Consider the following 72,089-nt stretch of genomic DNA (forward strand, 5'->3'; position numbering starts at 1 on the left):
TGTTTCCTCTCAAGACGGTCTGTGCCTTTTTTAATAACTAACTTCTGTTATTTTATCACTAAGGAAGTAAATATTCATCAGGATTACGTTGGTGCTAACATACAATTCGTATCTAACAATTTAGGCACCTACTCATGGGTTTTTGTTTTGTTCTGTTTTAATTTTAAATGAAAATAAAATGAAAACAGTTATTAAAATGTCCTATCAATGGCTTTTTAAAGCCATTTTTAAAAGAACACACATATTTATTACTCAGCACTAGGGAGATGATAAAATCTGTTTTCTCTCAGATTGGAGAGCAGAAGTTTGTACTGCCAGTTCAAGCTTGAGCTAAGATATTTTTAAGACAGTGGTAGTTGAAGTTAATTTAACTGCAGCTGAGAGCTATGAGGAGACCCAACTATTTGAGCAAATGCTATTTGTGTCTGCTGGTGTGTAAAGTGAGGTATAGAGGAATGCCTTTCTATTTTCATATTTGTGTTCCTATTCCTTTAGATTTCATTAGAAGTCTTGTATTTGGCTTTTTTCTTAGACCCCCCAAATTTGAACTATAACACAACAAAAGTGTTAGATTCTCTTTTTGAAAGAAGTCTGTCATACCATAATTTCAGTGGAAATTGAAGATATGGGTCCTTAAGATTCAAAAGCCAGGTGACAACTAGAAAGACGTTGTCTGTGTTTTTATGTAGGTAGCATCATTGTATTTTGTAGAGAGTTGGTATGGCCTGAGGCTTAGCCAGCCCATGAATCCCATATGAGAGAGTACAAGAACACAAATGAATTATTTTCAACACATGTTGGCCACTATATATTGTAGAACACAACAGGTAGAAGTTCCTAAGTTGCTGGTGTATTACTAAATTCAAAATACCATATTTGGTGTGTCAAGACCTCAACTATGCCTGCCTGTGAATGTTTTACTGGGATGATGCCCCTTCTCTTTGCAAGCCTCTTATGAGTACTTAACACAAGAAAGACTTGAGTTTGATGGGGACTTTAGCTCTTACTTGATTAAAAGTAATACATTACTTTAATACCATCTTAAGTATTTCAGAAAGTTGTTTTTTTTCAGTGGGTGTCTTTCAGACTTTATTTTTTATTTTTTTAAACTTATGAGCTGGCAATTCATCTCATTGTGATTAATACATTTCTCCCTGCTCAGTATGTGAACTGTAGAGTACATTAGAGCTATTTTGAGGACAATAGAAGAATTGTAAAGCAGCATTTGTGAAATTACTATGGTGAAATCCTAGCAAGTTTTTCTCTGACTGCTTCTCCTCCTCCTTCTCTTTTCTCTGAACTCAGTCAATTTCCTGTTGTGATGACTTGAGACTACTTCAAGGATGAGTAAAGAACAATTTAAAAGACAATAATCTCTCTTGACCTTATTTCTAAGTAAAAAAAAAAAAAATAAAAAAAAATGTGTTCAGGATAATGCCAAAGTCTTATCCAGCACTTCAGCTACCAGCAGCTGAATACATCTTCATTACCTTTGGAACAATGACTGGAAAGCTCAACTTCCCTTCCCAAATCCCCTTGTAAGTCTATAACTGTACTGAACTACAATGAGGAGCATATAAGGCATTAGAGGCTTGTGTCAAATCCTGAGAAGCCTGGTATTCACCCCTTTGAGAACAAAATTTCAAGTCTCAAAGCTTTATGTCCTTAAACTATTAGCAATGGGTGAGAATGGCTTGCTGGAGGATGAGCTCCCTGCCTATGCCAATCTGTAAATAACCCAATTAATCATCAGTGTTAAAGTAATCCCAGACTTAAAAGATTCAGTGTCAGAAGATGATGGTGGCTGATTTAACTTGGTCTTGAAAACACCTGAAAAGCAACAGAATGTGTCCCCATGGGTCTGGCATGTACTGGGTATGTATCAGGCGGCAGTTTAGACGACAGCAAGGACATTTCTTCCTGATACAAAACTGCTTAAGAAATGAATGAGTACAACACAACTGCAGAATAGAAGTAAAACAAACAAATGAACGAACGAACAAAAAAACAATAACAACAACAAAAAACTTTTTTTTTTTTTTCTAAGTTTGTAGAAGAAGTAATGAGTCTGTATAGCATCACTGCAGTTTTGGTCTAATTGTATTCATTTAGTGCTGCTCCACAACAGAAGAGACCACTGAAGCCCAGGTTTACACCCATGAGGCTGTTTCATGGCAAAGCAAAATTAAGCTCCAACAGATCTGGCAGTGGGAAGGGACATGAGGAGTCAGTCTGCAGTCTCTGCAAATACAGAGCTGGAGCTTTAAGCCCTTGTTCGCAGAGGTGAAAATATGCATGCATTATCAATGGTTTATTCACAACCTAGAAGCAAATAAGTGAACACTAACTCATATCATAGAAACATAGAATCAGAGAAACAAAAGGCTGGAAAAGACCTAGAAGATTATCTAGTCAAAAATTGATTAAAATTATTAAAATAATAATATTAATCAAATAAAATTATATTTTTCAAATTTATTTCATTAATCAAAATTATTAAAATATACAGAAAGGGTTGCTGGATTTTCCTTTCATGCTCTGTATTAATATAAGCATAATTAGTTGTACTTGTACCTTGGAGCCCTGTGTTATTCTCTGTGTTTATGCAGTCCCTGCAGAACTTGGTCTGCCATGCACCAGATTGGGAGAGAGTTTAAAAGAGACCTTCACAAACAGTGCCAGGATTGTAATACAGGGCCTTTGCTCTAACATAGTTGCCTGTGGCAAGCTCAGCATAGAGGTGGTGGAGGAAGTAGTAAGAAAGATATAGTTTCTTATGCATTCACTCCTAGTGTGATAGCTGAATAGTAGCTGAAGTTGTCTTTAGTTCCTTATGACTGGAAAAATGAAAATACTTTTTCATTTTTCTTTCCACCTTTAAGAGTGAGGATGCAGGGATCTATAGACCAGTCTTGGTCCTCAGGAAGGTAATGAAGAAAATCCTTCTGGAACCTGTGTTCAGACAGGGGGAGAAAAAGAAAATCATGATCCAGCTTGCATTCACCAAAGGCAAGTTGGGCCTGACCAAGCTGATGACCTTCTATGAAGAAGTGAATGGCTCTGTTGACTAGAGGACAGCAGTGGATGTTTTCTCACCTTGACTACGCCAACACTTTCTACAGTTTCACACAGTAACCTTTCAACCAAATTGCTGAAATATGGCTTTGAGAGGTAGGTGGAAAACTGGCCAACCTCACAGGCTCCAAGGCCTGCAGCCAGATGTTTGAAGTCCCACAAGCAACCAGTCTCTAGTGGCATCTCTCAGGGGTTAATGCTGCCACCAGTACTTCAAACATCTTTATTAAGGACCTGGACAACAGGACGCAGGGCTGCCTCGGCACGTTCTCCTATACCAAACTACAGGCAGGAGTTGATATGTAGGAGAGCAAGGCTGTCGTATAGAGAAATCTCATGAGAAATCTCAAAAGCTATTGCGAAGTCCTGCATCTTGGATAGACTAATCCTATGCAGCAGAGCAAGCTGGGGGCAGCAGGCTGGAAAACAAATTCACAGAAGAGGTCTTCACTGACAGTGAGTTGAACATCAGCCAAGTGTGCCCTTGCAACATTGAAAGCCAGCTGCATCCTGGACTGTGTCAGCAAGAGTATAGACCTTGCTGCTTGCTATTGTGCTGCTAGCCCTTGCTCTCTCTTCTCCAGAGTGATTCTTGCCCTGGCATTTGTGGCCAACTCTGAAGTTCTGTCTTCAGTTTAAGTTCCCCACACCAAGAACAACATTGATAGACTGGAGTGAGTCCCATAAGTAGGTGTATTTAAATATTTAAGACTCCTATGCAGTTTCATTTTTATCTGAAATAAATGAATTCTGTGGAAGTGCAGCAGAGGTCACTTTGAAACCCTATGGGAATTAACAGTTAACAGCTACCTTTGAGTCTAGTGCTATATTAAGGAAAGAATTCTCAGTTAAAACTATTTTTGACCACTCTGTAACACGTAGAAACTCCATCATCTTCTGTTTAACATCTAGGGCTTTTTCTTTTTATTGAAAATTCAAGTACAGCCAAAAATATATCAGCCTGATCAATATGGAAATACCACAACTAGCAGTTTCTCCTCAAGAGTTTCAGGGGTTGAAGGTGAAGACCTGCATAGTAATATGAGCACATCACTAGGGTAGGGGAGGGCATATTATGAAAATGAGAAGCTCCTAGCAAAAGCACGTTGGAGGGCATCTTACACAGGTGCCTGTTGCATGTAGCCAGAAACTGTGTTGTTGTTTGAAAAGAAATAAAATGGTACAATTGTATCTAAAAGCAAAACATTTGCAATACACTTTTGGGAAGGAATCATAGATGTTTACAATGATGAATTTTATTAACTACTTTAGTACAAATCAATTCAAATTCCTCAAGCTCACCTGCAACAATGCAGTGATGTGTTTTGTAAATGTGGCTGTTCAGTTAAAGGGTTCCACTTGTACTGCTATGGTGCATGAAGCTGAGTGCTAATACCAACTTCTTGAAACTCCCATGGGCAAACCAATCTTCTCAGTTGCTCAAGCAGGTATCTTAGTGCTATTTGCTCAGCTTAAGCAATTTACATTCTGTTTGCACAGCTCTTCCACTGAGGTATAACAGATGCCTAAGAGAACTATGGAGAAATAGAAATAAACCAAACATTTGCCTAATAAAGGAGACATTTTCTCAGATTTGCTGTGAAAGAGCATGTACTTTATTTAAACAAATCTGTTTTTTTCTACTCTAAGGAGTAATAGTTTAGCTTAACACTCAGTACATATTAAAGCAATTACATTTCATATCATGAAAGCAGGAATAAAATATTCATACTATGTATGAACTGTAATTAATTAGTACAATTTAAGCACTACTTTCATTTTGTCAGTGCTGAATGGGACACACTGAATGCTATAGAAGAAAAGTACAATCTCATAGCAATCTGTTGTCCTGTAAAAAACAGGGTAGCAGGTCAGAATGATAACAGAAACAAATGAAGCCCAAGACTTCACAAGGATTTAGTGTTAGACACTGGAACCTCAATTGCCAGTTTTGTACTCCTACATCAATTTTAGTACAATATCTAAGATCTTTTCTAAAAATCTGGTTCTTGATTTCACCTTGAAATCAGCCCATCCCAGAAACGCTCTTATTTATTATTTAATCTAGAAATGAAGAAGCCAAACAAAAGAAAATAATACATTTTCTCATCTTGCCTTGAATGCTTTCTTTGATCTTGCAAAAGTAGCCTTCATAAAACTGTGAACTAAAAAAGTGAGCTAAAAAGAGTTGAATTTACACTTATTTTCTGATTATGAGCACGTGTAGCTTTTTAATATTTCTTATATATATATATATTTATATAAGCATTAAGAATTTCAGTGTTTTGTTTTTCATAAACAATAACCTAAAAATGTAAGTGGATGCTTCATCCTCATACTTGCCCTTACACTCTCACATGAAACACATATTCATAGCAATAAAAGAAAAATTAGAATAATAGGATCACAGAATGATTTGGGTTGGAAGGGACCTTGAAGATCATCAAGTTCCAACCCCCCACCATGGGCAGGGACACCTCCCACCAGACCAGGTTGCCCAAAGCCCCATCCAGCCTCTAGGGAGCCTCATCAACACCTCTAGGGATGAGGCATCAACAGCTTCTCTGGGCAACCTGTTCCAGTGCCTCACCACCCCCTGAGTGAAAAATTTCTTCCTAACATCAAATCTAAATCTGCCTTCTTTTAGTTTAAAATCATTACCCCTTCTCCCATCATTATCTGCCTGAGCAAAAAGTTGTTCTCCATCTTTTTATAAGCCCACTTTAAGTATTGAAAACCTGCAGTGAGGTCTCCCAGAATTTTTCTCTTCTCCAGGCTGATAATCCCCAGCTGTCTCAGCCTTTCATCACAGGAGAAGTGTTCTAGCCCTCTGATTACCTTTGTGGCCCTTCTTTGGACCCACTCTAACAAGTCCACACCCTTCTTGTGCTGGGGGTGCCAGGCCTGGATGTTTCCCTTTTTCCTGTCACCAGGGACTTCACCAACTGCCAGGAATTTTCAAGTTGATGGAGGCAGTCTTGGCAACACCATCTGCCAATTCCTTCAGGACCCATGGCATCAGGTCCCATAGCCCTGTACCTGTTCAGTTTCGTCAGGTGGTCTTGAACCTCCTCTTTTCCTACTTTGTGAAGGGTTTTGCTCCACCAGCCCTCATCTTCAGGTTCATGGAAATGAGACAATGGGGAGCCTGACTGGCAGTCAAGACTGGCAGTCAAGACTGAAGCAAGGAAGTTGTTAGGTACCTCAGACTTCTCTATGTTTCTCGTTACCAGTTCACCCTTCCCACCCGTCATAGGGGGTACACTCTCCTTAGCCTTTCTTTTCTGAGCAATGTACCTATAGAATCCCTTCCTGTTATTCTTTGCATCTATTACCAAACTCAGTTCCATCTGTGCCTTGGCTTTCCTGATCCCATCCCTGCATGTCTGGACCGCATCCCTATATTCTTCCCAGACCACATGTCCTGGTTTCCACTGCCTGTGCTTTTCCTTCCAGTTTGACCAGCAGGTCCTTGCTCAGCCATCCCAGTTATCTGCTCTCCCTGCCCTCTTTTTTATGCAGGGGGCGGAAAGTTGTTGCACTCTCTTCACCAGGCCCATATCAACTGAGATCACAAACTCATCCAGGGTGTGGTCACTGCAGCCCAGTCTGCCTCCAATCTTAAGCTCTTTAATGAGTTTGTTTGCATTGGTGAGCACCATATTAGAAATTAGACTGAATTAGAACAGCCACAAATCTAAAGTGACTGAAGGTTTGTGCTTAACAGCTACTCTAAACCGGCCATTTGCAGACTTGGTGCATGGGTGTTTGCACTGGAAGGAGATTTTTATTAAGGAAAGGACATGGAAGTGGGTCTGAAACTCATTGATGTATGTCTTTCAAAATGATTCCCATTTTCCTTTTCTGAAAGCAATTTCCACAATGCATGCTAAGTTGCTGCAGATAAATATTTCTCTCAAGCCACTTCATTTTTATCTTTGCTTTCACTGTGCTCAAGAAAATAAAGTAAGTCTGACTCATATCATCTATACCCTTCCAAGCAAAGAATTTGTTCTCCACATTTGGCTACCTAATTAAAGCAGCAAATCAGGTTTGGAGGTGAAAAAAAGGGGCAATTATCTTGGGCTTCAGACAAGGCAAGTTATTAAATAACAGCTGGGACACGGGTAAGGATATTTAATAACTTTGATTAAGACCTTCCTCTTTTTTTTTTTTTTTTTCTCTCTTTTTTTTTTTTTTTTGTATCTTTATGCCATCTCTGACTTTACATTTTCTTAGCATTGCATCTGCGTTTAAAAGAAAACACAGTGTGAGACTGGGTCTGGCACAATAAGTCTTGCAAATGTGTGTATGTGTAGGTAGGCAACATAGCAGGATGATGTTTTCATCATGAAATTGCGCATGACTGATTTTTTCCGTTCACGAGGTTGTACTAGTTGTATAATATATGCTCAAAGCAAAAACACATGCATTAATAGTCAACTGATACCTAGACTTTGTCAAACTAATAAATAAAATGTGCTCTAAAGAACAGATCATAAAATGTCATCCAAGTCAATTGCAATAAAGCGCAGCTGTGAAGGCAACACACAGAAGTCAGGGTACAGGACCTCAAACCTGAATTGTCATTTCATTCTAATCTTGACCTGCCTGTATGACTCTTCACAAATCATTTCAACTCCATTTCTCCTGCTTGGTCTACGTTATCTACATAGGTTGTAAATTTTCTTTTTAAGTGAAGGAGCTTATTAGAAAGAAGATGTGCTTTTCCTGTAAATTTTTATGGAAAGACAAGTAGCTGATGGAGGTGTCATCACTGATGGGAATTAACTACTTTATGGTGACAAACAACAGATAGGGTGATGTGAGAACAGATCCAACAGAAGACCTAGAAGGGATGGTAAGCATTTTAGATTTGACATCATGTCTTTGATTTGATGAGGCTGCTTACAAGTTTCTATTTCAACATGTGCTTGTGTGAATTATGGGAACGATGTTTCAGTTTCACATTGGGCCAGTTACTGAGCAGTCTGAACAAAGCTCAAGAAAATGATGGGAGCAAGATACCCTAGGAACTTTGTATCTGTCAAGGCTAACAGCTGTCCTTTTTGCTTATCAACAGCTCTGCTCCTTCTGGCTATCTTCTAGCTTGCAAGTTACACAAGAGGGAATTCTCTACGTGTAACCTGAATCCTCAGCCATGTTCATTTCTATTATCTCCTTTTTATATTTTTTATGCCCCTTGTTTTCTATTAAGCAACGAAGTCTCTCATTTTGCCTGCATTCACATCTGTGGAAAGAAGTCTTTCAGTAATTTCATTGCATGTGGGTCTTTCAACACTGCAATGCTAATATCCTTCCCTGAAGCGATCACAATTAAGTCTTTAGAGAGACTGCTTTTAAAGTATACAATTACAGGAAGATCTTTGTAGATTTAAAAAGATTAAAGATTTAAAATATGCCCAACAAATGAACAGTTTTTTTTTTTTTTTTGGTTAAAATTAAGGTACCAATATGAACATAAGTTCCTCAGTGGGGCTGGGAAAAGCAAGGATCTTCTATTACAGTCTCAAGCAGAAGTAGACCAAGGCATAGCCAGTGTGCAGAAAGTTGTTCAGCATGCTGACTAAACACTGGTGGGATACACATGTTGTTTTCTGTGCAGGTACATACTAAAGTAACCTTAATGCATGACTTGCTTCTTCCTGAGAAGAAGTAAGCACTGCAGAGTACAATGGACACACAAAGGGCAATGAGTTCACCCTCTGAGGGAATGCAAGGGTGTGTAAATAAGAGGATCTCAGATTGCTGTCTCAGGTGTGGTATTCTTCAATAATTTCAGTGACAACTTGGATAACAAAACGAAGGTCACTGTTACACAGTTGGTAAGCAATACCAATCTAGGGGAAAACAAACAAACAAACAAACAACAAAACCTGCAGCATTGAAATGGTCCTGACTAATCACAGCTGAAATGCAATTCACTTCTTCCAACACAAAGAACTACTCATAGATAAGAATAAGCAAATATGAAATGTAAATGTATAAAATGTTGTGTTACTTTTAGAAAACATTATCTGACTTCACAGTCTATACAACCCTCAAGCTGAAAGCCCAAATCAGGAAGAACTACCACAATGACTGTGATGATTCTGTGTTTCTGTGTTGTTATTTTATACATAGCCATGGCAATAATGTGGTAATACTTTATTAAGGATCCTGACATATTAACTTAAATTCCAGCAAGTAGAACTAATTGCTGGCTTCTGAAACATATTTAGGGTGCAGGTTCTGAAGGTATCTGCCTTTGGGGGATAGCTTTTTTGTCTACTTGGTACCAACAGTGCCAGCTATTCTAGGAACAGGGATCACAAGCTCATCCAGTTGTATGACAGATACGTATATTTAGATGTAAGTGTATAGAGCACATTAATTTTATTTAAAATAGCTTTTACTTTTAAGTTAATGGGATTTTTCCTTTGAATAAGTTTAAAAGTTGCAGACATCAAGTGGGTATAAGTGTCATGACAACCAAGCAGCTGTATGTATGGCAGGTACAATTCCAGGAATAATCCCCATCTGTTAAATCTTACTTTTTGTCGTTATGGACACTGAAAGACTGAGAATTTCTAGAGCTGTACCTAACATATCAAATGTTGATCAGTTGGCACTAACTAACCTTAGACACAACCACCACAACTTATTTGTTACAGTTAAAAAAGTGGTACTGAAAAAGTTGCTAAGTGTTGATTCAACAAAAGTATGTTTTTTTTTTTTTTTTTTTAAAGGTTTTATAATAAAAATAAATGCAGAGTTTATCATAAATACCCTATGGCTAGATCACACATCCCATACATATTCATAATATCTTAGGATCAATTACATCCAGCAGCAGTACTAAGCTTCAAGTCAGCAGAAAACCCAATCCACACCTTCACTTCCTTAATGCCTACCCACAACAAGGGACTATCACAAGTCCCAGATTTCAAGTCAGAAAGTCAGAGTGTATCAGTCTACAACAGCTCTGTTATTTCTGTGTGGCTCTGCATTATGGCAAGTAGACTCTTTTCTTTTTCTTTTATCCAGATCTCTTAGGGAATTTGTTTTCTGTGTGCTTCACTATGTGCCATGGCATTTAAAGTCATATTATCCAATTGCAACAGGATAGATAACATCAGAACACCACCACTTTCTGTTGGCTAAACGCTAAACATTCTTTCCTGCCTCCCCAGCTTACTTAACATGGCTGCTCTGTTGATTTTATCTGTGTTCTGTATCTTTAAAAAATTGTAGGCATCAAGGGAGAGTTCATGCAAGAGAAGATAAATTAGATTTATTGTGATTTAGGACATAAATGGAAGTTGAAGTCCTCATTTAAAAGTGACAAGGTAGGATATTAATCAATGGGTTTTGTGTGGGCATGACACTAATCAAACAATATCCTCTGCACAGGTAGTTCTATTGTGGGCAGAGCTTCCTTGACAGAGAAATTTTCTTGACAATTAAGAGGCCAAAGATTGGCAAGAGACATCTCATCAATGTTTTATTCACTGCTTTAAGTTTGAAAGTATATTTTTTTGAAGATTGCTTTTTCTCAAATGTGAGGTTTCAGTCTAGCCTAGACTAATTCATGTATCATTACTTGAATTCAGAGCTCTATCAGCTTTCATTATGTTGAAAAAGCATCTGTGTAATTTTTCTACTTCAAGCATTTTTATGCATGCACTGTTGTCTTGCCTCTTTTTTTTGTTTGATTTTCTAAGTGACAATTACTGGAAGAAATTGGATAATAGCCATATCATCATATCTATAGCCTTAAAGTACATTTAATAACATCTCTCTCAATTGTTCTGCGTTTTATTAAGAATGACATTTCCTCCCAAGAACTTTGGAGACACCAGATATTGAAATACGAACAGTTTTAACTCACTTTTTATAACTTATACTGTTAACAGCATAAATATATGTCCTTTAAAACAGCAAAAACAACAACAGCAACAAAACAAACAAAACCACAACAAAACAACAAAAAATCTGTGACATGATATGTTATATATTAGCAAATTTAAATCTCCTTCATGATAGGTAGTTGCCTCTTTGTGATGCACTTTTGCAAAATGGATATTTATTTGATATTTATTTGATGTTTACATAACAAACAATCCCTATTAAAATATCTCATCTCTTATTGCATCTTAGATGTGAATGTAGCTAGTTTAGAAAATATTTACAAGCCACTGAAGTGGGATAAAATTCTAGCTAACTCACTAATAGAGGAGAACCAAACATATTAGAAAAAATGAACATGAAAATAGTAAATTTATATTATTTCCTAATTGATGATCTCAAGAAACGACAAATTATTTTAAATATCATTTTACACCATTTCAACTTTCTGCTATCTAGGAAGAACATTTCATTTCAATGAGTCATACAAGGAACAGACACGCTCTTAAATGTTCCCCTGTGGTCACGCAGCCAGGCTTGTGTAAAGCAAATGGTGGCCCTGGTCTTTTCTTCAAGAAAGGGGTTCGCTAAAGGTATGCTGGTACTTGTTTCAGAATGCTTAGGAACAGAAACAGTGCAATAGCAGCCACTGTTAGAGCTGCCCTGAAGCCATAAACAGAGCAGAAATCAGAGAAACAGATTTTGGAACAGGCAAGGTATGATTTACTGTTCTGTATGTATTAATGAGATAACATACAAGAGAAGCATTCATTTTTAGTCTTGTGAGAGTGAATGCTTTGCATTTAGATTTAGTTTACAGAGTATTTTTTTATATTGTATATTGAAAATCATTCAAAAGTTATTAGGTTATATGATTTTGTAATTTTTCTAATACTGATCTTAGAAATTTTAATACTTCTGTTTAACTGAGTTAGGAATATTGCCCTTAATGTAACAGACTTCAGGCATTACATTAGGATGAATTTGGTACCAGAAAGTAAGAGATACAACTAACTATATCAGTAAAAACAGATCTTAAAAATGAAGGAAAAAATCCCTTAATGGAAAGATGTATGATGTCATTGCTGCAGTGCATTGGAATAATAGAATATAGTCTACATTACTTCTGTTTTAAATATTCAGTGATTCATTATGGATTTCATGAAACATTTTTCATTTAGTGTTTCATTATAATGTTGGTTGCATTTACTTTAAAGAAAGGTAAAGAATGAAATGAATATTAAAATGAATGTATGCATTCCTTGAGTAGTAAATCAAGTAAATCTGATGTCAGAAATAAAATCTACATATTATGATGGAAATAAAACTGAACATGGGTAAAATCCTGGCTTTCCTGGAGACAATGGCAAAGTTCCCGGTGTGTTCTAAAAGCAACAGACTAAATTCTGCTTTCATTAGCCAGGGCAAGAGGATGTAAAGTGTGATTTCAGTAGAATTGTTATGGATTTATCAGTGTTAATCAGAGAAAAATTTGGCTTAACAGATTCGTGCTATGATGGAGAATGCCTACATTAACCATTTTTAATATCTTCTTGTTACATTGTCCTATTCAGCTCCAGCAGTGTCTTCATAGTAGAATGAAAATTATTAGTGGGTATTTAATGCATCACAAAAGATAAAATAGAAATTTGGAATTTGGAAAGAGAAATGTAACGAAATGTGTGTTTGTATTCCATGTGCCCAGTCATTGTAATGAGACAGGAAAAAGAGAGCAGAAAGAAAGGGGAGGTGCAGTTTCACTCCATTTGTGAAACGCAAGAAAACTGATGTAGAAAATAAAATGGAATGGAGATTCAAAAAGGGCTCATGTAAAATAAAGGTAATGGGGGTCTCCAGAATCCTATTTGTAGCAATTTCTTTTAGTGGCCCAGCTGAACACACCATTTCTGCTTCAAATACTGTGCAATATTTAATTTGAATCAATAGATCTATAGTTATAAATCTAACTTTGTAAAAGCTTTAAGTGACAGGGGTGAGTCACATAGCAGGAGCAATAGCTCCTTTTGTGGGCACATTAACATCAACATGCCTGCCTTTGTCTTCCTCTTTCTAGAATATGAATCTTCCTGGTAAAGTGATCCTAAAGCAACATTATTTTCCTCAATTTATTTATTAATTTATTTATTTTGGATTAGAGAGTTCCATCTTCCATTTCTGAATCCCTATTTATTTTTGCAGTGACCGCAGTGATGGCATTATGAACTGATCTAGAAATTTCTTATTTCTGTGAAGGAGCAGAAAAAATAACCTGTTTCAATCAGTTGTGGTTAGAGTTTGGTTCATATTTTCCAATCTGCTTCCTTCATAAGAAAGCTTTCAAACAAGTACCAGAAGGTATAGCAGCCATAATAGCAGTGCTTGATATTTATCTTGTTGTTTTCTTTATGTTGTCCTTGTCAAACTAAACTCTTCTGATGTTTGTAATCTTGTGATGCAGATGTTATCTGCGTATATCCTATCCAAGAGATGGAAACAATCAAATACTCCAAGTTATCACGTACATTTTACAAGGTCAATGCATTTACCTTTCACCAGGTCTTTAAACTCATCAGGAAATGTGAGTTTGTAATGGTCTTGGCCAAAATTAAGTGCTATGGAAAGGAAGAGAACAAGGGAGGGGGGACTTCTCATTACAAAAATGTTAGAACATCTGATGTAGACTGGACAATAAGCATTGCAAAGGTTTTCTGCTAGATGTGAGCAGGATTTCAACTATAGTTCAATGATTGGCTTCCTCATACCATAGGTGAAGTCAGGGGAGGCCAACATGTAAGAGAAAACTAAGGTTAGTTGAACCTAGAAGCTAGATCCCGATTCTTACAGTGAATTCCAAAAGAAAATCATCAATTTTATTGGGCCTACAAACAAGACAAACATTTGAGCAGTGAGGGTAAATGACCATTGGTGATATAATACATTTTTCCTCACTTCCAGTTCTTACATTAAGTGAGATTTTGGATTAGCTTTCCAAATGTCTCAGCAGCTCTCTCTCAGAAGACCTTACAGCAGAATTTCATGCCCTTGCACATTTACATGATCTGTGCCTACTTCCAATTACTCAGGTAGGAAAGGCTTATAGAGAGTGTTATTTAGTTAATTTTAGTCATACAGGTCAGAAGAAACAGACGAACTTTCAGTGTATGAACCTGTCTCCCAGTCTGAAAGAGATGCCCCCTTCTCCTGTTTTAGACTAGAAAAACAACTTGTGTTCTCCAATGTCTCCGAACCCTCCAGCACATAATCTATTCTTTTTTTTCCAAACTATAATAATTTAACTAAAAATAATCATATAATGCTTTTCCTATATCCTTAGTCCATCCTCGCTGCCATTGACTTGCGGTAAACTCTGAGAGCAGTAGAAAGAAATTCTGAATGAAGCTTAACAGCAGAGGGCAGTGTTAACTCACCATTTAAACCCGGTAGAGCCAGGGAACATCAATGTCCATTGAAAAGGTGAGATTGTATTTTACACGTAAATAGCACAGGCCTTTGATTATCAAGTTTGGCATGCACTGCCAATAGCTAATTTGAGATAATTTTGTGGTAAATTATTTGATGAAAAAGTATATATTTGTATTGTATGACTTTCTTTTTTCTTTTTTTTTTTTTTCCTTTTTTTTTTCTTTTTTTTTTTTTTTTTTCTCAGATTCTGGGTAGATGGAATGTAACACTTGTTAAGTACCCATTTTGTTTATGCTTTATTACGAGGCATTATAATACATTAAGATAAGAGATATCAAAAGCTAATGGATTTTCATGGGATGAACAAAAACACAACAGAAAGACTGGTAGGAAAACAAATTTGACACTGTTCTCGTCTAAATGCATTTCAGTTTAATAAGACTAATTCTACCTAATTCTATTAAAAGTGATTATTTACAGGTATATATATATATATTTCTTTCTCTCTCTCTCTCTTTTTTTTTTTTTTTTCTTTTCCTAGTAATAGTGAAGTTATTGATCTCCTTATCATTTCTGGGACTACAAATCATCTTTTCAGGGAATAAAGCAAGTACAAATCTTTGGTCACAGATAGGTAGTCCTGTAAGGGCACTCTCCAAGAAAGATAGTTTAAGCTATATTAGCTTAATTAAGCTATATTAGATATAGTTTAAGCTATGTATGTAAGTATACAAAACAAGATAGTTTTTTTTTTTAATGCTCATCTGAGAGCTCACTAAAAATATTTATTCATTTGCAAGTATCTAGTTTTATGAGTCTCAAAATTCTGTAGTAGCTCCACAGAAAACATTCAGTGAAGAACAGGAGCAATAATGCAAACCACATTAAAATAAGCACCTTCTGTATTTCTCAGTCTTGCTGTATAGCTCATTATTTTTCCACAATCTACTACTCCTTCCAGAGTCCTGCCATGGTTTGGAGAGTTCATCCATGAACCTTCCCTTCCGGTCTTCTGGTACTGTTTCTTCAGTTCAGTCTAACCTTGACCTCCTTTTCATTATTCTGTGCGTAGACTAGGTATTGTCTAATAGCATTAAACAATGCTATTAGAACAGGTGGTTATGCTGTTTTGCTGTGCTATACCTGCATGAATTATATGTCCCACTACAGTAAAATTAGATGTTTCTGCTTGTATATGTCCAGGTGAATGTGTATATACACAGAATCACAGAATCACAGAATTTCTAGGTTGGAAGAGACCTCAAGATCATCGAGTCCAACCTCTGACCTAACACTAACAGTCCCCACTAAACCATATCCCTAAGCTCTACAACTAAACGTCTTTTAAAGACTTCCAGGGATGGTGACTCCACCACTTCCCTGGGCAGCCTGTTCCAGTGTCTAACAACCCTTTCGGTAAAGAAGTTCTTCCTAAGATCCAACCTAAAACTCCCCTGGCGCAACTTAAGCCCATTCCCCCTCTTCCTGTCACCAGGCATGTAGGAGAACAGACCAACCCCCACCTCACTACAGCCTCCTTTGAGGTACCTGTAGAGAGCAATAAGGTCACCCCTGAGCCTCCTTTTCTCCCAGGCCAGCTGAAAAACCTCTGGTACTCACTCCTCTGCCTGCTCATCTCCGTGGATTCAGAAGATTACAATAGAGTCTGATGGGAAATTACCCTTTCTTCTGAGGACACTTTAAAATGACTGCTTGCAGCCATCTTATCTATGCCATTTTTTAAAAGATTTTCATCAAATAATTTATGGTTTAATTTATGCTATCCATTAAAAACAAACAAACAAAGGGAAAAAAGGAAGACTCAAGGAACTACAGGCCAGTCAGTCTCACCTCTGTGCCTGGCAAGACCATGGAACAGATCCTCCTGGGAACTATGCTAAGGTACATGGAAAATAAGGAGGTGATTGGTGACAGCCAATGTGGCTTCACTAAGGGCAGATCATGCCTGGCAAACCTGATGGCCTTCTACAATAAGGTTACAGCAATAGTGGGTAGTGGAAGATAACTGACTTCATCTGCCTGGACTTGTGCAAAGTGTTTGATGCTGTCCCCAGTGATATCCTTGTCTCTAAATTGGAGAGACATGGATTTGACAGATGGACCACTCTATGAAACAAAAACAGATAGCAGAGACAAGACCTTTCCTCTAAACTGTGGTATAAAAATACAAACTGCAGCAGAAAAGATGGATTTACCTATCACTTCCCTGAAGTGGGTGGGATTCCTTTACCCTGTGGTAAGATTTGCCAAAAACTTATGGCCTTCTCCCTATCTTCTTTTTCCACTTCATAGTTCTTGTTACATATATATATACTTCCTAGAATTTATATTAATAGAAAAGTTCATTGTTTAAAATATGAGGGTTAACATGGATATGTATTTAGAATATTTTTTCTAAAAATTAAAAAGACTCCACAGATGCAAGTGGACGTTAACTGCCTGCTGTTACAGCAATTCATCTTCCATCCTGAATAATATGTTTAATCATGCCATAACAACAACAGCCAGCAGCATGTTGACTAACAGTGCCTGCATGCTGTTTAAAGACTGATTACATTGGTGCATGAAGACAGTCATAGGAATGGATTTACATAGCAGCCAGAAACTTTATTAACATATAGAAGCTTTGGCTTCCCTGGTTTCTAAAGTTGTTACATATCAGTTATTAAAGAGCAGACAACACAGATGTTAAAAACTCAATAACAGATGGCAGTACTATGATATTGTTGTTTTCAGAGATTTTTGTAGCAATGGATATGGAAATAGGTTTTAAGATGTGAGAGGATTAGCTTGTTGGTTTCTAATAATGTAAAAAAGAGATGTTGGACTCCTGGATGTAAGAATGAGCTAAGTATCTACCCATCTACCTATCTATAAAAGATTATGTGATTCATGCTAATAGCACAACAACAGCATTGCACTGCTGGCTATTCATGTTAGGCTTGAAATACATGCAAACCAGGCAATGAATCTCCTTCAACATCAAGAGTCCTTATAGATATTCAAGACACTGTGATTCTGGTGACTTTAAAAGGAAGATTGAAATGACTTTTTTTTTTTTTTTTTTTTTTTTTTTTTCCAAACAGAAGGTAATTTTGTGTTTCTTTTCTTCTTTTCATAAATATTAATAGTTTGTACATTGGTAAGTGGATCTAGATGGTTTATGGGTTAAAAACTATGAGCATTTTATTGTAATGAAGGAATCACTCTTTTGTTAAGAGCAGATGGCTGTTGTCCATTTAGTCCATTTTCCACAAAGACAGATAGACTCTAAGCATAGTAACAAACTGTTAAGGTAATGTTATGATGATATTGTTACAGAAGGCAGTCATTACAGTAATCCAACTGCAAGTAAAGGTGTAAAAGGCTCTGGAGCATGGGTTAGAGTTTGCATCAAAAATAAGACAGTATTTCAAAGGAATTTTGTCAAAGAAATGGCTCTAATGGAGAGTCAGTCATGGTTAGGAGAAAGAGTAGTGAAGCAAGAGCAGTGTGAGGGGCTTTTCTTTGTATAAGGATGCTTGAGGTATCCTGGTGGGAGGCACAGCCACAGCAGCACAGGAGTGTCACTTGTCTGTCACTGAAAGAGGAAAACAGATATCGTGGTCATATCAAGCTGCAAACCTGTTACAACAGCCGTGCGTGTTGCTCCGTTGTAAAATCTGCTCTGTAAGATAACAGTGAAGTCTGTAAGTCATTTCTCTTGTGGTGTTATTAAATGCTTTGCTGTCTTTTACCAGTGCAATGAGCTGCATCCTTTATCAATCTGAGTACAGTCAGACAGCAAACATTTTCTTACGATTCTATTCACCACGTGCAAGTCTAAATGCAAGATAAATTCAGAAGCCTTCAGGAATGCTGAAGGAAGGTCTACATGCTCCTTGGAGACAAAATACAGTGCTATGCACTCTGTACATACATGTATAACAGATTATTAGATAAGGGATTGAAAATAAAGAATAAGAATTAAAAAAAAAAAAAAAAGAAGGCATATGAAAAATATATTAGCCATATCTGTGTTGATCAAATATCTCACACCTCTGAACAGCCTGTAAGCAGCTGATATTTTTATAGTATGATTTCTCAACCCTCGAGCACTTTTCTATATCACTCATGCCAGACAGCCCTTTCAGAGGGCTCTTACTGCACTTCACTGGCCATTATCATCCATTAAGCAGAAAAAAGCCTAAGCCCTGTTAAGTTGTATCCAGCCATGCCTCTGCTTCTTTCTTCATAACAAAGCAGCAAAAAGTTGCAACCTGCTAATTGCAAGCTTAAAGCAGAAATGCCATGTTGGGAAAAAGGACAGCCTGCTTTAGTTTAGTGGTTAGTGAATGGATTTTTGGTGAAAAATAAATCATTAAAAACTTATACAGTATTGTTTATTTCTGTTAACCTCCTTTCCCTGTTCTGGAAGGTATCTAACATTTCTAAGAGTTTTATGTGACTCATATAAGTGCTATAAAGTAATGATTTTGAATATGTTTTATTCAAACTCTTCTGAAGTACAACCACACAGAGGTTGAATTTAGGACATTTTGATCATTTCAATACGTATTTTAGCTATCAAGGTATTACTTTTTTGGATAGTGTAGTTCCTTTTTTCTTTTCTTTTTTTTTTTTTTTTTTTAAAGTGAGCATCTATGATACCAGGAAACATCAGGATAGCATTAAAATGCAGGAGACATTGGAAACATAAATACATACCAGAAAGTCAATTTAGTACCAAATCATCAGTAATATTCTGAAATGGACCATTACAGTTTGCCATTCCATGCAGACATTATTTATTTTGACATGTTAAATGGGTAACTTTAAATCTGTCACATAACCTCAGTACTGCTACACACAAGATAGAGAAATGAATATATATGTATTAGAGAGTGTTAGTATCTAATATTTCAATTGACAGGCATATCATGTTGATAATGTTGTTTAAAGGCCACTGGTAAGTAGAGCTAGTTTAATAGATGATTGCAAGCATGGTATTGTTATGGAAAGATGGGACTGGAAGATTTCATCATTGGAAAGGCAAGACAAGAATGCTGCCATTTAGGAGTGGCAGACATACCTACAAACTGAATAAGAGAGGAAATGGGAATATCTGCCTTGATAGCGACAAATGCAAAGTGAGTGTCTTTTGGAGAGGAGAGGAAGCAATCACGATGACAACAAATTCCATAGTCATTATGTATGAACAGCTCTGATGCAATCCCTTAATGTCCTCAGGTTGCTTTTCCAGTGTGTTATTAGATCAATCACATTGCACATAGACTGTCACTTCAAATGAAACAACCAGCCACCACAGAGAGACCAGAGTATTAATACTCTGAATGCAGAAATGTGTTCTCCAAAGTGTTTCAGATTTCGGGGTGCTTGTCATTGCCTCCTTTGAGATTGTTAGCAAGAAAGGGAGTGAAAACAAATTACTTTAGCTGTAGGTCTCTCTTGTCAGGTCATAATTGGATCTTTGCTACTACAGCAAGAAACTTCTGGGAAGTTCAAACGCTGACCTGTGGGACAAGACAGCACCAAGGAAAGAAATGAAAAATCAGAGAGTGCTTTTAGCTAAACAGAAGTTTTAGTTTTATGGAGCTGAACACTGAAGATCCAGGATAAGTAAAGAGCTCATCGGAGTTCTTCTCTTCCAGTTACGGGAAATTAACTTTGAAAATTACAGGAAATTATCAGTTATAATGCATATATGTATAATTGATAACAGGGGAGGAGTTTATAGGTATTTTATAGCCCTTGAGCAGTATGATAAGATTCAGGATCCTCGCTGGTGGTTGATTTCTTTTATCTCTATAATTCTCAAGCCAGCTGATAAGCAGGCTACTTTTGCTTGGCCAGCTGGTACAGCAATAAAATGTAGCATTTCAGTTTATGCTTGTTTTCTGTAGCAGGTGCTGCTGTGAGATACCCATATAACTAGAACTACCGGTGCTTAGTTATTGTCATCCAGGAGTAAAAACGTCCAGGAACACATAGGACAATCCAAATAATCTTGTTTTCATCATTTTCATTGCTAAGGCAAGCAATGAATTATTGTAGCAATCAAAGGAAAACCAAACTTGTAAAACAGGAGAAAAACTTATCCTGTTTTGTGTACCCACTATAGCACTAATTAAGATTCTTGTCGTGGATATTACTGATGATATTAAGACATTAGGCAGAAGCAAAGCACCACATCATAAACTTTTATACTTCCCATGATGCTAATATTTACCTTGGTTAATGCATGCTTGATAACGAATAGATTTTACTTGAACTTCTGTAGGACTAAGGGCTAGTAAGGACAGAGTTAGGACAAATGATTGAGTTTGACAATAGAAGTAATCAGTGTGGGAGGAAGCAGCAGAAGCAAGTCCAGTTGGCTGTGCAAGACAGGCAGATGAGACACATGCAATAAGAGATTTGCAAACTCCCAGATAGATGTCACTCACAGCAGGAATTTACAGCAGGTCCATATCACCTGCTAAAGAAAAGGACTGTCATTTTACCCCTCATTGTGTAGAGTCTTTCATGGGAAATAGTAATGTGAAGACTGCTTATGTGATTACTTTAGAACCATGTCACCAGTGGAGCAGTGGCCAATGTGAGAAATTACTTTCATACATATTCTTGTGTTTTGGATGTTCTTGTTCTTGTGTTTGGATATTCTTGTTGCAAATGGATGAACACCTGGTGCAAGGGAAAGAAAAGGCATGATAGCTTTAAAGCACATGTGAAATAACACAAAATTTATGGTGAGAACAGTGGGCTTCACAAAGGCAACAGAAGGCTACCAGCCATTGAACCAAGCAGTTCAGCTCATGTGTCCTTGTTAATGCTGAGCACTGCCCATGAAACGTGCCATATGTGGCTGGCAGTGGCCGCTGTCCTGCTGCTGGTTCTGCCATCTTTGTGTTTGCTTTGGCAGCTGCAATAGCATCATGGAGAAATATCTGTGGTTGAATAAGCTTGCCTTTTGACGTTTTAGCAAATAAAGATTTATCTCATGTAATAGTTTAATGCATTCCTGGTTGCCACGTGTCTCATGATCACTAACTGTGGTAAGAGCACTTCTGCTGGTAATGCAGAAGTAAGAGATGAGATCGGAACCTTAAGATGCCTTTATGGTTTGCTCTAAACCTAATGTAAACATAATGAACCCACATTCTTTCATTGTAAATCTAAGACAAACTCATAGAAAGGAGGTCTGCTTTTTAGGGGGAGTCAAACAAATAATATTCAAAGGCCTGATTCTTTTCAACATTCAAAATTTATAAAATAAGTAGTAGGTGATAGAAAACAACTCTCCTGAAGGTCCCTCCTCTTTCTTCACACCTCTGAAATTCTAGTGCTTTCTATGAACTTCTAAAATTTCAAACTTCTAAAGTTTGAAAATTCTGATTTAGCTTGGGGTGACCATTTGCTTCATACATCTCTCTCTACTTAGACATCCCCACACACCATGTTAACTCTGCTCTTCCTTCCTTTTAGGGTGCACTCACTACAATTCAATAGAAACGCCATCATATATGGAAAAGCACAGAATGCAGCAGTCGTCCATTTGTCTCTCCCTCCAGATATCAACACAACACTCCTCTACACCTGAGCTTTCCTAAACAGTTTCTTTTTCCTGATAGTTCTTAAACACCAGGTCTACATATAGTTTATGCAAAAGGAGCCCCAAACTTCATATCAGTTAACAGGAGATGCTACCATCCCTTGGAAAATACTTTTTTTTTTTTTTGTACAATTAAGAATACATAGAAGGATAAAGAGCTCCAAAAAAATAACTTAAAAACTGAGCAAGAAAACAAAAAAAGCTAATATAGAGAGACTTTGGTCTCTGTCTGAATGAAAGAGAAAAACAGAATCAGAGTATATCCAAGCTCAAACCATATCCAAAACTAATAATGATGACCAATAAAAACTAAATAGAAAACTGATCATAAAATTCACCTATGAGATGTATAAGTCAGAGAGATTTCATTTTCACAAAACATTTGTTTTAATAAAAATAAAGGCATTGTTTTAGGGCTTCTCCTATGTGCAGTATTTCTTGTTCCACATTGTCATTTATTTCTGATAAATATGGAGACACATGTCTGGGAACAGGAATTGTTACCCTGTCACATTTCTAAAGTTGCTTTTGCTAACACAGTTTTATTATGAAAAATGACACAAATGTAATTGCTGAATTTAATATTTGCATTACTAGTCTTTAAAACTCTAAGAAAGAAATTTTCTCTCATTCATCTCAGGACCATTATCCCAGGGACCAAGATTTATTCCCTTTGAAGACAGTCAAAGAGACAAATAAGGAACAGCTGTTTGCACAAAGTTTTAAATGAATAAATAAATAAATATATGCGGTTCATTTCCATGCTGGAGACTTGGATCTTACACTAGTATCTGTTCCTATCATCCCACGGAAATCAAGGTTTGTTGGTTGTTTGCCCCAGAAGAAAAGCCAGTCTCTTTCAAATGTTTTCACTTCCACATGGTTTCCCTTGTTCTGGTGTAATGAGAGAGGGCCTGGGTTTGATGACAAAGGTGACTCTCCCAGGTGGCAGTTCAGAAGAAAGATGAGCAAATGTTTGGTGACACAGCTGAGAAGGTGCTCTGCTGCAGATTACTCATGTGCTTCAGAAAGCAATGTCAGAATGCTCATTTTCAGGTAAAAATCACCCTCACTGTAAAATTTAAGTTTCTTTCAGTGTCCTCTATATCACATTCTGTGTATGAACATAAGACATGTTTTAGCCAATATAAACTGATCTAAACTGATATTGCTACCAAACTGGTTGACCTCACACTTCCTCTGGCCATGAAGATACATTCCCATATGATGGTGTTGTCTCATGAGTTTGAAGAGTTTATTAGCCTGACTAAACACAAATCCTTTTCCTGCATATAAAGCTTGCTGTCAGTCATTGCACCAAGTTCTACAGTTCTACAGCTACACCAAGTTCTTTAATTGATAGAAGAGCAAGTGAGGGAACTCAGGACTGCAGTACAGATGGAGGCTCCAGCATCCCTTTCCCCACTTTTGTTGGTACCATGTTCAGCTTGAAGGGATGGGGGAACCAGCCTGCTATCTCTAGTTCTGGTTAGTTTAGTAAAGGGACTACTAGCTGACTTTCTGCAACAACAGCTAGCACTTAAACTATGTAAAAAGAAACTCAAGATCTCATGTTTAGTTCAAACACTTCTCTTTTAGAGATTTGTTCTTCCTCACAGCAGTTTGCTGCACAAAATTTCATTCCTTTTCTTATTGTCATGTGAAACTGCTGTTTCATCGCTTCCATCCCTCAGATTCTTTCCGCCCTCAATTTCATCAGTGAAATCACCTTAGGTTTATCCTGAAATAATTCAGGAGTATTTAACAGGCTAAGAATTGAAATTCAGGTCTCATGTGGTTCTGGTTTTGCAGTGCAAATTATCCCAGAAAATGTGGAAGAAGACTGCTGAAAATGTAAATTAAAGGAAGTTATTAGAAGAATCTGCACTCAGGAATATCAAAATAATATATGGAGAAAATGTACAATGAGGCTGAAAATAAAGAACAAATTGATCCCATGGGTCAATCCTTCAGCTGCAGTGCCTGCACCACACGTCAGGACAAATGTCTTTCATAAGGAGATAATCTGATAGATCTGTGGAGGGCAAACCATGTTACTGCTGCTGTAATGCCAGTAAATTCTCCCCCAGACCACTCCTGACAAGTGTGTTGTTCATTCCCACGCACTCCAGATGAGAAACAGACAGCCTTCCAGAGAGATTGCCAAGGACTTGCTGCAAATGAGAGGATGAGCTGCTAAAAGCTTTGTGCATATCTGTGCTTAGAGCCACTGAACTCCTCCAGATACTGACTTAAAGGAGATGAAAAAGTTTGGGGAAAAGCTGCCCCTTGCAGAGTCAGTTCTGGAACTGGCAGGCAGTCACTTCTGAATAAACACTTGCAAGATGTGAATGGTGCAATTGGTTAAAGGATCGTAGGGCAAGGAGAGAAGTTTGCAGTCACTGAAGTGTGGAAGTCCTTTTGATTCAAGCTGCATGAGCTGTGAGTGCTCCAGCAGGACTTCTGGCCAGCTCCACCAGTATTTATTCTGACTGCTGGGGAGTGTATGATTGATGTCAAGGGCTGAGCTTGTTCCATCTACATCATTTTGCCTATCTGTGCCAACAGATGTGAATAAAATGGGCAGCTGGCATTATTTTCTTTCATTGCCCCAGCTACCATTAATAAGGCAGCCTAAGAGCTGCCCTTTCTTTCTGCTTTCCCACCAGCTAACTCCTGGGCTGGGGTAACAGTGCTTTCCTTTCTCTTAGCTACATGCTGTAGCTCTCTACAATTTTGTTTTAAAATGTTTAGAGGCTGGGACTATTTAATTTGTTCTCTAACATTTTTATTTTGGTTCCTGCTATGTGTTTTTTCTTTGTATGTCAGTCCTAAGAGAACAGCATTCAAAATGTGAAATGTGAAAGCATTAGGAAAGCTGTAAAAGTACAATGTGTTTTTCTCCTTGTATGCAATCTGAAAAAGTTGTTAGCAACAAAGTCCAGAAGGGAGTTTCAAATTTGCCATTCTATTTTTTTTTTTTATTTTGTTATTTTTTAGTTTTCCAGAACCCTCCCTATTCAAGCCAAGTGGTACCGTTTTGATGACATTAAAGGGTGCTTTTGGAGCTAACAACAAGAGACAAACTGGTTGTCTTTGGTTGCAGTTCAAACAACTAGATACTCTGTTATCACTTGCTTAGACGCAGGCAGCTTTTGGGTCAAGTCTGAAACTCCACTTGATTCATACAAAGGCATTAATAACTATGCAGTTATCACAGAGCCATGATATATTTCAGTTTTGTAGCATCCCTGCTGAGTTCTCCAACACAGCCTGTTATTTCCAGACAGAGGAACCAATGAAGCAGCAGATATGTGACTATGGATGGGAGGGAAAAACAGCAGTATGTTTATTTTATGTCTATTTTGGCAAGTGTATCCCTGTCAATATTTTTTGCTTGTAGAGTTCAAGAACTTCAGGAAATTATGACCAATAATAATAATAAACATATAAGATCTCTGACGTAGTTAGAAACATTCGTAAGTATTGGTCTGGTTAGGTTCCATGAAGAGTAGGCAATTCCACTTTTACCTGCAAAGCCTTACAGTATCATTCAGACAGCTACTTGTGGAACATTTCAAAATCAGCTATTCTTGCAGTTATGTGCCAGGTTGAGGAATAAAGAAGGCAAAAGGCCTTAGGGGAGATAACTGCTGAATTTATGCCTATGCAAAGTCAGAGGAGTCCTGCCTTCTGTTTAGCCCTGTCACTAGTTCTATGTATGCATAGCTGCAGTCTGCATGAGTGCACACACAGATAAAGAAGCAAGCAATACAAGATCAAACTCAGTATCTCCTCTTTCAGGGCTAACGTGTGGCTACATCTTGAATCAAAACAGCTTTCTATTAGTTGTGTCTTTCTTTGCTTGCTTAAGCATAATTGTAATGGAAGGAGGTATGGAAGCAATGAATTACATGAGGAGTTAAATTAGTATGGAATAAACAAACACTAGGTTACCACTGAGGACTTCTACTGTTTCAGTGAAAAACAAACATAATGGATTTATACCTTGGGTAATTTGTGTATAATAAAACTGATTAATGCTTCCTACAAAAATTAATGAGATGTCTCATTCATTTTTTACATTAATAATAAAGCAATTTATACAGGCTTGAGCTTGGAAATACTATTTAATTACTTCTATTATAGTGACATTATTCATCACAAAGTGTTGTTATTTGAAATCAAGTTCTAAAGCTTTAGTTTTTTTTTGTTTGTTTGTTTGTTTGTTTGTTTGTTTTTGTCACCATAAAAGAGCAAGCTGGTTGTATTAGACATCTGTAACCCCAGTGGGGTATGTTTACTGCTTGTATAACCATCATGTTCTTGCTGTGGAGACTGGCTTTCAGTCGTTAGGTTTCATTTTTAATCTTAGAAATTATAGACTTCATCTGGTAAAGATTTACAGCCACAGACTTCTGCAAACATTCCTCTGAGAATTAAGTATTTCTCCATTGTCTTATTACTCCCTTTCAAATTAGCCCATTAAGCACCAAAAGATTATTCACACTAGATAAAGAAACATTGTAAAGCACTGCTGAATGCTTACCATCTTCTCTGGCAACATCTCAAACATAAAATATTAGCAGGGAGTTTTGTGCTTAGTTCAAGTGAATCAGAAAACCTGCCAGGGTGGCAAGCCGGATCTGCTCCCTGCCCCTCAGACACCTTTCAGGGCAGAGAGAGTTCTTACGTTCTTTAGTACTTAAAATTGCACTAAGTCATTGCCCTGCTATGAAAATTTTCACTTTTTGAACATACTGAATATTAATTTTAATGATTCTCCCTCTTCTCCCTTGTCACTGAGTTACTAAGGAAATTCCAGAGGACAAGTGGAAAGAAGAAAAAGGGAGTGATCATCTCTTATTATTTGCTGGAACAGATTCAATTTTATTACTAAAAGTTATTTATCTTTGAAGAAGACACATGCCAATTATCTTCAGTCCTTCTTATTCAGAAAGTGAAAATATTTGACATTTTATAAGCAGTCAGGAAAATTTTCATACCTCTTCATGAAAACACCTACCATTTTCAAATACTCTTTTCAATACAGATAATTATTTAGCAGTTAGATCATAACAATCTTACTTATTTATCACTTAGGAATGTTGACATCCTGATACATTAAAGTTTTACTTCAGTAATTGACATAATTAAAATATCTCAGTCAGGGGGCTTAATTTGAAATGTCTCTGTGAGCTAGATTAATTGCGTATTCACAGACTGAAAGTCACACAGAAGGTTTTATTCTGTACTGATCTAGTCTGAAATTAAATTTATATTGAACATACCTTGCGAGTGATTTATCCAAGAGAGTAGGGTAGTGCTTCTACTTTGAAGTGGGTAACGTTTCTAGTTTGAAGCAGAGGGATGTGATAAGGATACAGATCCTTTTTAACAGCTGATATATTAACACATAAAAGTCATTATGCTATTACTAAGCAGAGATGTCACGGAAATAATGGGCAAAATATCTTTAAAACAGTGAAAGCACATATGGACTGTTCTTTTATCATGTTTCCTTTGCCAGCAAAGTCAGCTTGTGAAGTTTCTGCTCCCGCCTCCTCTCAGCCCCATCTTTCCTGACTCCAGCAGGAGCCCTTTCCTATATGATGTGCAGGTACAACCTTTTATGGAGCACTTTGTCATTGCAACGATCTCTGTCAAAATAATCATTCTTCAAAAGGAAAAGTATTTGAACATGGTCCTTTCACCAGTCGTCAGTACAAAAAAACATTGGAATTGGTGCAAATGAAGAACAGCAAAAGACACAATAAGGCCAGGTACAAAATGCCTCTCATGCAGTCTGCTTTCTCAGGAAGTAGGTCCAATGAAGCCAACATAGTTGAACTAGTGTGAAAATGAAGCAATTTAAAAATCAAGTGAGATTAGCTTCTAAATGAGATTATAATCAAGCTCCTTTAGCTTAATTATCTCAAGCCATATGCTTAGCTTTAGCCCTCTACAAGGGAAAAAGCAGGCACTCTGAGAAATGTCCTGTGAGCAGGTTCTGTCCCTCCACGCCTGTGGTTAAATACAACGTGTCTCTGTCCTCTGTGACTGCCAGCTAACAGAGCTACACACATGTGAGTTGGTGAAGAAATGCAGTGTTTCTGCAGAGATTTGTAGGTGCTAGGACACCTCCTGAAAGCTTGCTAGCATCCCCTGAAAGACTATGCTAGAGGATACTGCCCTAGTGCCATATTTATGCTCTCACTGCAGACTGAACCCATTCTCTTAACTTGTTTTTTAAATGAGAACGGGGTTAGCACTGCATGCTTTTTTATTCACTGTCCCTGGAGGTCTTTGAAAGCTGTTTAGATTTAGAGCTTAGTGATATGGTTTAGTGGAGGACTTGTTTGTGTTAGGTCAGAGGTTGGACTAGATGATCTTGGAGGTCTCTTCCAAACAAGATGATTCTGTGATTCTGTGATTCCCATGAGCAAAGAAAGTTGACTTAGGAAGTTATGTGTTTCATATTGTTGATACGGTTTTGAGGAATCTTCTGGAGAGGGACAGTTTCACAGGAACTGCTGTGGTTTTTGGACACCAGGGCCCTGCCCTCCCCAGCACCCCTGTTCTTTGCTGTGCTTTCACACTGCCTCCTTCATGCTGGCTCCAGCACTCACCAGCCTACAGTGAGCTGTTTCAGATCATTAACCAAGCAGAAAACAATTCATTATTCTTTGTAGCTAAATATACAGTGCTAAGAGATTGAAAAAGAAATGAAATAAGTTTCAGAGCTTCAAGCACAATACCTACAGTTCCAGCTCAGCCATACCAGAAATCTGATTTTAAACCATTGTTACAGGTCTGTAGAGAATACCCCACTGCTGTGATTTGAGCTGTTGATAGACTGTACTGCACAGCACAAGCAGGAATAGAGAACTTTGTGAATATATGATATCCTCATAACCAAATTAAACACTTAATTTTTCAGCTTAACTGCAAACCTCCTCACTGATATTAGACCTTCTTTCAGAAGACTGATAAAATCATTAAGCACCAGAGGCCAAAGAGCTGAGCTCTGCAGGCTGTCATAAGAAACACACTCATTCAATAATGATTCCTTATTTATAATTATTATTGAGACTTGTCATTTAATCCGTCCTAAATTCATTAGTGCCACATTGATTTTGTATCAGCCTGGGTAATTGATCAAAATGTCAAGCAACACCAAGTCAAATGTTTTACAGGAACAAATCTGCTACATCAAAAGTATTACATTTATCGACCAAACTTACAGTCTCATCAACACGTGACTCCACTAGCAGCCTTTCTAGACCAAGATCAATGCCATTGGTGAAGGACTAATCAGTTTTTATATTTTCTTCAGTCTTGTTGACTATTGGTACAATGCTAGTTTTGTGCCAGCTTGGGGAGCTGGCTTCTTGGCCAGCTCTTGGGTAAAGCCTTTCTGGAACTGCTCTGTCTCTATTCATCACCCTATTCTGAGTGACACTTTAGACAGACAATATTTATTCGTCTTTCTTCAAGGGGAATGCATCACCTGTTTGCTTGATTTTTCCCAAATGCAGAACATAAACATCAGTGAAAAATCTGACCTCTGATATGTTCTTGAGAACTTCACAGTACTCACTTAATTAGAGGACAATACCTCTAGACCATTATTTCTTTCTACCATCCTTAATGTTTTTATTTTATTTCTTCACTTATCAATTTTCTGTCATCTTCTTTGCATAACTTACAGTTTTTGATATCACTGTACAGATTTTTCCATTTGAATAGGGGTGGTGGTCTTGGTCTTATGGATAAGATTGTGATAGCTGGTATTATATGACCTTACTTCAAGCTAGCTATCAAATAGGCCAGCCAAAGCACTTTTAATTAGCATGGAAGAGGGGTGGGGTGAGGATAGAAGATGAAACTTCAGTTATTAAGCATTAAACATTAGAAGATTGAAAGAATGAACATTAGTTCTAGAGAATTTCATTTTTCTTGGATAAGTATTTTTTTTGCATAGCCTCTTATGAGAAGGAAGTTTATATGATCATGACAAGCATTTATTTGAGTGCTTGTGCATCTAGCTTTCCTTCCTTCAGACATCCACTAATATTTAAACCTACAGTTCAGTTTCCACTCAGTTTGGGTGAGATACCCCCAAATTACCAACAAATTTATGAAGTTATATATGCTTATAATTAAAAAAAAATATGAAATATCAACAGTGTAGATAAAGCAGAAAAAGTAACTGCAGGGTGACTACAATCATAATGTCCTGCTCCAAGAGATCTGTATGACAGAGTGGCATTATATTGGTCACAGCTGTGAGCAGAGCTGCAGCTAGAGTTTGTGTATTGTCAGATGGAGATCTGTGGGAAACCAGACTTCCTTATTTCTTGTAGTCATGCATGAGAACTACAGTTTGTTCAAAAATTGCTTTTCCTACTTGATTTGATCATAATTGCTTTCAACGTTGTGAATTGGCCATGAAAAGTACAAGGAATTTGTATGACCCCCTGCCATGTTTACTGGGAAGTTCTTATTTAAACCCTAACAGCTCAGTTATTAAGCTAAACCAACATATGCATGTAATAAACACTTCTGTAAAATAAGCCAGATGAATCACATGCAAGAAGTTTCTTTCTCTCCACTGAATTTTAAGGAAAAGTAGACAGTTCACAGAGAAACTCCACACAAAAACAGAGAAAAAGACCCTACCTAGCATGCACAGCAGTGCTCTACCTTCCTTTATCTATGGCATCCAGACAGGAGTTAGGACATGGACTGGAAACAAAGGGCAGGACGTTACAGTCACCAGCGAACACAATGGGAACTGGTATAGTTCCGTCTTTCCACAGTACCTTTCATCACAAAACAAACAAAGAAACAAAAAACAACAAAACCAAACCAACACTATGTGTAAATGTGTTGACATAGCTTGATCCAATCTGTTTCCAACCTGAAAAAAATATATGGGTCAGAACATACAGGTTGTGAGAATTTACCTATCCCTCATCATAGATGAGCAGTGCATAGGGTAGTAGTGACATCCTTGTATATAGGTATATGGGGGAGCAGTCATTCAGCATAGGACATACAGTAATAATGGGTTATCTGGATTATGTCCAAGAAAACCATAATTTCCTTCTGTAAACCAGGAGGCCAAATATTGTAGTTCCCAACTATATAAAAAGGGCAGGTTGTAGGAGTTTTGCTTTCTAGAGCCAATTCTGGGTTTCCTGTGTCATGGCTTATATCATTAAAAAGATTTATGGATAAGTTTCAGTTGATTAGCTTGTACAATACCAAGAGTTCCTTTGATAGCTAAGTATGTATTAGTTACTACTGTTATACTTCTTGCTGTGATTTGCTCATCTTTACTACACAAATTAATATTGTTAGAAATAGCACATTGATCAGCAAACAGTGTATTTTCTAATTAATTGCTTAGGAAAGTAATTAATTCTGGAAAGTTTTTGCTAAGTAGGTTAATATTTTTACAAGAAAGAGGAAAGCAAAGTTTCAGATAAAATAATTTGAAGCAACTTAACTCAATATATGACTTGATAAGAGTCTATCAACATGAGCAAGATAGGCTTCAGTGAAAGGCTCCCTAAAGTGGAGAAAATGAGTTAATGATCTTTCACAGAATATGAAAAATATTTTTCTGCTTAATGATATTTCCTCAAATTCTACTCCACAGAACTTGTGAAATTGCTCTACTAAATCATTGGACCTGGTCCTGTACTCCAGAAGAAAGAAACAAACAAACAAAATAGAAATTAAAATAAATACCTAGCTGTTAAAATATAGCCAATAGTCAATAGTTCAAACCATTTTGTCAAACATCCTTAATGAGTAATTAGCTTATACCACAAGGTCTGAAAATTTGTATTTGTCATCCATTTAATGTAGTACTGACTAATAGAATTGGATACACTTGTTGGACATAGCAGAATTTAATATTTCATCTACACCAAAGGCACTTACACCACTGTAGTGGTGACAAATGATCTAGTGTATATGAAAGTTTAGTACCAACTAGCTTCAACTATCTTGTAAGAAAGAGTACTGTAAGCAAGCAGTGTTATTTTAAATTTTCAAATATTTTTATTAGTTTTAAATGTTTCCAAGAAAATAAAGAAGGATACCTGTTCCATAGATTTTACATAGACCGTTAATTATGTGGAAAGGGTGAGCCTCCTGCTTCTCAGTTCTCTGCTGGGTTGGCAGCTGGAATGGGCTCCCTCAGCAGCCATGTAGAGGAAATATCAGCACAAGCAGGTTCTTTCAGGTTGTTTTTCTTTCAACTTTTCTCAATTACATTGTCTTCCAACTTTTCTCAATTATATTATGTTCCTTTGGAATGAGGGGACCAGAACTGCACCCTTCAAGCTGTAGCCAGACCATGGATTCAAACAAGGGCATCATATTTGTTTTGTTACCTGACTTTTTTTTTACCAGTCTTTTATTTATTTATTTATTTTTATTTTATTATATATATATATATATAAAATATATGTATATATTTTTTTAACCAAACGACCTCAACCAAACTCACTTTTACCCACATGCTTCATGCTTCTGAATTCCAGCTATAGCAAACAGATTTACAGGACTTGTTACAAACCCAAACACCCTCCCCAAAACAAGGCAATACAAAACAACACCACACACAGAAACCCACAAAACCCAAACCATATTTCCAGTGGATAATTGTCCTGGTTTCAGCTGGTATAGAGTTAATTTTCTTCATAGTAGCTGGTGTGGTGCTGTGTTTTGGATTTGTGGGGAAAACAGTGTTGATAATTTTATTTTATTTTTCATTTTCTTTCCTACTAAACCATCTTTATTTCAATCCACAAGTTTTACTTCTTTTTTCTCCCCAGTTCTCTCCCCCATCCCACTGTAGGGGAAACAACCCAACAGCTGTGTGGTGCTCAGCTGCCTGTTGGATTAAACTGTGACAATCATATTTATCGGGCATTTATTAATCTTAGCTTTCAGTATAATTTCTCCTAATTTTCCTGGTACTGATGTCAGGTTTGTGGGACTGTAAGTCCTTAGATGAACAAAGCTCTTTTGGTAAAGCATTTTGTGCACAGGCCACCTTCAGTCTGCAGGCACTCAGGCAGCTCCAAGCAAGAGGTAAGCCACCTGTGTTATCGGTTCATGTGCTTCATCCTTGAGTTGTTTTAACAACTCAAGGTAAGATCAGTTTGGCCCAGGCAATTTGCTACCATTGATTTTGTTAAAATGCTGTATAATCTCTTCCTAAGTCACTTTAAGTTAAAATAAATCCTCTAAAGAGCCCTCTGCAAAGAAGAGCTCTAATGCAGGAATGTATTTATCTTCTCTGTTGTGAACTAATGTCATTTCCAGTTCAAACTCCAATCTTTGCTCTCTCAAAACTGAGCTGTAATGATATTTAGAATGTTGCCTTTCCTACAACAATTTTAGGATATCTTTCTGGAAAAAAGCAATAGAATTAAGGACTTAATCATGTCCTTGATCTGTATGTCACTAATGTTTTTAGTGCTTCTTTTATTATATTAAAGAAATAGTTTTGTTTGCTTCATTCTTGTTTATTATTATTATTTTTATTGAACTGTCAAAAGTAAAGCCATATTTGTTTTTGCTATGAATACAGTGGCATGTTATCCAGAGGTTTATTTATGTAAAATAAATGCAAATGATTAAGTGACAGAACTGGTAAGCAGAGGTATTTTGGTGGTCAAAATTTCTAGTTCTCTTTAAATCAAATGAAAGCAACATCACATTGGGTTTATTTTAAATTGTAACTTGTAACTACTGCAGCCTTCAGGCATCAGGATTTTGGGTTGCAAATGTTACCAATAAAACTGCATTTCCAGGTGCCCAGGTCTCCTTTCTGTAATGTGCTTATGGATGGGCAGGTACTGCATTGTCAGTGATCTGGTACTTGCCGCTGTCCAGCCAGGAGAAGACGTTTCTATGTGAACCAAAAAAAAAAAAAAACAAAACAAAACAAAAAAAAAAACGGAAATTAACATGAGAGAGAGAGAAAGAGAGAGATATGCCCATGTAAGCTGCAATGAGAATGATTTAGGCAGTGAGATCAGCATTATTATTAATGTAGAAATTTTCATCTAAGAACATATCTTCTCATCTAAATATAAAATATGTTCTAGTTCATCCATCCATGCATTTCAGACAAGTGAGTGGAAAACAACCACTTCAAAGTGCTGGTTTTAAAAAGAGAAGAAAACAAAAGGAAATTAAAACCACAAGAGGAGTCCAAGCAGTTGGAATGTTTTTAATGATACCAAATACCAAGAAAAAGCAGCCTCTAGCTGCAGAAAATTGACCTCTCTTTGGAAACAGAGAGGTGGCACAGTATGGGGCTCTCAACAACCTGCCCAGGCACACAAACTGCTGAGAAGTTTCTGTGGCCTGTGCTTGCCTTGCTTTCTACTCTGAGGGCTCCTGACAGGTACAAAGTAGATTTCATGTCAGGGGCTGTTATGGCTCATTTCTTTGTACTTAATCAGCAATGCAACTAAGGCAGAGTGCTAGCACTAGCTCCATATTACTAAGTCATTTTAAATTTGCAGTCTTTCATGCTTGATTTTTGGCCCCACGATTATCCACTTCAAATTCGCCATTAAAAGCTGGGACCCTCAAAATAATATAATGTAAATTTAGTGTCTCATCATTGCACCTGTTAAATATAAATTTATCTTTCAGAGTGTTTATTGAAAAAAAAAAAAAAAAAGAAGTAAGTATTTCATCCCTCTCTCAGACCTATTTATTTTATTGAATGTCATATAGATATTAAAAAGTTTTTGGTTAAAATTTATTTTCCCCCATTTGTTTCATCTTACCTGGGATGGGGAGATATCTTTGTACAGCCTTTACAGAGTCTTTCTTGATAGATACCAAGTCATGTATCACTTCAAACAATGTATTGTCTCACAAGTTGTACAGTGCCATTGACAAGGCTTACAGGAATTCATGCAGGTGAAAATGAACACTGGAATTCAGCCTTTCCCTTTGTGCTTCCACCGACTGCTTTTCTGAGTGCGATTACAGTGATGCATCACTCTCAGCATTCTCTGATACAGTTTCAAAAATAGTGAGAGCACAGTCTTACAGACATCAAATGAAAAACATTTTGTCTGGTATTTCCATCATTTTTTAGCATTTATATGTCTTCACAATAGATTTTATCAGAATAATAAAACATATATCAATGCCACAGAATGCAAAAGAAAAAAAAAGGATATGATCATAACAAAAGACTCACAGAAATATTAAAGTTTACATCAAAATTTTGCTTGCCAGTTTAATCATCTAGTAATTTGATCGTTTTGTAAGTAGCATGCTTTTCTTTACCTGCAAAACCATTCTAGCTTCTTCCCCTAAAGGAACTTTAATGTTTCCTCTTTTTATCTCAAAGAATAGATATGAGTTGCCCATTTACTCCACAAATTACCTGTTGGCAGCAAACCCAGATAGTTTTAACATCAAAGAATTTTTTTTTATGACTTAATAGAATGTACAAGAACCAAAGAAAGATAATCCCTCATCCAAGAAATGGCTATCTGCAAACACAGGTGGGATAGGAGACACTTAAGGTTAATGGCCCAGAAGAATGTTGCTCCAAAAATACATCCATCTTTTTCTTCTTTTGTGAGACTCCTAAAACCACATTAAAGGTGTTAGTCTTCAGCTGCGGGTGAAAACTCAGTCTAAGACTATAAAAGTTTCAGAGTTGTCACAGAAATATGTTTATTTTTGTTCTCCAAGAGCTAATTTCACATGGGAAGGTTAGCTGGACATGGATATGAAAATGTCCCTACCAGCTCTCTGTGGAAATGAAAATCTTCTTTTCCTCTGAACACATCCTTTTTTGGTGGAGCTGCCATGTTTCTTCACAGTTTACTAACCACCAGTTTACTAGCCACCAACAAAGGAGGGTTATTCAACCAAAAGCTCTGGGAACTTTGTACTAAAATAAACTTCTTATGGAAGCCTGAGCCTATAAGACCTTTCTACTACAAACACTATAAGACCTTTCTACTACAAAAGCTTTGGGCACTGCATTTCTTTTGGTACAGTCAGTTTTCAAAAATAGTATAAAAATATGCAGTGTAATAGCTAGAAGAGAAGCAGGTGTGACAATAACATTTTCATCAACAAATTAGAGAGCCTATTATTCCCTCCCTTTGAGGTCCATTGGCATTTTGATTGATTCTTGTTTGGGTGCAGATCCTCATCCCTGTAACAATACCAGTAGGAAATCATCCCTCCTTAATTGCAAATATTGAATACCTGTCAAGATGGTAGCAATACAGCTTCAAAAACAATAAGTGTTTCTCTAAATGCATCATATTAAATGGTGCAGCACAAAATCTTTTGCTTTTCATTATCCTTTAGCAGTATTTGTGGATGTCATGTTTCTAAATGTAATGACCATTTTTTTAAGAATGAAGACACCAATCAAATTTTCTGTTACCTGTCTAATACACAGTTTACCATTGAATATTGGATTATGAAGAGGAGGAACCTCATGGGTATGCTAATTTAATGCCTTGTTCTGTTTCCAATTTTAAAATAAATTCCCATAACTAAGCTCTGAAACTCTAGAGTCCTTCTTGCTGTGTCATAAAACGTATCTATTATAAAAGCAGACTACAAAAATTGATGAAACACCTCAGATTTATAATGTATTTTAAAGATTGCAAAAGATACAATTCTACAAATCATTATGAAAATCAGATTATGAAAATCTGTATTAAAAAATGCCATGTCTGTCATCAATAAGAAGTCTTATTGCTTTGGATTGAACCTCTATAGAGGAATTCTACTTCAAAACTTGTATGTATGTAGAAATGCTATCTTTTCCATGTGACTTATTTCTCTACATAATCACTCACTGCTGATTGTAATAAAGAAAATAAGTTCCTCTTTTTTATTGTGATTACTTGTGCAGAGCTGGTCTGGGTGACACTGCACTTATATGTGTATATTCCTGTGCTTAACTGAAAGAATAATTTATTTTCTAAATCTCTAACACTGATAGATAAAAAGGAGGTGATTCAGAATATATTGACATAAAATGTTAATGAAAAAATTAAGTAAATTCAGAGGACATAGAATTCATGGACAATGACAGAGAGACTTCTCTACTGACTTTTTCACAGAATCACAGAATCACAGAATTTCTAGGTTGGAAGAGACCTCAAGGTCATCGAGTCCAACCTCCAACCTAACGCTAACAGCCCTCCACTAAACCATATCCCTAAGCTCTACATCTAAACGTCTTTTGAAGACTTCCAGGGATGGTGACTCCACCACTTCCCTGGGCAGCCTGTTCCAATGTCTAACAACCCTTTCAGTGAAGAAATTCTTCCTAACATCTAACCTAAAACTCCCCTGGCTCAACTTAAGCCCATTCCCCCTCATCCTGTCACCAGGCACGTGGGAGAACAGGCCAACCCCCACCTCGCTACAGCCTCCCTTGAGGTACCTATAGAGAGCGATAAGGTCACCCCTGAGCCTCCTCTTCTCCAGGCTGAACAAGCCCAGCTCCCTCAGCCGCTCCTCGTAGGACTTGTTCTCCAGCCGCTCCTCGTAGGACTTGTTCTCTCTCTGTTCCTGTATCAATTTCCAGAAATAAACCTAATGTAAAACTCTATTTGATTTTAAAGAAAAAAAAGTGAATGATCTTAGCATTTTATTTTCTAAGTAAGGGTAGTTGGTTGTACTTTCCTGTTGCACCACTGGAAAATTAAAACATAACAACACACAAATAGATACTCATCCTGAAACTCGTACAGAAGAATAAAGCTGACCATTCCTCTGTATTATATATGCTCTTGCAAAGCTTAGAGAAACTTGACAGTTCTTTTTTTCTATTTCAACAGAAAAAGCTTAGATATGGCAGAGATTTAAAGGAACTCCCTTCTGCAGGTATCTGGGACACCCTGGAATCCAGGATTCAGTCGCTGAAGGAATGATGGAGGTTAGTGGTATTTGTGTACCTACACACTGTTCTGGGCCCAACCTGAGTTACTCATGTCTAGGTCTCAAGGTCTCAATAGCTTTTTCAAAAAAAAAAAAATATATATATTAAACAAAACAAAACAACAAGAACAACTTTTTCACTCTAAAAAAATTGAATTTAAAGTTTGACATTCTCTTAGCATGGCAGACTAGCAGACTTGGCCAAAGGTGTGGTTTCCCCCACTTACCTGTATTCTATTCTTCCTTCTCTGCTACTTTCTCTGTGGCAAAATTGGGTGATAAAAACACACTTCTAAAACTACAGGTGACTGAACAAAGAGACAGATCAGTATCTTCAAGGACAAGGTTAGATTTGGGAGCTCCCGAATATCATTTCAGCTCAACAAGGACTAGCATTATTTCCACAAATAAGTAGAAGTAGTCAGCAGCACAGGTATAAATGAGGGGATGACTGAGCAGAGTGAATTTCTACAAAAACAGATCTGAATAATGTACTATATCACAATCCAACATAGTATGTTTTAACTATAGTAACAATAGTAAAGATTAAGGACAAGTGATGGGCAAATTAGATGAGGTGAGGCAAGGCAGATATCTCTCAGACTTCCTCTTTGTTAGCTACGTTTTCCATACAAGATTGGCTATATCTTATTTATGAATAATGCTGTCCATGCCTTACACTGACATGTCCAGTGATTTGTTTCTGTACTGTATGTCACAGTCCTCTTTAGCTGTGATACAATGTGTTAAGGAAGTACAGTCTACCTTGTTGCATTCCTCTAGAAAGCCACAGCATTGGAGTCACATGATATTTAAACAAATACTTAAATCGGTATAGAAAATGCTGGGGTTTACATTCTTGCCTATTTAGATTAACTTTTATGTAAAATAAATAAATAAAATTCAAATATTCATAAGGTAAGAAAAAAATGGAAGCTCATTTTAGCTGTAGGAAAATTTTATAGGAACCAAAAATCATCTGTGGGGTTTGTATGCCTGAACAACATCCTCTAGCCAGAGAACATCTTTACAAATTGAGTTCTGTACTCTGCAGATCTTGAAAGTACTTGTAAAATTACTTTTGAACGTGTATTATTTATGTCTTTTCAATCCCACTTCTGTTTCTATGTAGTGCTAAATTATACTTTTGCATTTCTGTAATTTGATATGCTGTCTGAAGCTTCTTAACATTGTTTACTGTGAAGTTTTTTTCCTACATTTGGAAAAACAAATGTATTCATCTGGACTATCATCTGGATAGCAGTGGACACTATCCAGTAGTGGATAATTTTAATAAAAGGACAAGCAGTATGGCTGGAATAAATAAATAAAAATTCCTCAGGAATTTATGTTTTAAATGCAAAGGTTGCTTTATATTTGAATATAAATACAACTTTGGCTTTTATAACTTTCACATGTATTGTAATCTGTGTTTTGACAGTAAAGAAATGAACACACATTTAAAATTCTGAGATGCAAAAAACATTGCAAGCTGAGCACACATATAACACTCTTGTGAACAGCAGCACTATTGCTTTGCTCATTTCACATCCTCTACAATTAATTTGAAAACATTGTTCTTAGATTATTTTGTTGCAGTTTTCTGTAGACATAAAAATGTAGACATTTGATTTTTAAGTAAAAACCTTACTTGATAAATTTTAATATTAAATAGGGAAAGTTCTCACAAGTAGAATATGTATTCTTAAAATTGCCTAACTTATTCATGCATAAAAAGGGACTATTCAGATAACATTATAGAAATAGTAATTTTCACAGGGATTATAATGATTAATTAAGTCATACAACATAGCTAGAAAATTATTTTTGAAGGGTGACAACTATATATGATGTGAAGGACTCATGAGAATAGTCAGTCACTCTACACAAAGTACTTAATTTTAATGGATTCCAGGGCATTTATTTTCTCTGTCTCTCTCTCTTTCTCCTGCCACGTTACATTTATGTAAACCATAGTAAACGTATTATGTCTTATTATGCAAAACTGACTTTGTATGGGCACTATTATTTTGTTATAGGATTTTTTTCATCTTATTCTGATGCTGCTGAAAGTTATTCCTGAAGTTATGTAACCACTTGTACTAATATCCCCAAATAGTGACCATAGCTGCAGAAAAAACATCAACTGAAATTTTGTACCTAGACAAACGAAGGCAAATACATTACCCAGATATCACACAGTTGTTATTAATTTTTGAATTAGTGTGAAATTCTTTTAAAAGAGCAATGATGGTCTAAAAGTAGTGTAAGGTTTTTGATAAGCTACATACTCTTCTCTCACACCTTTTGATGTATTTTTACAAGAACTGCAAATTAGGTATAGAATTTTAGTAGAATTTGAACAAACCAGGCAGAGAGAAGACTTGCATGCTTTCTCATGCTTTCTCATGCATTTCATCATGAGTGACAAGAGGATCACTCATTTTTCAGGAATGAGTGATCCTCTTGTGTTACAAAGCAATTTTTTAAACATAGGATAATTCAGATCATGCAGCTGGCCCCAATGTAAGAAACAGGGATAAACAAAACAAATTTGCAAGTTGCTGACCATATTAATTTTATTCCTTTAGAACATGAAAGGCCTGATTTGGTTTCTCCCCACACATCTAGACTTGAAAATCTAATTCTCGTTTAAAAAAATTTTTTACCACTGATTCTTTAGTGTTTTTATCTGATACCTCTGTAACTTAACAGTTATTATTTTACATTATGTATCAGTTATTATATATCTAACTTATTATCTGTTATTTCTGTAGCTGCACACTTTAGTGCTCACAGTAAAGGACCAATCACATAATCAAGGTTGCTTCACTGTCATCTTCTGGCATGGACCTCAAATGTTCATTCTGAACCAGTCTGAAGTCAGCCTCCCTGCTGCAGCACCTTCTGTATCAGATAAGACAACACAATCACTTTGCTGTCACTGTTGGAGCATTAAAATGCTCCGGAAACAAGGACATGGGGTTGAAAATCCTGCTGGAACACAAAGACAGCCCTACTTTGTTCAATTTGTTTTGCTGCTGCTGACAGTATCCATATTTTCACATTGTCTATGACCCTCTGCTAAAAATACATCAGTGGAAAACCAACTTCTGTAAAGACTATTGCAAGACTTTATTTTTCACCTGATTGAGGATCACAAGGCAATGGTTATGTTATAGAAACACTTAGTTACATCATTAATTTGCAGGGTTGTCATATTTAACTCTAGAAATGTGTACTATAGTTTCCAGGAACATTATTTTTTCCTAAAGAGCCACTAGTTAGTCTTTAGTGCATGAAAAACTTGTCATTTTTAGAGATGTGAGGGTATGGTTACCACCTATGGCCACAGGAAATAGGAAAGGACCCGAGTATAATTATATGGTCCAAAACAGTGCATATAGTTTGGATTGTTTTCCACCAAATCTAGCTTCATTTTATATGAGACCAAGAGATGTTAATGTCTCTTGGTCTCAATGTAATGTTTTGTTTTCACAAAATGCCCTCTATTTAGCACAGCACCTAGCAAATGTTTCATCTAGTTGCTGAGTGACTTTTGAACAGCTGTCAGTAATGGAGCTGTTTAATTCACCAGTGGAAAAAAAAAAAAAAAAAGTAAAAAATGTTGATGCAAGAGTACATGAGTACATTATGATTTAAATATCGTAACAATTAATATAAGGAACCAATAATTCCATCAGAAAATACGTTCTGGTTTGAGGATTGAGCTCTTTCTTTCAAATTATAGATGAGCTAATTTTAATTTATTCTTTGTTACACAAAATGATGCACATAGGTATTATATTCAATATATTCTACCCCGAGTCTGCACTGGAAGGAACAAAGATACTCTATGAAACTGTTGCACAGTATAACCATAAGAACCATGTTGTAATAGGAAGTTATTTGGTAAAAACATCCAAAAACATCAATGTAATATATATATATAGAAATATGTATGTGAAGAAAAATATAGATATAAAAGTATAAAATATACAGCCCATAATTTAGCTATATTTGTATTAGTTTTAAATTGTACATGATAAATATGAATGCATTAAATATTACATTAAAATGGTTTGAAATATGCCTTTATTGTTCTGAAAAATAAACTACAACTCCAAACCTTTGTGTATCTGAGGGCTATATTTGAAATCTGGGTATACATAGGTTCACTGATATCCCAGTGCCTTATGTTTGTATGTAAATTTCTTCACAATGATTCATAATAGCCAACATAAAGAATTATTAAATACTGATATTATTTTCCAGTGGTCCTTTTGGAGCACACATACTAATATTCTGGTAGGTCTAGGTTCTATAGCAGAGAAAATAAAATTAACGGATGGTCCTATGATATGAACAATTCAGAAAAAGATTTAAAATTGTGCTTCAGCCTTAGTTATGAGACCAATTCTAGGACTCCCTGGAGCAGTCTTAGCACTAGATAATTTTGAAGAAAGGAGACAAGGTGAACATTAATATAATCTAAAAACCAGGGAAGATGAGAAATGTAGGAAGTAGACTATTGATGATGACTTCACAGATCAGTCTGAGCTGTAAAACATGAATGCAACTTTTCCTCAAATTCTTATCTCTTTAGAAGTGAGATTTTGGTTTTGTTTTCCACCTAAATCAAATAATAAAAGTGAAACCATGCAGAATATCTGTACTGGATTTATGTGGCAGAACATTTGTACTGGATTTATGTGGCAAGGGTTTGGTAGCAGGGATGCTGCGGGGGCAGCATCTGTGAGCAGAGCCCAGCAGCTGCCCCACATCAGGTCAGAGCCATCTCCAGCTGGCTCCAAAAGGGACCCAACGCTGGCCAGAGCTGAGCCACTGAGTGATGTTGGTTGGGCCTCTGGGAGAGTTGATTTAAGGATGGTAAAAACCTGCTTTCCTACAGCAGTTGCAAGAGAGAAGTGAGAACCTGCCCTGCAGACCCCCAGTTCAGTGCAGCAGGAGGGCAGGTAGTGCTCCAGGCACGGGGGAGAATTTCCCCTGCAGCCTGTGGAGAGGCCCCTGGTGGAGCAGGCTGTCCCCCTGCAGCCCACGGGTCCCACATGGAGCAGATCTCCACGCTGCAGCCCCCCCGTGGGTGGAGGAGCCCCCGGTGGAGCAGGTGGATGTGGCCTGGAGGAGGCTGAGGCCCATGGAGAGCCCCCGCAGGAGCAGGGAGCCTGGGGGGAGCTGCTGCCCACCGGTGGGGGACCTGTGCTGGAGCAGTTTGCTCCTGGGGGATGGACTCCATGGTACGGAACCGTGTGGGAGCAGTGCTTGAAGAGATGCTGCCTGTGGGCAGCCCCCGCAGGATCAGTTGGGGAAGGACGGCATCCCGTGGGAGGGACCCCGCGTGGAGCAGGGACAGGGAGGGACCGTGAAGGAGCAGTGGAGACAAAGTGTTAGGAACTGACCACAGCCCCCATTCCCTGTTCCCCTGTGCCACTCAGGGGGAGGAGGTGGAAAAGGGTGGATGGGAGAAAGATGTTTTTATTTTGTTTTGAGTTCTCTCTTCTCTAGTCTGTTATTTCCATCATATTTTCTCCCCCTTTTCCATTGAGGAGGGCATGTGAGAGAGTGGTTGTGGTGGAGTTCAGCTTCCCACCAGGGTAAGACCACCACTACACACACAAATATATACATATATATATATATAAAAGACAAGACAAAAAATGTGAAACATAAGTTTATCTTCTGCAGAAACAGTCATGTTAAAGAAAAAGGAAGGAAAGCATTGGAAATACTTTGCTCACATGTACATCATATGAAAAGCTACAGTTTGCAAATATTGCATTACACTATGGTCATTGGTTTTCCTACAGTAGTGACTTAATGTTTATAACAGTTGTATGAGATCGTGCTGTAAACTTCACAGGCTCCTGTGAATAGACACTAAATTAAGTCATCAATGCATGTACACTTGCCTGTAGACCAAGAGCCTTCTTGGCACCATACACCATCATGCTGTTTTCACACTCTACACTGTATTCTTGTAATTCAGGATATTTCAGCATGAGTTACATTTATACCCCACTGTAACATTTATTTTTTTTATTATCATTATTATTATTTATTTATTTATTTATTTTCCCAAATGCGTGTTACTGGTTAGAATTATTAGCCAATTTATTTGTTTTGAGTCTGATCTTTTCACATGAAGAATAGATTTTATTAGCTCCACTAGGTAGAATGGCAGTAGATCAACATTCTGTTACCATTGTTGCAACTAACAATAATAATGTCTTATGAAGGAATTCACTTCCTATATTTTTATAGCCCTTTTCCTTTTGAGAATTAATTTCTTTAGCTTTCTCTTGATGCAGTTATGCAGTTTCAAAATTTTGTATTAAAAATATCACAGAAGCAAGATTTTTTTTTTCTTTGCAACATTGATAGTTTTTGTTATGTAGCAAAGCTTTTTTGATGACAGCAATGAAATTCAGCATCACATAGATATGAACATTTTCATCCTGCAAATCATCATTCAAGAACTGAGAAGGCATAGTTTGTTTTCTCTGCATGTCAAAAATAGGGAAAACAACATAGCAAGTCTTACTGTGCTGATTTTATGAGAAGAAACTACACAAATAAATGACCTGAGAAATAAGAGGTCACGAGAAATGACCATGATGACTGCAGCACTTGTTTTGTGTTGATCTTCACTAAAAGGAATAAACAGAGGTCTAACAGAATTGGAACCATCAAAATCTCTTATAAAAGGAAAAATAGTAAGAAGGTAAAGAACAAACTTGATAAAGCTGATTCCAGTAAACAAAAATAATTTACTGAAGTGATCTTGGAGAACCTGTAAACTGTAAAGTTGCAGAGGTGAAAATAATGGCTGTCTTTAAAAGGGAATAAAGGAGATCTAGAAGAAGCTGTGTATTATAATACAATATCTGCAAAAATAATCCAGTGAGGTATTTGGAAAGATATGGAAGGAAAAATAGGAAGTATTATCAGAAAGAATATACCACCTGAAAGAAAGGTGTGGGGAGCTGTGTGTCAGTCTCACAGCTAACCAGTGATAGGACTAGAGAGAATGTACTCAAGTTGCACAAGGGGAGGTTTAGGTTGGAAAATTGGAAATTTCTTGTCAGAAAGAGTAGTTAGCATTGGAACGGGTTGGCCAGGGAAGTGGTGGTGTCCCTGTCCCTGGGGGTGTTCAAGGAAAGTTTGGACCTGGAGCTTAGGGACATGGTTTAGTGGGTGACATTGGTAGTAGTGTGATGGCTGGACCAGAGGATCTTGAAGGTCTCTTCCAACCTTAATGATTCTGTGATTCTATGATTTGTCTAAAAAATCCCTTAATAATACCAAATCAATCAAATCTCTCCTGTGATAGGATAAAAAGCCTGAGAATGGATTAAAAGATGTAGATATGCATATCCAAACACTAAATCATGCCTTTAATGTTCAGTCAGGTCTTCTTTGTTGGTGTCTTTTAAGTACACTTTAAAATCTCAAGTAGGTAATGGTTATTACAAGATGGGCACAAAACAATGGGAGCTTTTGCAATTCCTCTGATGAACAGGATCAGAGGATGTTTTATGAAAGAGATGAATTATCTTTGGGTTGGGACATGCATTGGCTTCTGCAGTTAAATAAGGAAAATCACCTGCACAAAGATAGAAGAGGGAACTGGCTATTGTGGAAAAGGGGCTGGAGATTCTAGTAGCTTGTAACTGAACACATGCCAACATCGTTATACCCCTCCGTGGTCATACTGCCAAGTGAAAGAATTAACAGAGCTTTAAGCCATCCAAAGGACTCCTGCTATAAAGCAGATAACACCAAGAAGATACAATATAGATATATATGATACAGATGCTGTATTATATGCAGCTGTGAACATCACGTTTTTAGTAACTGACAGAGATTTCAAAGCAACAGCAAAAAGATTAGAGATCCATATGAAGGATTCACAAAAAGAAAGTGGATTCATAATTGTGACTGCTTAGCTGAGAGCTGAAAAACTGAATTCAGTGTAAGAACTAAGTGAAAGGCTTATTAGTAAAGACACAGCAGTCATCTCCATGCTCAGGGAAAAAACAACAACAACAACAAAAAAAACAACCAACCAAACAACCAAACAAAAAACAACCACAAACCAAACCAAACCAAACAAAAAAACAACAATGGTCTTCAGTTTGAAGAAAGGATATTTAGGTTAGACACTGTGAAAAGTTTTATAATGTTGAGATTTTTTAGCACCATTGCTGACTGCAGAGACTGTGAGGTTAAACAGCTTTTTATAAGAACTTAGATAAAAAGATCTGAAATTGAGTGTAACTTAGTGCTATGCTTTAATAAAGATTTATTGTTTACTTCAAATCCTCTGCTTTGAAGAGGATTTGAAGTAATATTTACATTTATGTAGAGGAGTTTGATATTTACTTTTTTTTTTTAAAAAAAGGTAGTTTATCACCATGATTCAGATTATTTTAATGAGTCACCTTTCTTCCCTCAATGTGAAACCAATTTAGACTACACAGCCTAAAATTGCACATAATACAGTGCAATTAGTTACATACTGATGAGGCTATTTTGAAACAAAAGACAAAACATTCCTCCTCAAGACCTTCTCCCCCATCTAGCTATACATAGTTTCAGAGCAGCAGGCACATCGCGCAGCCGCCTGACAGTGCAGACTGGGCAGGCTAATGAGTTTTATGTAAGAATTTTTTCAGTCTAATTGCCTTGTTCAGAGAATCTGTGCAGAAGGAACTCATTCATCTGCATTTGTTTGAACCACTCTCTTTATAACCTTCCAGAAACATCACCTCTCCTGATCTCAGCACATTGACCAGCATTAACTATGAGAAATCATGAAAGCCCTTGTCTGAGCACCAGTGATAGAAAGACAAGAGCCACATGGCACATCTAGTGCAGACCCCAGAACTCTGAAGAACTTGAAAGCAACCTATCTGGCCACTAAATTGTTGTAGATAAACTCTTGGAGGTGAATATTTCCAAAGGATGTCAGCCTCCTTCCATACCCAAGTGTCACCTGATCAACATGGGGTAATTTGAGCCTCTCCTCAACCTCATAATCGGTTTTAGCCGGCTAATGCTAAACCTCTTAGCCAGCTTCTGATTCTTGCCATGACGTCAGATTTATGCATTTGAGACCAACAAGAGAAATAAATGTTTTTGATTCCTGGGGTTCTTCAAGCAGAGAATGTTTGGCAGAGCTGGACAAAGTGACGGAGATTCTCAAACTTCCTCTCATTTTCAGAACCAAAATTAAGAATTTCTGTAGACTTCTGTAAATTTCGTTTACTTGAAAATGCAAGAAACATGGCACTTATAAAATAATCAGTTATAAAAATCAAATACTTATAAATATAATAGTTCAACATTTTTCAGTAAATATGGAAACAACTATCAGATTTAAAATCTCATATAAAATATCAAAAGGTAAATGGCAAAATCAATTGGGAAAACAACTATGCCTTAGTAAATTTTCGCTGAGAAGGACTACTAGATTACTGACTCCTTAAATTGCTTTGTTATATTATGCTGGTGGGATGAGAAATCATCAAGCAGTTCCAACTTGTATTATTTTAAAGCAAGTGATTCAGACAGCATGTATATTAATCCTGCAGATTGTTGCATTTGAAAATCCTTGTTTTCTCAGTGAAGAGATGAGACACTTGGACACCAGCTGAAATAGATGTTGCAGAATAAATAATGTTTCAGAACACAAACCTAGTTTTCTAGGAGCCCATTATTCTCAGGTGGTAAGATGATATACCAAGAAAATTATAAGTTCGGTCATCAGATAAATAGGAAACAGAACAAGTGAGATGAACCACATTGCCTTGTGCACTCTGAAACTTTGATAGAATTGAATAATGGAATGAGTGACCTACTACAAGGATGGCCATCTGTCAGTAGCATCAAAGGTAACAGAACTGCAGAGAGTTTTAAATATCTATCTTCAAAAAAAATGAAAATAAGAACATTACTTACTAGCATCTATTTATTTTGGTACTGTGAACATTGTTTCTGTCACAATGAAATAGGGATATTTACATGTTTATCTATAACATATTTTCTGACTTTTTTTCCCCATTGACAGTAACTGCTAGTATGATCTTGCAAAGATAAATTAGGAGGGAACTGCATTTGCCAACAGAACACATTGCAGATATGTTTTCCAAAATAGATTCTATCAATTTTATTTTATGATTCTGGTTTGTACCCGCTTCCAATCAGAGCATCAATCCCATGAGATAGACCCTGGACACTGCACAAAACACATTAAGTGCAGCATATAGTAAGCAACAAAATAGACTGGAGTAAAATGTGAAAAGCTATCAAAGGACAATGCGGATAGAGTTGAGACTACAGAGTCCCTGAAAGTGGCAAAATAATTAGCTTACAAATGTTGGTTTTTTGCAGTTGCAACTTTGCATAGTTTGATTCAGGGGGTTTCATCTCTAACTTAGCTACTATTTTGGTGTTGTGGGAAGGAGAGGAAGTTGAAGGGCTTTCTCAGAATGTCATAGAGCTGGTATGTTGGTATGTTGTTGGGAGTTTGGATTCTTTTTTTTTTTTTTTTTTTTTTTTTTAAATAAAAAACCCACACTGATGTATTTCAGGTACTGTTACATCATGTACAGATGATGCCTCAGATTTGGATATTGCCTCTAACATTTACTTTCATAGACTGCAATGCCATTTTTGTCTTCAAACTTTGGTTGTCTCTTTGTTTTTCAAGTAAGCATTATCTCTTCAAAGCTATTTGTAGTCCCCTTTCTTTGCAAAAAACAAACAGTTCCTCTGTTCTTTTTAATTTCCAGGACAGAAAAATGTATGTGTATTTTTAATTATTATTTGTAACACTGTGTCAATTACCATTACTTGAAATCTCAAAGTGTTTCCTTTGAATTCACCCTCACTTATGTTATTTAACATTTTGTTAAGTGTGCTGATATAATTACCAGAAATTATGTTTTTCATGCATTTCAAAACACTGAATATACAAAGAAGACAATCTTTATGCAATCAGATGTATTCATAAGCAGTTCTGCTTCACAACGCAGGTACGCAACAAGGTTATTTACTTGGTATTAACTACCCTACAGCAGCTTTCACAATTAAAACGTAATTACAGCTTCTAAAGATATGGTTTGGAGTCTTCTCAGCCACTAGGACCACTCCAAATTATATAAAACGTATATACCATTTCTCCAATTTAGGCACTTCTGCTCGTTGTAAAACATGCAATACATAAAGAAGGTTTTGCTCTGGTAATCACAGTGCATTTTTTCTTGGAATTTTCAGCTCAGGGAAAACTTCTGATTTTAGAGCATCCTATTAGGTTTTGTGCAATTAAATCAAACAAAGAATAGTTTTTTTTTTTTTTTTTTTTTTTTTTTTTAAGTATTTAAGTATTTTAAGTATTTATTTAAGATTTTTTTTTAAAGTATTTTAAGTATTTTATTTTTTAAAGTGGGGACTGTTAGGGTTAGGTCCCCAGTTAGGTCCCCAGTTAGGTAGTGTTAGGTTGGACTTGATGATCTTGAGGTCTCTTCCAATCTAGAAATTCTGTGATTCTGTGATTCAAATTAAACAGGTACCTTTCAAATTGGATTTGTATAAGAACAAACTGAAAAAGCCATGTTTCTTCAATTATGATTTTAAGACTAAAGTTGCTTGAAGGAACTATCACACAGTATGAAAAAAATAAAATAAATCAATGCTCTTATTGAAATCTAGAGTACTGAGAAAAATGTTTTCTCATATCAGCACTGATCTTTCTCAGAAATTATTATTATTATTATTATTATTATTATTATTATTATTATTATTATTATTATTATTATTATTATTATCCTAATAGATCTTTTGGCATGCAATTAGGGGGAAAAAAACCTGTAGCTTTAGAAAGATAGTGATACTTGCCTTTTAAAAAATAAGATAACATTAATTACTTGCTTCTGAATATGTGTATACGCTCTTATTTTTTATGCAAAACTAAACCGCATAAATAGCTTTTAAATATACGGAATTTAAAATAACACTTCTTGGATAGGAATCTCTATAAAAGTGAAAGTGCCCATATAAATCAGAGATACAATTGGGCATGGATATAATTAGATAAAGAGTTCTGAAGGATAAGTGCACATTAAAACTGTCTTATCTTCCTCAGTTTTTTGAGAGAGGCATCATGGACTTTAAAAAAAAAAACAAGTGTTTTTCCCAGTCCTGACTAATTGTGCATTGAAAGAGCAGAAATCTCAAGGCAGCAGCTTTACTTTTATGAGATTTTTTTTTTTCCCTATCAGTGTAACAGGATCTCATAGTCTCAGATAATCTTTATCAAGTACTGCCATTTGAGCATGTAATCTAGAAATATCTGCAGCACGAATCTGAACAAAACCATTAACCCCAGTTCAGGCTTGAAGATAAATACAATATTGAAGCAAAACTTAATCCAGAACTAAAGTGTACATTTTTCTGTTTGCTTACTATTTACAGTTCTTTGCAAAAACAAACAAGCAAACAAAAAAGTTTGTTAATTTTTGTTTTTGCTTTTCTCTTACACAAGTAAGACATATTCACTTGCTGTCCTTAAACAGATGCTTTTTCCACAGAAGGGTGAAGTTTGGAAGAGTGTTCAGTGTCATTATTTTTTAAAACAGCACATTTCCTTTTTCTTTTAAAGCTTTCTTCACTAGGCTTCCCTGTTTTTTCCACTGCCAGGGAGGTGTCATTAGGCTGGATCTTCTATGACCTGATCAGTATGGCTTGTTTTATAGTCCTTATTTTCCAGTATTAACGTAGTCTACCATAACACATATGCAGCATTCCGTTGCATTGAAATAAATAAGGCAAAACTTTAATTTTTAGTAAGAAATGGGCTGCCCATTGTTAACTTCTTAGAAAATGGATATATACCAATTTATTTTCTTTCCTCAGTGAAGTGAAGCATTCATCCTAGAAGAACCAATGAGGTCTGGAAAACAAAAAGATTTCAGAAGCATTTTCTCAGCAGATGTTTCATTCCCTGCACACAAGTTCCTGTATTTTGTGAAGTGAAATTTATCCTTACACATCAAGAACATATAAAAAAGGCAAGCTCTGATATAAAGAGTCATCCAGAGACGCATACCTGTGGTGGGTTAACCCCAAAATTTGAGTGAGGCATTGCTGTAAGCTGAGGGATGCCGAAGGAAGGCAAAACTCTGCTCTCACGTCCCTAATAGGGCATCCAAGCAGTAGCAGGAGCTGCTGGTGCAATAGCAGTTTAAAAATCAAGTATCATTTTAACTGCCTATCTATCTGCTGGTTTATATAGCTAGACAACATATTTGCAAGATAACGTACCCCACATTGCTGGCCAAGCTGGTGCTTTATACTGATTCTTGAATTTTAAATCTGTCCCTTGAAGTTGCCAAATCAAAACTATAAAAGGGTTGAATTAGTAGCAAGTGCTCCAGAACTATTTTTCTAATTTACCTTTTTTTTCCTCCTTTCTCTATTTTCTTTTCTGCTAAACTTCAAATTTATTCCTATTGAAGTTAATGATAAAATTAAATTCATTTAATGTGTGCCAGCTCAAAATCCCAAAGGACGTAAATAAAGTTCAGACTTCACATCTTCTTATCAAATTTTTTAACATCATTTATGAAAAATAATTCTTTTCTGGATTCAGTCAAATATCACTGAACACCAGTGTGCTATTACTCAATTAAGCTTGCCTTCTCAGTGACTTAAATTTAAGCACAGATGATGGAGCATATGTGAGAAGCGGAAAGATCATAAACTTCCATGGAAGATCCTGGAATATACAACACTGGGATACTGTTTCAATGTTAATAACATTGAAATATGCCATTATCTATATTTATGCTAGCCTGTGGCATTAGAGTAATGTGTTTTCTAAATATTGTTTTATGTGAAGAGTCGTAATTTTAAAAAATTATAAAAATGAAACATGCCTGTAAGACAGATCAGATATGGGCAGCAATAAATAACCTATTCTGCCAAAATCAAGAAGACTCAAGAGAGTTGCTTTCTGGATAAGTCCTAGAGAAGGAAAAATGTTTCTCTAAGGGAAAAACAAGCAGTGCAAATTGAAAAAGAAAAAGAAAAATCCTAGGAATCTGTCTGAAGAAAGCCATCCCAGACAATAAAATAAGATTGCCTCATGATTGCCTCATGACAAAGTGAAGTTTCTGCAGTTTTGAGGAGAGCGTAAGTACTCCTTGATGAATTGCATTTCCTATTAGTCCTTCCTGAAATAAATTCAAAGGGATCTTGCATGTGAGTAGATGTAGCTCCATTCAAGCTGTAAGACAATGTTGATTTCAATTAGTGTTAAGACTGCTAATACAGTATGGGAAATGCATTAAATCTAAAGATTTGCCATTTGTTTGTGGTAAAACTTTAACAACTACAGGAAAGAAAAAATCCAATACTTTTACATAATTGCTTTAAAATATTTAACAAATAAATATTTATTATCTAAGTAAAATGACCCATTTTTGCACACTCTCCACTCTCTCTTACATCTAAAAAAGAGCTGCTTTTCAGGAAGTTTCAATGAGGTAAAATCATATGAGAACTATGCCATATAAAATGGAATTATTAAATATATAAAGAACTACATTTAGGACTCAAACTTATAGACAACAAATCAATTAGAGATGCAAACATGACATGCAGTAGAGCACTATCTGCATAATTTTCCACAGAAGTTGAATGGCTTTATTTCACTTTAAAAGAAGCCAGGATAATCCAACTGCATTTACATTGTTCATTTCACTGAAAATCCAGCAAAGCTGTTGAAATGAAGAATTCTGATTTAAAAACCCAACTAGACAAAATTTGCAAAAACAATGGCCTTAAATGGCTATTTATACAACACTTTACTGTTGTATAAAGAGCATCATGAATAAAAATCACACACTGTTCCCATATGAAATTCTAATGGTTAGACCCTTGAGTTACTGCACACCCCACCTAAGCTTCTGCATCAAACCATCTTACAGATAACTGATGGCACTATGCTAAATTATTACAAAGCTCTAATAAAATGTGTGAGGACTATTTACTCACAGGTAGAAGTAGCCCCTCCAGAACCTGCCACTGAACCATGTCACTGTTAGGAACATACAGATTGGGTCCACGTCAAGGTGCATCAACTAGAAAGAATGAAAAGAAAGAAAACATAAAAAGTAAAAAGAAGAGGAAAGCACTCCAGCCTATCCAGCCTAGATACAAAGGATGAAAGGACCTTATCGAATCACTCTGACAAAATTGTTAAACATCAGCGTCTTCAAATCTGGGTACCAGCTTCCAATTGTAAAACTTTGATGACTCCATTAAGATCCAACCCAGTGCTGTTAGCCTTAACCAGTAAAATAAAATAAAATAAAATAAAATAGCCAAGTGTTGAACAGTAAGATTTGAATCCATGGAAGACCAAGACTCTGCTGGTGAACAGAATAAAGAAAATCTGCCAAAACTAAGTTTCTATGCCCTCTGGAAAATAAACTAGCTCACTACCTAACTCTTTGTTTCCCAGAAGGGCTCAGCTAGTCATTCTCTGATTATTTTCAGTGCCTACTCTGGATCATTTTGTCCTGGTCAGATAACACACAGATAACACAAGATCAACAAAACAGAGCACAGAAAGACACCTTGTCCTCCAAAAGTCAATGGTCCTTATATCATCACATAAACCATATAAATGCCTTTCTTCAGTTGGCCTACCATCATGGTAAAGACTTAGATGTTTTAAAATATTATGTGTGTTCCCATACCTCCTAATTCTGGTAAAGGTGTCTCCATGCTTCCTACACCATGCAGGAAGCAAAAATACATATCTAGGGCAAAAGAGCTGAAATTCCTTGTCCAAGATTATCCCTGATGACAATAAATTGGAACTGATTGTGGTTGATCTGATACCAGTGTGCATGAAGTTCCAGCTTCTGCCTTCCATCTGGGGTCAAATTCCCCAGAGAATAACAAAACTCTTGACTATCAGAATAATAGCAGATGTTTCTTTGATAACTCACAAAAATGTGAGTTATATCATTCTATTCTGCTCAACATGCCTCCAAACCCATTTGTCATGTTATATGGGATGTATACCCCTAGCTATTTGACATTTGTTTCTCAATACTACCAAGAATGCATGAAAATTTTGTGGACAATTGCATCCTCCATGAAAGAAATTAGTTTATTAGGGTTTATTTTAGAGAAAAACTGACACTACAGACTCTTTTGACCAAGTAACCATTGAAATTACTGCTACCTATCTAGTCATCCATCAAAACGGGTTAGAGACTGACTTTATACTAGATTGTAAGGGCGCAGTATGCAATTGAACTGGAAAATAATGTAGTGGATATATCCCAGACAATTCTGAAATTATAATTGAAATGAGCACATTTAAAAAAAGAGGCAGGCAAAGCAAAAAAACCCAATATTTGGAATTCATGGGGTGGGTTTTAAAACATATTTGAAAATATAGGGTTGTTAGGTAAAAACAAATTGTATAATATTCTATTCATATTACTGCTGTTAGTCATACTGTCTGCGCATATTCAAATAATTCTCTGTATGGTAAAATTGTGTATTAAGAAATACAGAGATACTGCTGTAATCATATTAACCCCAGCCTTGATAACATGAGTCATGTACCCAGACATGAAATGAACGGTTGGAAATAGAAGAAAAAATCCAGAAGCTGATGTTACTCAACCCCCAAGCCTAGAGGCAAGAGTAGATGACAAGACAACATGGTCTGAAAGATGCTTGGTGTTTAGAAGATGCCTGTGGCTTCTCTTCCATACTGTAGGATCCTCTAGGGACTATAAGACTACAGAATCTCAAAGAATGCAGAAGCAGGACTTGTTAAGCCTAAAGATTGGTCTCCTATGAGAAAGAGGTCACTGCCACTGGGCACTGAGGCACAAAACACTACCCTGCTTGGGCATCTCTTTACTCCATGTGGTGTGGTCCTCTCCCTGCTTCCCTGCTGCCTTTTTTTTTTTTTTTTTTTTTTTTTTTTTTTTTTTAAGGGGTGCCATATGCTCCACTCATTGGTTCAGATTTTGCACACAGCGAGTCCATTTTGTTTTCAGAAGCTGTTGTGAAACACACCAGCACCGGGCAGTACCAGGCAGTCCATGTCTTCCTCCTGCAACATCTCCATTACCAAAGACCTGCCAATTATGTCCGATTCACCAGCCCTGCATGGAGCACTTGGTTTCTGAAGAACACAAATAGTGCTAACAATCTGTTCTCAAGGCAAAACAGTTTTATTAAATTCCAGACATCACCTGAAGAAGTATCTGTCTCTCTCCCACTCCTGGGCTGGACTCTGGACTCTGTCTCTTCCAGATAACCAGTCCTGGTGCCTCCATCTCAACTCAATATCAACTTGAGATGCCTTCTTCGGGACTTGCTGGCATCCCTCTGCCTTGCGCTGCCCTGCTTCCTCATGCTCCTAGGACAGCTCCCGGCTGTGATTAGGGCACATCTCTTCTGAAGCCTGGCTGTGCTGGAGCCATGACTGCCTCTTTCAGGGTAAAACATGGTGCAGGGACAGCTGACCCCTGCTTTGGGAGAGCAGGCAAGCATCTCCTGACACCACCCTGCCCATGGCCCAGGTCCCTATGTCAGCCCCTGCCCCAACAAGGCCACAGAGCAGGTGCTTACAGCACTGCTCTGCCCAGCCATGGACCCTGCCCAGCTGGGCCCACACATGTGCCCATGTCCAGGTCTTGGATGATCCCTGTCCCCAGGGAGGTGCCCATTGCTTGGGGTCTGTGCCTCATCTTGCTGGGGTGGTGGGATGGGCCTGATCTGGGACGCTGCCCCATGGGGAACTCCCAACGCTCCTGTCTCCCAGCCACAGGGAGCCATTGTCCCCACGGTGCCTTGATGTATACGCTACAGTTTCTTAGATCTTTGCTACCTAGTACAGGATAGATTATTATAGAAAAGCTAATGATCAGCTGTGGATAAAATGGAAAAGAGACAGCAGCAATATCCTTTAGCTCCCTTGTGAGAGTGAACTGCTGAACATGTAATTGGCTTCTTCATTAGTGAAACCTAAACCGACAGTTGCAGAAAGGCCCTTGGGGAATTACTATAACTTGCTACTACTTTTTTTTTTTTTTTTTTTTTTTTGAATAAAGTCAATATTGTAATAGGAATGAATTAACATACTGTAAAAAAAGTTTTGTTTCTAGTCTGCTCAGTTGAATTACATGAATAGAGATCATGGTGCTTCTGAACCGGAATGTGTTGACTTTCTTCTAAAACTTAATACCCCTTAGTAATTCACCTCAGCATTTTACTGATGGTCACTACGTAGAGGATGGGACCTCTGAACTGAGAAACCTTGACTGAACTAAGTTGCTGGCACAGTGAAAAAGTGTGGTTTATTTAGTTATTTATTTATTTGGCCTGATGGACATCCTCTGACAGTAAGAAGGATGGTGTTGTCCGTTGTCCCATTGCCAACAACCACAACCTTAAGAGTAGGAAAAGTCTTGCATATTGGCACTAAGCTAGTCCAGTAATTAAAATACTGACTGGATAGAAGCCCAGGTAAATATTTTTATTTTTATTTTTTTATTTTTTTTTTAAATTATCAGATAAAGTGATAAAAATGCCATAGTTTTGTAATTTCTCATGTGTATAGCACAGTTTGGCTCCTAGAAAGAAAGAAGAAAAAATTATTATAAACAAGGCATGGAATATTATGATCTATCTCATATGTTGAGTAACACAACAGTTCTTAGGAAAAATAATAATATCAGTAAAGACTTGCATGTCAGCTTGTATACAAGCACTGAGATAGCATTGATACCATTTAAACTGTTTGCAGCTTTAATATTCTTTGAACTTATTATACTAAATTGCAGTCAAAAGATCTGCCAAGCAGGTAACAAACACATGAAACATATACATGTATACCTCCATCTTACTGATAAAAAAGTACTTTTGGGGCATCAATGTTTTCAGTTTAAAACATCTGTTATTGCACGTAAAATTGGTTGTTTAACCAAACTATTAAAAGCAGATATAGCAGATATAGCAGATATAAAACTCAATTTTATTCAACTGTTATTAGTTACATTGTGTGATAACACACAATGGTGTGCAATTAACTTCATGACTGCCCCTTATTATATCTCTATTACACACTATTTTTAAGCAGTTTGTTACCAAGATTACAGAGTAAGATTTCTTTCCTTAAAAAATATTTTTGCCAATATGTTTTCACTTGCCTTAGGTATCTTTTCTTCCTTCAGGTTCTTAGATACCTGCTTCCTGCTTCTGTTATTTTAATTGCTGCTTGATATTATCTTATCACACAACTGGGACTGAGGAATGCTTGTTATAGTCATTCTCTTCTTACCTAACACAAGCTAAGTAATCTCTAATTTGTTAATTAATTGATTTGTGTAGCCTGGAAACTATGTATTGAAAATTGAAATGTAGTACAGTTCAATGTATTAAAGGCACAAAATCAAATGATTTAATCCTAGCAAGACAAACTAGAAGACTTTTGCCCTGAAATGAACAGGTGCAAAGCAACAAGAAAATTATTTCTATTTAAAAAGTACTCTATTTCTATTTAAAAGTTTTATGAGTCATCAAGGAAATGAAAAGCGTTTCACCAGAGTTTCCTGTCAAACTCTTTTACTTTTCATAGGGAATGTTTTTCTACTGCAATAACACTGAAATGGTAGCAAATCTTTTGCAAATTGTTGTACATCCATGACTGTTTAATTGCAAGTGGCTATTTTAACAGCTTAATATTTCTGAATCCAAAGTACCACATAAATTGCTTACTGAATTGCTGTCTAATTGTTGAAAATACCTGCAATTCCTCCTCAAGTCTTAATGTTGACCTTTACAAACTTGGCAAATTTGAAATAATTTGAAGACTCACTAGGATCTGTTTTTAAGTTGCCAGTAACTGCTGTTTCTGTGTAGTAACTGTACATTACTTTTACTTAGGACAAACTATGATTTCTGTAATACTCATTTATTTCTATACAATTTTGATGGATATAAGGCATGCTCAAATTTCAGTCCTCCAAATGATGTGTCATTTGGCTTCTGTCCACCAGAGCAATAGTTGTGTAGAATGATCAGCTTCTGGGTATAAGCATTAATATAAGGGAAACTTTTTTACTCTTCTTGTAGGAAATGGACATACCATTTATCTAGTCTTTGCTGGTACAGCCTGCAGTTGTATCTAAATGATTAAGGAATTGAAATTAGGATAGAATCATAGAATCATAGAATATCCCGAGTTGGAAGGGACCCATAAGGATCATCAAGTCCAACTCCTGGCACTGCACAGGTCTGCCCAAAAGTTTAGACCATGTGACTAAGTGGTACAGTATACATTACTATTCATAAAGGGTACAGTATTCATTACTAAAAGGTGTCTCTAGCATTTGATATCTCCATTAAGCAAGAGTTATGAAAAATAACTGGGCTCTGGAAAATGCTTTAACTACTATGACACTTTGATAGTTGGACACTTCGAAATGTTGGAAACCTTTCCTATATCAGTGTCATCAAAGCAAATGTTTACTTTTAATTTGTACCTGAGAAAAAATGTATGGAGTATTGTTAATTCTCAAATTGTTTTCTGCATGGAAATACCTGTGTCTTAATACAGTTGGTGTATACTTCTGTTCAGTATTGGTCATCTAGATCACTTTGCAGACATGAAAATACATTAGAAATTACTATCCTAAAAATTACTTAAGAGTAGTTTAACACTAAAACTATTTTTTCTTTTCATCATTTAACAAAACAACATTTAAACAGCTTTACTAGCAGAGAAGCTTTTGGCAAGCAGCTGAAGAATTTTTTTTAAAGTTATTTTATGAATATATAAAAAAAAATACAAGTCAGTTACATTTCTAAAACTATCTGGGAAAACAAAACAATACAAAACAAAACAAAACAAAAAAACATAATTTGTCTTCCCATTGCATGCATTCTTCCATAAAACAAGTGAATAGGAAGGTATAAAAAGTTTCAGAACATGAAGGCTGATTCTTTGGATATACAAATGCCCACAAAATATACATTGCTTCCTGTTGAGTGGCTTAGGCATATTGCAGAGGATGTTAGAGCAAGTGTTTTGTTTCCTTTCATTGTTGTCTTATAGAAGCAAAATCAAAAATAGCTTCAGTATCTGGTAATATTATGGGGAAGATTATTCTGGGAGTTATTGAAAAACACTTGAAAGACAATGCAGTCATTGGTAACAGCCAACATGGATTCACAAGGGGGAGGTCATGTTTAGCAAACATGATTTCATTTTACAACAAGATCACCCATCTAGTTGACTAAAGGAAGCCAGTTGATTTAATCTTTCTGGATTTCAGTAAAGATTTTAACACTGTCTCTCACAGTATCCTGGACAAAACAACCAGAATACAGTTAGATAAAAGCATAATAAGGTTGGCAAACAATTGGCTGATGGGTCAGGTCCAAAGGGTTCTTTTAAATGGGGTTACGTCAGGATGGTGACCTGTGGGGTTACCAGGTTCCCCGGGGCTCCATTTTAGAACCAGTCCTCTTCAATGTTTTCCTAAACAATTTGTATATACGACTTGAAGGTTTTTTCCAGCAAGTTTGCAGACAATACCAAATTGCGTGGAGCTGTTGACTTTGTTGAGGGTGGTGAGGCCTTTCAGAGAGATCTAGACACACCAACAATACGAAGGGACAATGCTGGCTATATGCACAAGCTGGGGGATGAGATGCTGGAGAGCAGCCCCACAGAAAGGGACCTAAGGGTTTGGATCAACAGCAGTCTGAACATGAGCCAACAGTGTGCCCTGGCAGCCAGGAGGGCCAAGCATATCCTGGGATACATCAAGCATGGCATTGCTAGTTGGTTGAGGGAAGTGATTGTCCCTCTCTACTCTGCGCTGGTGTGGCCTCATCTTGAGTACTGTGTGCAGTTCTGGGCACCACAGTATGAGAAGGATGTGAAACTGTTAGAGAGTGTCCAAAGGTGGGCTACAACGATGGTGAAGGGTCTAGAATGGAAGATGTGTGAAGAGCAGCTGAGCTCCCTTGGTTTGTTCGGCCTGAAGAGGAGAAGACTGAGGGGAGGCCTCATGGCGGTGTCCAGTTTCCTCACAAGATGAGTGGAGGGGCAGGCACTGAACAAAACTCTCTGGGGCCAGTGACAGGACCTGAGGGAACAGCATGGAGCTGGGACAGGGGTGGGTCAGGCTGGGTGTTAGAAAAAGTGTCTGCACCCAGAGGGTGGTTGGGCACTGGGACAGGCTCCCCAGGGTCCCTTTGTGGGTCCCTTCCAACTCGGGATATTCTATGATTCTATGAAAAATCATTTTGGGGAAGACCAAAATATTTCATAGAGCAATCTTCAGTTTAAATTGCTGTTTTCTCATGAGATATATTCAAGAAACTGTAAGTGATAAACATCTAAATTTACTTCAATGATGTACATAAGCAAGATTATGGTATCACTTTAGAAGCACTGCAATAATCACCTCACTATGGTATAGGAATGAGTCATAAAAAATGTTCATAAATCGTAAAACCAGAAAAGCAATAATCCACTGCAGCAACACACTTTCTGAATGGAAAAAAAAGATTAATCAATGTCATCATTTATATAGCTATTGTCAAGCAAGTCAATAATAAGATAGAAAATGATAACAGTAGGTTAGGCTGAAAAATTTCCAAATGCAAACATCATTGCAATTGTTTCATTTTACTCAGTATTAGTTTCACTATAAATTCATATTAATTTTAAAACATTTTTAATTCAAATTAAAAAAAAAATTGTGGACATGAATTTTCACTCACTATAAATCTACAACCTTCAAGAAAGAATATTCATTTTTAATATATTGGTTTTGTCTCATCAAATCAATTTTTTTCCTTTATATAGTAGCAACTGAAACTGCAACAACCAAAATGGAAATTTTCTGTATATATACAGGCATTTATTTTGTTTCTTCTTTTTAAAGAAAAATATCAGAATAGTTTAGGGTGATAATCTGACTGACAATATGCCATACCCCTACAAATCAAAACATGCTGATGATCTTTATATATTAGAAAAAGCATATGTTCTAACCCAGTTTGGGACAGCTTTACATTTTTACAGACAGTTATGTTTAAGTAGTAGTCAAAATATGCAGCTTATTATTGCTTTACTTTAGTTAACAACTTCATGTCAAAGGTTTGAGATTGTCATTGGATTTTCTTTTTAAGAAAAGTGGTTCTTGGAAGATGTAAAGGAGCAGCAATATGTACTTTTGTAAACACTGTAATTACTACCTTATCACTAAACTCAAATAGCCAGTCCTGTCAGTCAGCATTGTTTCAAATTCTCATCTTAGATTTGCCACTTGATTTTTAAGTTTTTTTTTTTTTTTTTTTTTTTTTTTTTTTTTTACGAACTCTCTGTTCTCATTTGTGTTTTGCAGTGTCACCTATTAGATGTGTCTCAGGTGAGGAGGAGGAGGAGGATATTATGTTCAAGTTTTGTGCTCACCTGTTTGCCAGCTGTGCCTTTCCCAAGATGGTGGGGGACAAACTCACGTAAGGAGTTCTAGGAAACTTGTGCATGAAAAAGCTGCAACAACTGTGAAAATGCCCTTGCAAATTCTCACTCTGGCATAGGAATTTGTGAATGTGTAATGTTTATCTGTTTTTATAATCTAAGTCTTCCTTATTGCTGCATGTCTTTGAATTATCAAGGTGCTGTAGATCACTTACCATGTCACCTTTCTCTTACTGCTTACTCCCGGATTACTAAAGAAATTGTAAGCCATAGAAAGATGCAATTTCACTTATAAAACTCTACATATTAATTTGTTAACTAATCCATATTATTAAGGCCCCCATTCCTCAATGAACTCTTCTCTAGATAGACCCCTAGGTCCTTAGGAGAACAGGAACGTACATGTCATGCAGATGCTTGTGCAGGACTGAGTATGAATTTTTCAAATTTCATAAACCACAAACCTAGTTTACAAATAAAATGAATGTTGTTAGCCATGCCATTTATAGGATGTTTCTTTGTTTGTTTCTGCTATTTTGTGTGTGTGTGTGTGTGTGCGCACGCTACAAACATAAAAGAATAGTTATGTCATATTTAATTAAGTGAATTTGATTTCACTTTTGGAACAAAAATTTAACACCTAAGTATTAACACCTACCTAAGTATTATCCTATCTCCTAAGTCTGCCACACATAGTTATATAACTATTATTACATTTCATGGTATAATTTATGTTACATAGGGCTTTTAATTGAGAAATAGAAAAAGAATAAATCCCCTATCTATTAATTTTGATATGGAAAGGGTTTGTTTGTTTGTTTGTTTGTTGTTTTTCTGTAAAAGGTATGGGTATTGCTTCTTTAATGGTTTTGGCTATATTGTCTTCCTTTTACTGCTACACAGATCTTTAAAATTTATGCTCATTTTTCCCATAATTACAGGTAAAATAAACAAATGTCATTTAATGAACAAATAGATCAAACCCAAGCCTGTGCTGAGGGCCTTTAAAAGGTATAATTGCTCTGCATGTAAACAGTAGTAACACACAGGGTGACATCCCCTAAAAAGAATAGACAAGATATGCATTTCTATTGATAGGATTATGGAACTCCTGACATTAGCCACATGCTCTCTACCACTGAGATGAGGAGCCTGTTAGTCTGGGAAAAGATGGGCTGAATGGTCATACGTGGGAATGATTTACCGGCATACCTACAGACGTACAAATTTCAGTGTTCACTGGGGGATTCAGCAGAATATCTCCATAGTGGATTAACTTTAATAAATTAGAGATAATAAATACGCTGTAGATTTGTAGCATCTCCAGACTGTCCTTGTACTACATTACATCTGAAGCTAACTAGCTTCAGATCAAATAACAGAACAATGACCTGAAACCTCCTGAGGTGCCAAGGAAGATCATGGGATATACCTGAATTCAGTGTAGGCTATTGCCAAAGAAGACCAAGCCAACTTTTTGTGTAACTAATTGCTTGACTGTTATAAAATATCCTTCAAAAAATAAAAATAAAAAATGAAATAGAAAAAGGTTATAATATCTTAAAAAGAGGTGAACAATGGTACTTCTGAAGGAAGTTATGTGTCAGAATAAAAGATCTTAATTTGCTTCTGGGAAGATTCGTTCATAAGAACAGACAATGACGGGGTAAAACTGTTTTAACTCTAAATTCATTGTGTGTGTTTGTTTGCTTGCTTGCTTGTTTTTAAATGAATATTTTCATTAAGAAGGTTATCTGATTAAAAACAAAAGATTCTGATTACTACAGTTTTCGTTATTACATTAAGAACTTTTTCCCTACATGCTTAATCTGGCCTTACTTACATAATTTAGTAACGAAAAAGGTTTTGAGGTGTACTGCCTGGCTGGGATGGAGTTAACTTTCCCCACAGCATCCCATACAGTGTTGTGCTCTGCACTTGCAGTTAAACAGCTCTGGTTTCACACCTGTGTTTTTCCTATGGCTGAGCAGTGCTGGCTCAGCATCAGGACTCCCTCCAACCCCCCAGAGCCAGTGGGCTGGGGGTGGGAAAAGGTGGGGAGGGGACATTACTAAGGCAGCTTACCTCAACAGGCCAAAGGGGTATCCCATACTATGTGGTGTCACACTCAGCAATAAAAATGGGAAAGGGCAAGGAGAGGAGGGCCACTTGATTTGAAGATGTCTGGTCTCCCAAACAACTGCTACGTATATTGAGGCTCTGCTTCCCAGGACATGGCCAAATGTTTCTTGTTGATGGGAAGTAGAGAATAATTGAATAATTGTAGAGAATATTTTTCCCCCTTGCTTCCACATGGCCTTTGCTTGTTTTTCCCTCTTTCTTTTCCCTTTTATTAAATCATCCTTATCTCAACATATGACCCTTTTTATTTTGATCATATTTTCTTCACCCCTTTTCTTTTGAGGAGGGGTAGAGAGAGAGTGATTTTGGTGGAGTTTAGCTCCATGGAAGGGTAAAACTAACCACAGTCAGGGCATTAAGATTTGATTTTTTTTTTTTTTACCCCAGGATCTTATGTACAAATCCTGCACTCATTGCTAGGAAGACCATAAAATTCAAAAGCTGCCTGCATGTCTGTGAAGTTAATTGAAATGAACTTAATGAAGCTGTTGTTTCGTGATGAGCTCTGCCAATACTGAGATCTGCTCAGACTCCTTTTCTTTGTTGATAGTCTTGTTAAAGTCCTTTGCACCAGTATTAGGTCAGACTGGCTTGCTGATAGCTGGCTCACTGAAGATGCATCCATTTCAGGCAAGGGGCGGTAGGCAGTCTGCTTGGTTCATTATCAGTTACAAGCTTCTCAAGGATTGAAAGTGATGGGAAAAAAAATCAGTATGTGACAGAGGGGTGGGTTTTGCCCCTTTGAGCAACAGCTTATCAGGAAAACGCACCCTCTTTAAAGGGAATTTTACTTTTATTCCCTTTATGGGGACTGACACTTTATATGGGAAGTCCCTGTATCCCTTAATCACATTCATTATTTTTAATTTTTTCTGGTCACAGAACAGAAGGTTTATAATTTAATTATAACATTAACAAATTTGAGGAGAAACCAAACAGAACAAAAATATTTAGGAAGTTTTTAACTAAATGGGGATTTAGAATGTAGAAAATCAAAGTGGTTGAAAAGAATACCCATGAAATATATAATATGACATAAAGATTATTACTATGTGTATATACTTTGCTATAGCAGTAAAACATTTTCTATGTGATAAGAACAAATGAAGTAAGTTCTACTGCATAACAGGTAATCAGTAGGGTTATTCTTACACATCTACATATTGTTTATTTTCAAGTAATTCCCCTAAACTCAATTTGTCTCTGCTTACAGTATATGGCATACTTTTCTCAGTGTTCTAGCATGCTTGCGGTTTGTGAGTCATACAGACTAAAACATGATAAGAAGCAGATCTAAAAGATTAAATTTGAGTAATTAAATTAATGCAGTGTAATTACGACACTGACCTTAAAATCTAGCAAATTATTTATACTCTTTGACTTTTATGTTGAAGACAATGTCCTAGTGTCAAAGTCCATCATATGTTAACTTTAATTATAAGCATAATTAATGACAGTCATACTGCTCAAGATCAAGGTGATAGGAAATTGCCTGCATCAGTTGAGCATGAATTGTGTTCGAAGATATGACCACCTTAGCCATGCCTGTCTTCTAATGATATTTCAGATCATTGCTATTATCATTTCTTTAAGCAGCATCTGAAATCTTCTCCATGTTAGCACAAGAATGAGCAACAAAGGGAAAAGAAAAGAAGAAGCAAGGGTATATCTGATGATTTCAAAAAGGCATCACATGAGAAAATCTGCAAAGAAAGCCACAGCTTCTATGGCAGCAGTGCTGAGCTATGCTCTGCAGCAACCAGCCAAGAAGATGCAAATCTGTCTCCAGATAGCAGCACCAGAGGCATGTGTGGATGGTACACGATGTCCCCTACCCTAACTGTCCCACACATCCAGCTTCCCAGGAGCCTCCTTAGACATAGCATTCTCCTTTTACGACCCTCTTCTTTCTTCAACTAAGATGCTCAGTGGGTGTTTTTCACTCTTTCTCTGCCTCAGCTGTGAACATAAATTCAGAAGTGTGCCAATGACTAGTTACTGAGATGCCCAAGCTCTACTTATATCCTGCATGAGATGATTAGGCCAACTAGGCCATGTATTTCCTTGATCCCTGCTGCAGTCCTGCAATAGAAGGAGTTTTAGATAGTTTGTCTGAGAGGCAGGATATTCATCATGGATCGGAATAGCCTGTAGTAATGCTATTTCTTTTCATAATCTGTAATTAAACAGACAAAATTTTTGCTGCAAAAACATGAAGACAGACAAGCAGAAAACAAACAAACAAACCCTCCTGTATAAATGCAAATATTTTACCCACGTCTCAGAAAGTTACATAGAACTAGGGATTTACATTTCATTCCTAGTCATTTTTCTATTCTTCATTCTTCACCCTCTTCTGTTCATTCTCAAATGAATCTCAGCAGCTGGTCCATGTGGCTCCAGCTGGGAATGGTGTCTTGCAGAAGGAGTCTGTGAAAGCATAACATCTACAAGAGGCAGGTGGGCTTCATCATGAGGAGACCATACGTGCTGTGCTCAGACAGCACAAGGCCAGACTGCTTTGCTGTCCTACAGAGTTTCTAGATTGACATACCTCACTGTTGCTGCTGACCACGTTTGTAATTAGCATGAGATTGCCTTTTCTCTCTGGGAGAGAGACAAGGTACAAACAGGTAAAAAGCATGAGAAGTCGTCAAAATTACATTATAATTATCCTCTTAGTAATAGTTATTTACTTTTATATGTAATTATGTTATTACTGAATAGTTCATGTAAAGCCACTGTGTTCAGAAAGCAAAAATAATAGACCACAGTATGTTTTACTTTTCTAAGTGATTAAATATAAATCATAAAATTATTTACTTTTTGCATTGTTTAAATTATTGTTAAATTTTAAAAATAATTTTTCATTTAATGATATGGAGTTCTGAAATAAGGTTAAAAAACCAGGATTCTCACATTAGAGAAAAACAAAACAAAACAAACAAACAAAAAAAACAGGATTAGAATACTGAAAAAAAAAAAAAAGTCAAGAATTTGTGAATCTTGTTTTCCTAGTGATTTTATACCATTTGAACACCACCTGTGAGGACTTTGCATACAGAAAAACATGCTGTGGGAAAAAGAGATTCTGAAGAAAATCTCTTTAATGTTTTGAAAGTAAGCCTTTTGAAATATGGTGCTTGCATTTATTATCAATTGTTGAATAATGATGAAACAGATTGTACTTTGAATCTATTATGGTCCTGATTAGTCAGCTGATACAAAATTGAATTTTGCAAAACTTCCTCTGTTTTGTTTTTTTTTTTTTTTTTTTTTGAAAGTGACTATTTTTCTGAAACTAGAGTCACACAGAACCACTACTGCTATTTTCAAGTGCAACAAAACTAAAAGATCAAATCTAAAGGCTGAGTTCTTGCCCCAGTATCATCCAAAAGACTTTCATGAGTGGGATGAAGTTATGAAGAAAGGGGATAAACATTAGATAAAGATACATGGACATTAGAGACCAAATACCCAAAGCCCTCTTGTTCAAAATAAAACTTTGTATCCTGCTGGATCTGTACATTCTTAGGACAATTAGGAGCATAAAACCCATTGAAAGTAAAGTCTCCTGCTCAAATCCCACTGAAAATAAACTATTTAGCAACTTAAAATTTTCCTGTTATATGATTGTAATACTTTGACATCTAGAACTCCTCTGGAAATCTGGACCTCAAATGACTGCAGGTTGTACTGTAGGATTTATTTTATTTATTTAGGGTCACAAAAACAAATTAGCACACTATAAGTAAAAGGCACAATTTGCACATTTTCTAGTGCCTGAAGTAATTAGGAGTGGGGCAGCAGGATAACTTCAATGCAGCTGATGATGCCCATCAAACCATTAGGTTTGCTCCCACTGCCTAGGGAAAAGAACAGGCTGTGTAGCATTAGAAGGCAAGTTGAGTGGTTTTGTTTGTTTGTTTGTTTGTTTGTTTTTGTGTTAAGAAAATGATCTCTGTTAATCAAGATGTTATTGAAAATCCGCCAGCATTAAAAAGATAGCTTCATGTGAGAGATACTAGACTAAATTAATCTCTGTCAGAACTCCATTTGAATCAGTAAGTTACCCTAGGCTGAGTTTAGGCTGCCCATTTAAAAAACAAACAAACAAACAAACAAACAAACAAACAAAAAACACAAAGCAAATTTGAAGTTTAGTTAATCTTATTTAAAAAATAATGAAACTGAAAATGCAGACAAAAATAGTCTATTTCCTTTAATGAACTGATACTTTGCAATGGATATGATTCTAGTTAGATTAAAAAGTAGTCTAAACAGGAGTTTTGTTTGTCTCTATTTTCAAAATTTGAATCTGTTACCATCAGTGCTCAGTTTACAGCCACACGTGAAAATGAGAAATCCAAAACTGAATTACTTATTCAATTACTTGCCCTCTATTTATATTCATTAAAAGAAAACACTTTAAAGGAATTACACTTCAGTCAATAAGATAGTTTCAAATGTAATTGGAAACAGGACAAATGAAAACATCGAATTAGGAAAAGCCTGAACTGCTTTCAGCCACCCAGAGGATTTTGATGTAACAGCAAGTGAACCATGGTATAACAAGAAACAATAGGTGTGACTGTCCATATGTAATAATAGTTAAATCATAATAATGGATCCCGGTCGATACTGTATTGCCAACAAATATTTACAAGTTTGTGACATACAAGATGAAATCATTCAAGGAAATTGATATTTTTAACCTGTAACCTGTCACTTTCCATAAAGAATAAGGCAAAGGAAGTAAATGTGTGTGTGTCCGTATATATTCATAATTAAAGAAATCCTGGCTTACATGGCTGATAAAGATTAGTCTTTCAACATTTGCGTAGTTAAGAGTGAGCACATCTGGAGAGTCATGAAACTCTGACATCAAGTCAGAGTTTCAATAAGTGCAGAGCAAATATGGGCCATACAGCAAGCCGTCTGGCTTATGGTGGTAAGGTAGGAAGAAAGCAAAGAGAAAGAGGAAGAGAAAATCTGAGTGCACCCAAAGAGACTCAAAGGTTCTGCTGCCTCCCTCATCACTACCAGTGACAGCTGAGTAGCTCCTGCCTAAGAAACCAAGACCAGGCCTTCAGAAAGGCAAATGGAGACAAAGAAGGTTCTTTCCTGAGACTATGTATCACTCTTTCTCAACCTTCTTAGCTCTCACAGTAGTTACTGTGGAATTTTCTTTATTTTGTTTTATAACTTTTACAGTGCTGTTGGAGACACTTTTCCTCTGTGGAAATTAGCATAAGCCCTTTCCTCTTACTGTTTTGTTTCATTAAATATGTAATGCCACGTTACAGTACAATTGTAAGAGTCCTGTGAGATATCAGCTCTAGTTCCCAAAGAAATTGAATGGAAATTTTCACTTTATTGAAGAATGAGAAACAAAAAATGGAGGTAGAACCAGCTTCCTAATTCCTCAGGCTGATTCAGTGCTGAAAGTACCCCACATACTAGTGAAAGAGCCCACCTATTTTTATTTTTAGAACTCTGAGAAGAAGTTCTACCTTACTGCAGAGGTAGGAACTTTTCCCTGAAAAATTTTCCCTGCCGTGGTGCTTGCTGCATGTTATTGCTTGTTATTACCAGCAGCAGTGATGCCTTTCTGTAACGTACTTAGTATTGTTCCGCAGGGAAATAATTACAGGATTTTGGTTGTACTGAATCTAGTCCTCAAGAGAGACTGATTGCACGTACAATGCTAGACAGAATTTCCTCACTCTGTTTTCTCACTTCAATAGTTTACAGTGTATCTGCTAGCTTAGGAAAAAAAAAATAACATTGAAAGTCAGCTTCCAGTTTTAATGATCTCATAAATCCATAGTGTGTTTATGAATGCATGGGAAAATATTCAAATATTTAGCTTGATATTACTATTTTTTTCTAATCTATTTTTGACCAAAGAAAATAACGCAAAATGCATACAGATCTAGCCAATTTTATTTGTTTCTCTCATAGCTCCTGTGATGCAAGTCAAGGTTTTATTATTTAAGGAAAATAGCACTTTGACTTTCTTGGGATCTGAACATAAACACAAAGTAGACAGAAATAGTACAGACTACAGACACACACGCACACACAGAGACATTTACACTCCTACCTTTTCTTAAAGTGAAGTTGAAAGCTGCAGTTTTGTTTAAGTCAATCCTTGATGCCCAAGCTGTATTTCTAAGAGAAGAACTTTATTTTTTTCCTGGAAAAAAAGTGTTAGAGACAGACAGATAAATAGATAGATATGGACACTTCAAGAAAAGCTGAAGAATGAGATAATTTATTTCGTGAGTTTTTATTCTATTCCATAAGCATCACTTAGCCCATGAAGTGGATCACAGTAGAAAAACACTTTTACAGTTAAAACGCTATTGAGCAATTTCTTTTGAAGGCTATCTAGGAAAAAAAGAGGTTGTGTTATTTATGCGTACAAGATACAAGTCTTGATTGCATTCACTTTATCAGCTGATACTCAAAAAAAAAAAAAAAAAAAAAAAAAGATAAATGCCACCACCAATACCTACTTTAATGGTAAATAACCTGCAATGATCAAGTTAAATTTTATGTATATAACAATGTCAAAGTAAAATATATCATTGGACTAATACGGGCGTGTTGGTAGTATTGCTGCTCATCAAATCTCTTATATGAAAGGATGACCATTTGCCTTTTCTTTCCAGTGATGATGACATTTAGCTGACACATTTAATCAGTCAGTAGAATGGAGAAAATCTGTTTTGCATTCATTTTACACTTGCAAACTTTTATGAGTAGCTAGCTGGTCAAAAGAGGTGATTCTCCCACTGTATTTACATTGGTGTGGCCTCACCTTGAATATTGTGTGAGATTTCGGGTTCCCCAATATAAGAAGGATGTTAAGGTACTTGGAAGCACTCAGAGGAAGGCACCAAAGCCGGTAAGAGGGACAGAAGGCCTGTCCTGTGAGGAGAGGCTGGGGACACCTGGATCATCCAGCCTGAGAAGAGGAGGCTGAGGGGCGGCCTCGCCGCACTCTGCGATCTCCTGAGGAGGGGACGCGCAGAAGAGGCACAGGTCTCTGCCCTGGGATCTGAGGGCAGGATGCAGGGGAAGGGCACAGAGCTGTGCCGGGGCAGGTTCAGGCTGGGCATTGGAACCCCTGTCTGTGCCTTGAGGGTGCTCCAGCACTGCAACCTTGGCAGGTGGATGTATTTTCACTTGTCTCAGAAGACTTTTTTTTTTTTTTTAAACCATTCTGTCATATAAACGAATCTATCTTGGTATTTTTCAGTGGCAGGTATTGTTCACAATCATGCAAAAAGGGGTTCTGCTTACATGATCCACTGTCAATATCTTTACGTACAATACCTACTTCTAAGCTACATACTTGGTGTTCCTTCTTTAGGGTAGCATGGAAAGAGGAACACAGTTCATCTAATCCTAAAGTTAAGGTTTAGAATTAATCAGATGAATGCTGCAGAATAGCCCATTTTTCCTTCTATGAGTATGAAGAGAGCCCAGCACACCTGATTTAGATGAAGTATGCATTGTAGTTTTCTGAAGTTAATACAGTGAACACCATAGCAGGTGACCTGAATTTAATTAACATTCTTTTAGTGTCCCACTCAGGATCTAATCCATAGGGAGATTTCTATTGCCATTGCAAATTAATTTGAGGTTTTTGATTTTGAAAGAAAGTCTCTCATAGTTCCACAGAGATATAGATTTGTAGTTAATAAATAAGAATATACTTTCAAAAAGGTGGCTAGTGTTCATCTAGCAGCACAAAGGAAGTTCCTCATTTTCATTTGAACCTTCACTTGAATACTTAATAGAGTATGCATATCCTATAATATATGTCTCTGTATCCCAATGAAATGTTATTTGAAATGAAAGTATCATGGACAGTGTCTAGAAAAATTTTCTAGTGAATTGACTGGACTCAACGCTTATCTTTGAAAAGACTGTAATTAAGGACTACTCCTAAAAAAGGTTATTGATCAAGCACTTTATGCATATTATAAGTATCCTTTACTACTGAGAAATAAAATCTATTTTACAGTGAACAGAATACATTTGTCATTTTGTCTTTGGTGGTGACATAAAATAAGGAGTAGTTGCAAAAGGAGATAATAGCCTTGGAAGATAATGAATAATAATAAAAAAATAATCAACAAAAGATAATGCAACTTACTGCTGCAGTACAAACCTTGTCAGATCATTTTCTATTTAACATGGTTTTTACAAAATGGTCACAATGACCTGTCAATTACACAATTTTATGTCATGATGCTGCATGTGTTTTGTTTTTGACTATATGAAATGAACTAGTACAGCTAATTTGATAACTCCCCTCACAGGGGAAGTAACAAGCAGCAAAGTCCTGAGAATATTTTGTTGCCT

Source organism: Netta rufina, assembly GCF_964035555.1.
Source record: "Netta rufina genome assembly, chromosome: 2".
NCBI classification, from domain to species: domain Eukaryota; kingdom Metazoa; phylum Chordata; class Aves; order Anseriformes; family Anatidae; genus Netta; species Netta rufina.